Source organism: Phocoena sinus, chromosome 1 (genome assembly GCF_008692025.1).
Source record: "Phocoena sinus isolate mPhoSin1 chromosome 1, mPhoSin1.pri, whole genome shotgun sequence".
NCBI classification, from domain to species: Eukaryota; Metazoa; Chordata; class Mammalia; order Artiodactyla; family Phocoenidae; genus Phocoena; species Phocoena sinus.
This window is the reverse complement of record NC_045763.1, coordinates 176,469,764-176,541,852: the sequence shown is the minus strand read 5'-3', so window position 1 is coordinate 176,541,852 and position 72,089 is coordinate 176,469,764. Positions and strand designations below refer to the sequence as shown.

At 35.9% G+C, this 72,089-nt stretch overlaps 1 protein-coding gene across 1 annotated transcript; it reads right to left on the bottom strand.

The window, feature by feature from the left end:
• Positions 1-14,432: 14,432 nt before the first annotated feature.
• On the bottom strand, positions 14,433-36,858 carry RGS21 (regulator of G protein signaling 21). The gene is made up of 4 exons (XM_032626484.1): positions 36,848-36,858; positions 32,285-32,361; positions 28,965-29,131; positions 14,433-14,636 (listed from the first exon to the last, which is right to left on the bottom strand). The coding sequence occupies exons 1-4, from the start codon at positions 36,856-36,858 to the stop codon at positions 14,433-14,435; spliced, it is 459 nt and encodes a 152-aa protein (XP_032482375.1).
• Between the last annotated feature and the right edge of the window lie 35,231 nt (positions 36,859-72,089).

The following is a 72,089-nucleotide window of genomic DNA, read 5'->3' as shown; positions in this document are numbered from 1 at the left end:
GACGCCCCCGCCAGCCGCGCGGGTCCTGAGGGAGTGGGAGGGAGTGAAGGGGGAGCAAAAGTAAAGGCCGGATCTCCAGGACCGGCACTCCTGTGGGGTGGCTGGGGGAGGGGAGGAGTCCCTACACCCAGAGAGACCCACCCACGATTAGGGGTCCAGCAGGGATGGCGGAGACAGTGGGGGAGGGGTGCAAAGGGACAGAAGGGATGGGGCCAGTGCTTTCCCTGTCCACTTGGGCAGTGGGAGGCCTGTTGAGCTCCTGGGCCTAATCCTCTGCCCTCAGAGCCTCCCTCCTGCTGTGAAGAGCCCAAGCCCCGCCCCTACACCCCCCCCCAGGGCCCCACCTCTCCACTCGGAGACCCCCTCTGAGACCCCCTCCAACCCCACTGGGCCTAAACTCCACCCACACACCCTCACTCAGGGCCCTACCTCCAAACTCGGGAACTCCACACTCCAGAGGCCCTCCTTTCCACATGCTGCCTCTCCCCTTCAGTGCAGGTCCTAAGCAGAAGCCCCGCCCCACGCTTAAACGTCACTCCCCCCGACCCGCCTAGGTCCTGCCCCACCCTAAACCCTGCCCCTGCCTAAGTTCCACCCCCCTGCCTAAACTCCACCTCCATAGCCAAGGCTTTTTTATTTTTCTTTTCTTTTTTCCTCTTAGATTGGGGTTCTTTTTTACCTTGTTGATTCATTGTAGTTGATTCTTTTCTAATTGTATTTTATTCTTTATACATTGTTATTGTTCTCTCCTTTTGGCTTGGTCCACCCCACCCTTTTTTTTTTCTTTTTTCTGTTCTGGTTTTATTTCACCTTGTTGTAGTTGTTTCAATTATAGTTTTATTTTTCCCAATGTATTTTTTTATCTTTCTAATTTTATTTTGTTTTTTATTCTTTGATATTGTACTGCTCCTTTTTTTCTTTCTTTCTCCCTTTTTTTTTTTTTAACTGCGCCATGAAGCTTGCAGGATCTTGGTTCCCACGCTGGAGGTTGGGCTCAAGCTCCTGTGGTGGGAGCTCCGGGTCCAAACTGCTGGACTAACAGAGAACCTCAGATCCCAGGGAATATCAATCGGAGTGAGGCCTCCCGGAGGTCCTCATCTCAGCACCAAGACCCAGCTCTGTCCAACTGCCTGCAAAGTCCAGTGCTGGACGTCTCAAGCCAAACAACCAGTAAGACAGAAGTAGAGCACCACCCAACCAAAAAAAAAGGAAATAACAAAAAAATATGTTACAGATAAAGGAGCAAGGTAAAAACCTACAAGACCAAATAAATGAAGAAGAAAGAGGCAACCTATGTGAAAAAGAATTCAGAGTAATGATAGTAAAGATGATCCAAAATCTCAAAAACAAAATGGAGAAAATACAAGAAACATTTAACAAAGATCAAGAAGAACTAAAGAGCAAACAAACAGTGATGACCAACATAATTACTGAAATAAAAAGTACTCTAGAAGGAATCAATAACAGAATAAGAGAGGCAGAAGAACGGATAAGTGAGCTGGAAGATAAAATGGTGGAAATAACTACTGCAGAGCACAATAAAGAAAAAAGAATGAAAAGAACTGAGGACAGTCTCAGAGACCTCTGGGACAACATTAAACGCACCAACGTTCAAATTATAGGGGTCCCAGAAGAAGAAGAGAAAAAGAAAGGGTCTGAGGAAATACATGAAGGGATTATAGTGGAAAACTTCCCTAACATGGGAAAGGAAATAGCCACCCAAGTCCAGGAAGCACAGAGAGTACCACATAGGATAAACCCAAAGAGAAACACACCGAGACACATATTAATCAAATTATCAAAAATTAAAAACAAAGAAAAAAATATAAAAAGCAGCAAGGGAAAAGCAACAAATAACATACAAGAGAACCCCCATAAGTTTAACAGCTGATTTTTCAGCAGAAACTCTGCAAGCCAGAAGGGACTGGCAGGACATATGTAAAGTGATGAAAGGGAAGAACCTACAACCAAGATTACTCTACCCAGCAAGGATCTCATTCAGATTCGATGCAGAAATTAAAGCCTTTACAGATAAGCAAAAGTTAAGAGAATTCAGCACCACCAAACCAGCTTTACAAAAAATGCTAAAGAACTTCTCTAAGTGGGAAACACAAGAGAAGGAAAAGACCTACAAAAACAAACCCAAAACAATTAAGAAAATGGTCATAGGAACATACATATCGATAATTACCTTAAATGTAAACGGATTAAATGCTCCAATAAAAAGACATAGACAGGCTGAATGGATACAAAAACAAGACCTGTATATATGCTGTCTACAAGAGACCCATTTCAGACCTAGGGACACATACAGACTGCAAGTGAAGAGATGGAAAATGATATTCCATGCAAGAGGAAATCAAAAGAAAGCTGGAGTAGCAATTCTCATATCAGACAAAATAGACTTTAAAATAAAGACTATTACAAGAGACAAAAAAAAAGACATTACATAATGATCAAGGGATCAATCCAAGAAGAAGATATAACAATTATAAATATTTATGCACCCAACATAGGAGCACCTCAATACATAAGGCAAATGCTAACAGCCATAAAAGGGAAATTCGACAGTAACACAATTATAGTAGGGGACTTTAACACCCCACTTTCACCAGTGGACAGACCATTCAAAATGAAAATAAATAAGGAAACACAAGCTGTAAATGACACATTAAAAAAGATGGACTTAATTGATATTTATAGGACATTCCATCCAAAAACAACAGAATACACTTTCTTCTCAAGTGCTCATGGAACATTCTCCAGGCTAGATCATATCTTGGGTCACAAATCAAGCTTTGGTAAATTTAAAAAAATTGAAATCATATCAAGTATCTTTTCCGACCACAACGCTATGAGACTAGATATCAATTACAGGAAAAAAACTGTAAAAAATACAGACACGTGGAGGCTAAACAGTATGCTACTGAATAACCAAGAGATCACTGAAGAAATCAAGGAGGAAATTAAAAGAAATACCTGGAAATAAATGACAATGAAAACACGATGACCCAAAACTCATGGGATGCAACAAAACCAGTTCTAAGAGGGAGGTTTATAGCAATACAACCCTAACTCAAGAAGCAAGAAAAATCTCAAATAAACAACCTAACCTTACACCTAAAGCAATTAGAGAAAGAAGAACAAAAAAAATCCAATGTTAGGAGAAGGAAAGAAATCATAAAGATCAGATCAGAAATAAATGAAAAAGAAATGAAGGAAACAATAGCAAAGATCAATAAAACTGAAAGCTGGTTCTTTGAGAAGATAAACAAAATTGATAAACCATTAGCCAGACTCATCAAGAAAAAAAGGGAGAAGACTCAAACCAACAGAATTAGAAATGAAAAAGGAGAAGTAACTACTGACACTGCAGAAATAGAAAGGATCATGAGAGATTACTACAAGTAACTCTATGCCAATAAAATGGACAACCTGGAAGAAATGGACAAATTCTTAGAAAAGCACAACCTTCCAAAACTGAACCAGGAAGAAATAGAAAATATAAGCGGACCAGTAACAAGCACTGAAATTGAAACTGTGATTTAAAATCTTCCAACAAACAAAAGCTCAGGACCAGAGGGCTTCACAGGCGAATTCTATCAAACATTTAGAGAAGAGGTAACACCTATACTTCTCAAACTCTTCCAAAATGTAGCAGAGGGAGGAACACTCCCAAATTCATTCTGTGAGGCCACCATCACCCTGATACCAAACCAGACAAAGATGTCACAAAGAAAGAAAACTACAGGCCAATATCACTGATGAACGTAGATGCAAAATTCCTTAACAAAATACTAGCAAACAGAATCCAATAGCACATTAAAAGGATCATACAGCATGATCAAGTGGGGTTTGTCCCAGTAATGCAAGGATTCTTCAATATATGCAAATCAATCAATGTGATATACCATATTAACAAATTGAAGGAGAAAAACCATATGATCATCTCAGTAGATGCAGAAAAAGCTTTTGACAAAATTCAACAGCCATTTATGATAAAAACTCTCCAGAAAGTAGGCATAGAAGGAACCTACCTCAACATAATAAAGCCCCTATGTGACAAACCACAGCCAACATCGTTCTCAATGGTGAAAAACTGAAACCATTTCCTCTAAGATCAGGAACAAGACAAGGTTGTCCACTCTCACCACTATTATTCAACATAGTTTTGGAAGTTTTAGCCACAGCAATCAGAGAAGAAAAAGAAATAAAAGGAATCCAAATGGGAAAAGAAGAAGTAAAACTGTCACTGTTTACAGATGACATGATACTATACATAGAGAATCCTAAAGATGCTACTGCAAAGCTACTAGAGCTAATCAATGAATCTGGTAAAGTAGCAGGATGCAAAATTAATGCACAGAAATCTCTTGCATTCCTATACACTAATGATGAAAAATCTGAAAGAGAAATTAAGGAAACACTCGCGTTTACCATTGCAACAAAAAGAATAAAATACCTAGGAATAAACCTATGTAAGGAGACAAAAAGACCTGTATGCAGAAAACTATAAGACACTGATGAAAGAAATTAAAGATGATACAAACAGATGGTGGGATATACTCTGTTCTTGGATTGGAAGAATCAGCATTGTGAAAATGACTGTACTATCTGAAGCAATCTACAGATTCAGTGCAATCCCTATCAAACTACCAGTAGCATTTCTCACAGAACTAGAACAAAAAATGGCACAATTTGTATGGAAACACAAAAGACCCAAAACACAATAGCCAAAACAATCTTGAGAAAGAAAAATGGAGCTGGAGGAATCAGGCTTCCGGACATCACATGATACTACAACGCTACACTAATCAAGACAGTATGGTAATGGCACAAAAACAGAAATATAGATCAATGGAACAGGATAGAAAACCCAGAGATAAACCCACGCACATATGGTCACCTTATCTTTGATATAGGAGGCAAGAGTATACAGTGGAGAAAAGACAACCTCTTCAATAAGTGGTGCTGGGAAAATTGGACAGATACATGAAGAGAATGAAATTAGAACACTCCCTAAGACTGTACACAGAAATAAACTCAAAATGGATTAAAGACCTAAATGTAAGGCCAGGCACTATAAAACTCTCAGAGGAAAATATAGGCAGAACACTCTATGACATAAATCACAGCAAGATCCTTTTTGACCCACCTCCTAGAGAAATGGAAATAAAAACAAAACCAAACAAATGGGACCTAATGAAACTTAAAAGCTTCTGCACAACAAAGGAAAACATAAAAAAGACAAAAAGTCAACCCTCAGAATGGGAGAAAATGTTTCCCAATGAAGCAACTGACAAAGAATTAATCTCCAAAATATACAAGCAGTTCATGCAGCTCAGTATCAAAAAAAACAAACAACCCAATCCAGAACTGGGCAGAAGACCTAAACAGACATTTCTCCAAGGAAGGTATACAGATTGCCATCAAACACATGAAAAGATGCTCAACATCACTAATCATTAGAGAAATGCAAATCAAAAATACAATGAGGTATCATCTCGCACCGGTCAGAAGGGCCATCATCAAAAAATCTACAAACAATAAATGCTGGAGAGAGTGTGGAGAAAAGGGAACCCTCTTGTGCTATTGGTGGAAATGTAAATTGATACAGCTGCTATGGAGAACAGTATGGAGGTTCCTTAAAAAACTAAAACTAGAACTACCATACGACCCAGCAATCCCACTACTGAGCATATATCCTGAGAAAACCATAATTCAAAAAGAGACATGTACCAAAATGTTCACTGCAGCACTATTTACAATAGCCAGGACTTGGAAGCAACCTAAGTGTCCATTGACAGATGAATGGATAAAGAAGATGTGGCACATACATACAATGGAATACTACTCAGCCATAAAAAGAAACGAAATTGAGTTATTTGTAGTGAGGTGGATGGACCCAGAGTCTGTCATACAGAGTGAAGTAGGTCAGAAAGATAAAAACAGATACCGTATGCTAACACATATATATGGAGTCTAAAAAAAAAAAAAGTTTCTGAAGAACCTAGGGGCAGGACAGGAATAAAGACGCAGACGTAGAGAATGGACTTGAGGACATGGGGAGGGGAAGGGTAAGCTGGGACGAAGTGAGAGAGTGGCATGGACATATATGCACTACCAAATGTAAAATAGATAGCTAGTGGGAAGCAGCTGCATGGCACAGGGAGGTCAGCTTGGTGCTTTGTGACCACCTAGAGGGTTGGGATCGGGAGGGTAGGTGGGAGACGCAAGAGGGAGGGGATAGGGGGATATACGTATGCATATAGCTGATTCACTTTGTTATACAGCAGAAACTAAGACAACACTGTAAAGCAATTATACTCCAATAAAGATGAAAAAAAAAAAGAAAGCAGGAACTATGTTATGAAGGAATTTATATGCCAGAGTAAGAAGCTTGGAAATTGTGCATAATGAGTGTCCATTAATGGTTTAAGCAAGAGGGTGTCTTGTTAGGATTTTTAATTCAGAAAGCTTTCTGGCAGAATACAAAAGTGAGTCACAGTGAGGTAAGACTGGCAAAGTGGGTGCCAGTTAGGTGGCTGTTGGATAGGCAGAAAAAATGATGGGACCCTGATTTATAGCAGGGACAGCGGTGATCGAAATAAATTGTATCAGTAGAACTTATCAATTAATTAGATCTGAGATCAAAGGAGAACTGTTAAAATGACTCCTTGCCTTTAGACTCAGGTATCTCAATGATGGGTGACCAGTAACGGAAGGAATACTAGAGGATGCGAAGGTCTTATTGCCCGGAGGTAAGGTTGCCACATCATTTTCAATGATGAGATGTTTGCATAACAGCCAGGTGGGGCTGTGCATCCGGATTAGACAAACTTGGGCCACCCCACTGGCATGACTCTGGGAGGGACCCTCACAACGGGTTCACAAGGTCATGTGCTCTTGTAAAATTTTTAGCAATAAAGTATTTTAACCACAGTTGCCTAAGGCTGCTGCCCCTTTTACTCTGACTTCCCTCCACTACACTTTCCGTCTTGACAGTGGCTGGGTGAGTTTGGGGATCTGCCTGAAAGGCAATGATGATACACTGGTTTGGGTTTAGAATAAAGTGTTTGGGAGCTTCACAATCCTGGTGCTAGCCATCCTGGTTCAGGAAAGGCTTTCAGGCACACGTGTACGGCCCTCTGTGCCAACTCACCTGACGTTACAACGTGCAGGGGCAGGGCCAAGTGTCCCGGGTTGCCTGGTGTAGAAACGTGGGTCACGGAGGAGGAATAAAGTCTGAATGTATGGAACCACGAGTTGTTCTGTGGAAAACTCTTAGAATCATCCAGATGTGAAAAACTTTGAGTGAAAGATGTGGCTTTTACTAATGCTTGATCAAAATAGAAGTTCTTTTCTTTCATGAATATATTTGATACTGAAACACATAATTATAAATGCAGAATAAATTTTAATTTTGAAGGGAATTTAAGAAATGAACTTTATCTGAATTCCTCCGCTTATTGGACACAAACCTATAAGAGGATTACACACAGCGCATTCATCTGGGTGAGAGGTCTTATGGTTTTTTTTGCATTCCAAATATCAGTAATAAGAAACAAAAGCTGACTAACCACACCAGATGAAAGAGTGATTTATCTGTCTAGTCTCTCTATCATGTTACCAAACGATTAATGAAAATGGAGTAAAATATAGAGTTGTGTCAGACAGTTAATGAAAATGTGTTACTTTTTTGGTTTCTATGATACTGTGGTATTTGTCAGCCTTTTAAAAATTATGTGGTTTTTTTTGTTTGTTGTTGTTCTAAGTATGTATTCACTTCTTAAACTAATTTTGTATTCAGAATTCTGTGTTCCGTTTCTTAAAGAGGACCCTCTGTACGGTATAAGCTTTGGACCTCACAGGATCTGAATTGCTCAGCAGTCAGAATGTTCGTAGTGATGGAGACTGGGGCTGGGGATGCTCTCAGGAGAGTGTCCTGGGACTGGGAAGGAGAACGAGAATGGAAAGCTGAATTTGGGAAACTAAGGAGAAGGCAGAGAAAGAGGAGCCTGTGAAGCAGATGGAACAGGAGCAGCTAGGAAACAAGGGCACTAGTGGGAAACGGTGTCACAGAGATCCTGTGAGTCGAGTATTCAGAAGGAAGCAGTTAACAGTGCGCAGTTCCACAGAACGGCCATCATGAGAGGGCTGGGAATTGGTCACCAGATTTAATCTCAAACAGCCATGACATTTCAGGGAAAAGTGAGCGCCAGTGACGGAAGCCCCTCTTGTACTAAGTTAAATAGCGAATTGGAGAGGAGCAAGTGAAGGCCACGTGCAGACTACACATTTCCATGATGCTTGGAGGTGAAGAGTATAAACTATGGTAGAAGTAGAGCAGGGACGAAGAATAAGATACGGCTGTTTCATTCGAAGTGGAAGACCTGAGCGTTTGTAACTGCTGGTGGAAGCTGAAAGAGGAGAAGCATGCACTTCTTTTACATCCTTCAAAACCACGGGACACAGGTAGTCCTACAACTTCACTTGTTGAATGGAATTCCTTTAACATTAAACCTACGTCATCCTCCTTCAGTCATTCTGCTTTTCTACAAGATATTTCTGTTAGTTGTAGCATGATTCCTCTATTCTTCCAAGGCCCAAATCTTGAAATCCACCTTCGTTACGTTTGTTTCGTCAACCGCAGGTGATCTTCGCTGTTTCTCTCCCAGCCGGCTCTCTTCAGTGCGCCTGCGCCGTGGTTTTCGGCGCGGTCCCTGCCCTCCTCTCCGGTAGGTGGGCCCTGCGGTTTCACACATTGGTCCACAACTTTTCTTTTCCAAGTCTCAGCTGACCGCGTTTTAACTCGTCCATGTCTTTATATTTATATATTTTGTATACCGTGATAGTAATTATCAACACGTACCCTGCCTGTACATTATCCTGCAGTTAACATTTATACCATAGTTCTTTTAATTGTATATTACGTTGTGCAAAGCAAAAACTTACTTTTCTCTGTGAAAATGCTTTAAGCTGTGAGCTGCTGAACAAATTCTACTGTCTTTCAGTTTATGGTACACTTTTTGAAGACTTTAAAAAACCTCTTGTGTTTTCCACACTGCTTACCTCAGAATTGTTAATTCAATGGGAAATTCTTAAAACTCAACTGATCAGACAGTAGTAATTAAACACATAAATAGACTGTTATGGTCTTTCAATACTGACTGAAGAAATGTTCTTTTATGTTTCAGGGCTAATAATTACATTTTAATTTTAATTACAGAATGAGAAAATAAATGTGTTTTGCTTATATTTAGCCTCTTTTTTCAAAGTTATTGAATTAGAAAATAGGTCTTCTAATTTGATTAATACTTGCTTGCATTTTTTTCTGAGGCTTTACTCCTATTTGAAATGGAGGTATTATGAAACAGTTTGTATGAGCTTAAAAATGACCAGTTGAAATAAGTAATTAATGCTTTCAAAAGACAGAAACAGAGTACCTTAAGAGGATCTATGTATATGTTAGTATATTCATGTAACTTTAGATTTCTCAATGAAGTTCTAAATTTACTTCAAGCCATTATGTAATGATACTTTTCACTCTTCATTGGTTTCTACCACTTAATATAAAAACTACATTTGGGAAAATGGCTTTTATCTGGCTTAAAACACAGTGAGGGCTCATTGTTTGAAGTTTCCAATCAATCTTTAATCTTTTAGTGTTGGTGCTTGTTTACTCATTTTAAAAGACTGCTTCTAGCAAAAAAAGAAAATCCGATAAAGGAATCTATAGAGTTGTTCTACAATAAACATGCTTTAAAAGCAAATTTTTAGTAGCTCAATCATAAATTCGACATTTAAATCTCCCTCAAAGTGCTCTTGGTTTTTAATAATGGATTTTGGTATGGTCCCATAAAAGATTCATGTTCAGACCTTTGACAAATACTGCTTTGAATAATTAATTTCAAAATATATTTTTTCTAATACATAATAGGAATTTCCTCTGTCTTTTCTGTTTATAAGAAGTAAGGAAAACCAGTCTTATGATTTCGATTCATGATTATGTCTTTGTGGCAAACATGACATATTTGGAGAGAAGAACAAAAACAATCATTCAAAGGCATTATTCACAAAAATATTTACTTTTTAAAGACCTAAAACTGAAACTTTTAAAGTAAGATATTTTAATTAAAATATATGAAACAAATACAAGAATATTTAATATACCTACATTATGAAAAATTTTATTTTTTCTTCTTATCAGTTTTTAAAAAGAACCAGATATTTATTATATTTTATATCTAAGCCATCATCATTCACAAAATTAATTTACAACTTATTTTCCCCAATGCACATAATGAATAAAAGTATCAGAATAAGGAAACCACACCATATTTTAAAAAAAATTAACCATTTCAAAATTCTTATTTGTAAAAATATAAGTCGATGAAATGATGTTTTTTGTGAGATATCCAGGAATAGTTAAACAATCATCACCCCAGGAAAAAATGTGAATTTAACAAGATAGATTTCTGTTTTTCAGAAATATTCATTGCTGACTTTAATCTGGATACAACACAAGGCATGAATATTCAATGACTAAACAATAACCCAGTTAAACTTCATTGGTTTTTTTTTTCTCTAGTAGGCATCCAATCCAATTTTTGTATCTTAAATGAAATAAGGAGAAAAAAATGTTGTGGTTTCTTAAAGAAATTAGGTCATTTAAAAAATGTTATTTTCCCACCTTCTGTTTGTTATACTTGGAAACACACTAATATCTATTCAATTATGATTATAATTAATTTTGCATATATATTTTACATTCAAATGCACACTATAAATAGTAATTGTAATAAAACATATTAAATTCCTCTGAAATGGCATAGCTAAAGTAAATAGTTTTCCTTTAATATTCATTCCCCATGCTCTCCCATTAAAATGCAATGGCAAATCTGACAAAACAATAAGGGGAACACAGGGTAAGTGACTCTTTATTCATATAATAATTGACTACTGCTGTGACAACATACCACCTTTTTCACATAGTTGTGAAGAGTTCACTTTAAATTAATTGGCATCACCATGATATAAATTACAAGACTGTATAGTTGGGAAGCAAATCAGGCCCACATTAGATATAATTGGGTGAAACTGATATAGGGATTTTGTGGGTGAAGATTAGAAATGGAATTTTTGCACAGGAAATAAATGTATGAGACCAAATTGTTTTTGTTTTTAAGCATTTTCTTTTTCTTTTTTAATGGATCTCTTTAGTTATCTAACAGTGATTCGTATTGATTACTTAACTTAGGGCATGGCTTGTAGGATTTGGAAGATTAGCTGATCAGCTTCCATTTAAATGAAAGGAAGATCCATTTAATCTAAACTTCAAGTCCTGGATAATGGATTTGACCTTTTCTTGAAATATTGGAAAATAAATCCAGACTATTCTTCAATGTTATGGGCCAGAATGCTACTATTTGTATAAAAGCCAAGATGATACTAAGCTTATTAGAAAGGAAACAGAAAAACACTTTTTTTTTTTTTGATTTTGTTATATCAGCATGTACTCTCATCAGGAAAATTATGGATACACATAGTTACTACATCACACAAAATTAGAAAACTCTAGAAAAAAGTAAAACAATGAAGGCGAATAGAATGAATTCTATATAAACACAGACTAAAAAAAAGTTTGGGAAAATAAAGTTTGACACTAGCTCATGTTTGTAATGCCCTGAAGGTTTTAGATTTTTATAATATAGTATTAGTAAAAAAAAAATCTCTTGATTATATTTTGAGGCTGAAATATATCCTTCCTATGCGAGGTATTTGCATAAACTTATAGGAATCAGTACTCGTTACTGATGAATTTTCACTGTTTGATATTTAAATAAATTCAAAAGGATTTTAGATAAATTCATGGATTGTAGCTCCACATTGGATTGTTAAAGAAGCTAAAATTCTTTTTGGAATATGTATATCATTTGATTTCTTTAGGTCTCATCTAATGGAGGGCAAACATAAATTGCTTTAAAATATATTTTGTAGGAATATTCTGTCTCTGTCAGGAAATAGAAAACACTGTGCTTGGGAGAACTCTTCTTATAATTTGAAGATCATTATCTATGTCACTATCTTGTAATTTTATTACTGCTTACTGCTTAGCTTAGTTTTTAATATAAGTACTTCATTTCTTAAAACCGATGTAAATATTTTTAGAAAATGGCATTATACCATTAATGAATATTTAAGTATGTTACCAGGAGTGTTAATGTTGTTATTCATTTTTTTTGCCAGTTAATCTTTTATTTAAAAATCCCATCCATAAAATCACTCATCAGTGATAACTGATGAATAAAGTAACATATGGAGTGAAAGAGACATACAGAGAACAACATATGAAAGATATACATCTGATGTTTTACCAAAATTCCTCACTACCAAGTGTTCAAAAACCTGAAATTGATTTTATTCCCAAAACTTGCAATTGTTTTCTTTTCTGTTCTATTAAGTCAGAACATCTATAATTATAGCCTGGGATGGGGAATGAGTTCAGGAGGTGAGAAGGAAGGATTGCAGGTGAGGGTCTCTGGTTGGGATCTCTTAGAGGTCATTCAACATCCAATTTTTTCACAGATCATTTTGACACCCACTGTATTTTTACCCACTGCCAATCATCTGCTTCTAGGTGGTGAAAGTTGATTTGTGACTGACTGTGCATTCTTAGAGAAAACCTGAGAGGCAGTCTCTGAACAGGAAGTCTTGCTGTATGACAACAAGAAGGAATTTGCAAACTGATGGTAAAAGGTCAATTTGCATATTCAATGAAAGGAACAGTGCGGTGTTTGAGGATGAGTAGGATAGTAGATTCTCAGGCCGCGGCAGTTCTAATGGGGAGGAGATGCCTCTGCTGCTGTGAGAACAAGGTGCTGGCTGTGGCCCCATGGGAAAAGCACTGTTCCTACCAGCTCTGCCTCTTATCAGCACGTGCCCTTAAGAAATAACCGAGATCTCGGGGTTTTACGTCTAAAAGGAGGGGATGTGATTTTAATTTCTAAGGTCCCTTCTGTCTTTTAAAGTTTTTTTTTCATCTCTAGGAATAACTTTTTAAATTTCCTATTTAAGTAGAGACTAAATTAAGGTTGGAACCTTCAAAAGAAATGTTGAAAAAGGTATATATAGCTCTTTTCCATTAAGTGCGCCTTAAGGGGGACTGAATATTCACAATCAGTGTGCATAATGTCTTCCTTTAAAGAATTTGCAAGTGTCCAGGGAATGTTCCGTTTGCATGATGTGTTTAAATGTTTATTTTTCAAGACAAAGGGGAGACAAAATTTTGTCTATCGAATGGTTTGTAGAAACATAAAATAAATCCTGCTATTTTTCCTGCATTTTCTAATGTTCAAATAATCTGCAAAATACAGATATCAACAAAGTTAAATAAATCTGTGAAAATAAAATGGAAACATGGAAGATCTGTTGAATCTTTATAGCTTTTCATATGAACGTGAAATTATTCATAATTATCATGGGACATTTACATGTAGAAAGAGGACAATTTTAGGAACATCTCAAAATAACTGCATTTAAAAAAATCTCTTTGAGTTTTATAAACAAGTTCCAGTGCTGAAGGAGTGAGTAGATACTTAACTCCACAGTTATTTGAGTAGATAATATTGCAGTAATTTTTTATTTTATGGGATAGTCACTGCTGTGCAGTTCATCAAATAAGGACTTAACCATGTTCCTTATTCCTCCTCGTTCCTTTATATTTGTATTGATCTAAGAAAACCAATCCTCCCAACCCTCAAGGTCCTTTTCATACATGCCTGTGTGTGTCACTGAATTAAACCAAGTGATCTATTTTGACAGTTTGATCAATGGCATATATATATATATATATATATATATATATATATATATATATATGCCATTTTTCTTTTTCATTAATCTGAGGGCTATACCAGTTTAGATAACCACCACATTATCAGATGCTGGTTGAAAAGAAATCGTTGATACACTAAATGAAGAGTTATGTTTTGGTTTAGAATTTCTCTTTTTACAGAAGTGAGGTTTTGACTAATGCAAATGGTATTTAAAATCATCTATATGATGCTAAACAGTCTCCCGTGCAGCAACATGAAGATATATAGTTTCTTGAATTTATAATGTCATAAGAATATCCACTTATGGTTTGAGTGTATTATATGTCTATAAACTTCCTTTGTACTCTCCCAGTAGGAGATTTTTAAGTACCTGATAAACACATTCTAAACAAATGACTTAAACATTCAGGCTTCAGATATAAAATATTATTTTTCTATTGGAGTAAAACAATGAATTCTAAACCCTAGAAAAACTTACATTGTGTTTGTATATTTAAAACATTCTAGCCTTGAAGTATAGTGATTGAGTTGATCTATCCTATCACTTGTTTTCCCCCTAATTATAATCTGATGGCTAGTTGTCATTGACCTTCTTTACAAGAAAGGGAGCCATTTTTTATGATTTCCAGCCTGTTTGCTATTTACCAGTTTCTTATAAATCTCTGACTTTAGAAATCGAGGAAAAGAATCCTTGGCCATCAGACTGTAGATCACCTGCTGAGCCTCATCAAAACATTTGAGAGTTGGTTCTGCAATATTCTTTGAGATGAGGTCCCTGGTACTGAAGTCAATGTTAATCTGTGGAAACATTTCATTGCGTTAGTTTAATCAAAGAACGCGTGGTTTAAACAGATGGTAGATACACATATGATTTGAATGTTTTTTCTAAACACAAAGTTAATCTGATCTAATCTAATCTAATCTAAACAACAGAGAGGTCACATATTCATTTTCTGGAATGCAGAACACATGTTCAGTTTAATTACATTTCCTAGGTTGAGAGTGTTGGCATTGACAGAGAAGAGGTCAAGCCTTATTTTGAGATTACAAAAAATGGCAAAGTGAAAGGCAAACAAGAAATTTTATGATTTTAGATTTCTTTTCCCTCCCATCCTTGATTTCATTCTAGTACTTTGACCTTAATATGTAAAATGTACTTTTCATAGGCAGAGCAATAATTAGAATTTACTAGGTTGGTTTTCACCAATCCATTCCCATTCTCCATACCTCCCCGTGTTGTTTCCCATAATGCTGCTTTTCATCCTAATTTGTATTTCTTATTGTTTGCCAAAATGGACCAAATAACACCCCCTTTCACCGACCACCATGCCTCCCATGGAATGTACATATATACGTATGTGTGTGTGTATGTATATTCTTGTCCCTTGAGCACTACCACATGTAACTATTCTTAGCAAGGTGTAATAGAGATCTATTATATTGAACACGCCATTCACCTGCAAATCTGTAAAATGCCCCAAACCTTGTGGAGATACTTGTCCAATTCTACCCATATTCCAGGATATATTTTGAGAAGCAGAAAATTTCACATCCAAGTTGTTTTACTTAAACTGAAAATATTCATGAAGCGCGAAAGAGATTTGAATCTTAAAATTCAAAGCTCACCAAAGGCAGGTGCTATATCTGTCTTATTTATCATTTTATTTCTTGGCACTTAGCCAATTATCTGCCACATAATAGGCAGTCAGTAAATATTTGTTGAATAGAATTATAATGTCTCTTGGTAAAATGTGGGAGACTATAAAAATGCCAGAATTTGGGCGTCTGGTAAAAGACTATAACAATTTATGTTTATTGAATTGAAGTTAAAAGATAGGCAGGTAGACCTTCAATCAAATCTCTCCTCTGCTACTTACTTGCTATTCATATGAGTAAAGCAAGTTCTACAGTTTCCTTCAATTTTTGATTTCTATGGTATAAGAGAGGATAATAATAACATCTGTCTTAGAGTGTTTTAAGGACTAAATGAGTTAAGTAATATCAAACTATTTCAGTATTATTATTGTAGGAAAAAAACAAAAAAAAACACTTTATTTTGAAAAGAATCATCAAAGGCCACTATTTGCTCACTGATATTTTCTTTCTTTAGCGAATTCAGCTACTCAGGGATCCAGATTACATCTGCTTTGTATTTCTTTGATCATTCTTTCAGGTCCTCCGTCAAAGTTCCAGATGAAATGCTGCAACTTCCTCGAAGGAATCAATTTCTGCTTCTTTATACAGGAAGATGGTGTGGTGTACTGGTAAGATTTTAGAATAGTTTTCCAATCTGTGCTCTAACACTTACGATGTTGCTGACCTGGGGTGAGTTACTTTCATATTTTCAAGCTCTGCTTTTTTATCTTGAAGCTTGGCCATTCTTGACTGAATGGTTGCAAGAATGAAAGTGAGATGATCCATAAAATCATTGATTCCACAAATATTTTGGGGTATGTTATGTGCCAGGTGCTTTCTATATTTGGGGAAAATACTATATACTTTCTATGTAGTCTTAGTATTATACTAGTACTATAAATAGTACTATTTTATATTTACACTTGAACGATGAGAAGAAGCAGGTTCTCTAAGAATCTAGGGAAGACCATTTCTGGCAGAATAAACAAATGCAGAATCCCTGAGGCAAGAAAGAATTGTTTGTGTTTGAAGAGCCTCGTACCTGCATGGCAGGGGTGCAGGGTGTGAGAAAAACGTTCCTGTGACCAGGTTGGGAGAGGAGGTCGAGGCCAAGTCTTGGGGGGCTTATGTGCTTTGGTAAGGGGTTCTTATCTTTCTACTAGAAGCAATGGGAAGACACTGAAGTGTTCTGAGCAGGGAGGTGGCATGATAACATGTCATGAATCTAGTATGGTGCCTGCCTCATGGACGGAATCAATGAGTAGGGGGTATTACCAAGATCTTGTAGTGGTTTCTGAACATCTAGTATAATCTGTTTCGTAAATCCCTATCTTGTGTTGTGGGGATATGAGAATATATGTTGCCCATTTCCTCCTTCAACTATGCTGTTCGTTCTTTAATGGTGTCGTCTGCAATTTGTTGAACTTTATATCCCCCATAAAGGTAAATATCGCAAGTTAACTCCTTTAGGCCTTCAGTCATTGGGTGAGTTTTCACTGATAGCAGGGCCAGTGTGTACCTGGTGCAGAGTGCTGCCTTATTATTTTAATCAGAACTGAACACCTTCAGTATCTCCTCATTCCCAAAGCCCCGATCTTGGCATTCATGACCTATACAATATGGTCCAAACCTCTACATTTTTTCCTCTCCGTGTGCCCTGTATCCCTACTAAGGTAGACACTGCCCCTCAAATTTCTTATATTTTGTTACAGATGAATATTTTCCCATACCATCCCAGTCTAGCTGAAAATCACTCCTTCTCACCTAAGTCTTTCACAACCTTTTATGTCCTTAAGACTACATTCAAATAGCATGTACCTTGTGAGGTTTACTTGTAGATTTTTTCCCCTTTTCTGACCTCTGGAAGGGGTTTGGGTTACTTAGATAAGATTGACATTTTGCCTGCCCCTCACTATGCCTTGCACAGTGTAAGGATTCAATAAATGCATGTTGTACAAAATGGAAAAAAGCTCTACATTTGTTAAAAATCATGGTAAAATTTTAAGCAGAACTATTCCATTTCAATATGATACTGATAATTACCATGATTTGTTCAGATATACTAAGCTTATACTTCTGACTTATCCCTCTCACTTTTCTGATTTGCCTGTTTTCCTACCAAGAAGCTGCCAACATCAGCTCTTGATAGCTAAGTGATGAGCAGAGACACCGTTCCCAGGGGATAATCAGTAGTCTTTTGAAGCTGCATCTTGGCAATTCAGTTTAATGTCAGTGACAAAATATCACACCCACGTGTTTGTGTAAATGTCATTATTTTCCTCCAAATTGTTCAAGCTGGAAACATAAGAATCATCTCTGCCACCTCTTTTACCCTCTGGTCTCTCTCCCTCGCTCTCTCTTTCTCTTTCTCTCTCTCTCTCTCCCTCTGTGTGTGTGTGTGTGTGTGTATGTGCTTTCCTTATTCACCTTTTATTTTGTAATTTCACAATGCTGTTTTTCATTCTCACTCCTATCTCTCCAGTTTAACCTTTTATAACGTAATCTCTTCCCTGAACCGTGGAATCTACCTCTTACCTGATACCTCCCCTTCTACACACTGTGGACAGCATTATTATATCAATTTCACCAAAATATCACTTTCATTGTATGAATGTTCAGCTGACAAGGCATTACTTTCTATAGCATAAAATTTCAACATTTTACCCTGGCATCTGAGCTTCCTCCTACCTGGACTTCAAAGTGTTGTTTTGAAATCATCTCCTACTTATCTTTGGTGATATCCACAAAGTTGGTCTACGTTCTGTTCCGAAAGTGAATTTTGTATCTAAAGCCCTCGTTTATGCTGTTTCACCATCTAAAATCCCTCTTGCCTCCACAGTTTTATTCTGTACGGATTATCCTAAATCCCTTAGGATTCAGCTTAAGTTGAATATCCTCCAAGAAGCCTTCCCTGATCACAGACGGAAAGTCACTGTAATTTCCTTATCATCATACATTATTTTGATGTAAAAATCTTAAGAAATTTGATTTCTTGCTTAAACAGATTTGGATACAATGGCTTCTATTAATGTTAAGTATTCAATCTGATAATCAGAGAGAGAAGATTTGTCACTACAAAGGGAATTCAGTAGCCTGTGGCATGGAATTTACCTGTCTTTTATCTGCTATCTTTTCCCTATTTTTTTCATTAATTCTTTTTTCTCTGCATGTCCCTCAAAGTATGAGCAGAGCAGATATGCATTATCTAAGTTCTGGGCCAAGTCTTCTCTTCCTGGGTTTTTTTCCTTGGTGACTGTGTCTTCTCCCATTTTCAAATATTGAAGCAATGTCATTATCTCTAAAATAACCCTAAGAATGTTTAAAGATGATTACTTTAACTGTAAATAATAATAGTTAACATTCATCAGATATTACTACTGTTGTGCTAAGTCTTTATATGGCTACTTTACACACACTTGTAAGATGGATAGTATTATCATCCCTATCTTTCTGGGGGAAAAAACCCACCTCATCTGAAAAAGTAGTTGTTTCTTGCTAGTCATTTCTGTAATTTATTCATTTAAAGTATTTCACTGAATGGGTGCTTAGGAATTATGCTAAGATCTGACTATATAAAGATGATTATGTTGAAAGTCAGACAAGAAGACAGATTTTGAGAAAGTAATCCAAAGGGAAAAATATACCTTTTGAAAAAAAAGCTTTTTGAAAGAAATGAGATTGTAAGCTGAGAATCAAGATATTATTATGGGTATATACGTTTAAGGAAGGGACTTGGACATGGGAGGGAAAACTGGAAGAAGCCCAGTGGGTTTTCAGGAGGAAAAGGGCAACAGTCTGGAAAGGCATGAAGGTCCAGACCACATAGACTTCTGTAGGTCTTGCTAAATAGTTTTTAATTAACCTGAGAGCAATGAGGAGAATTTTTAAGTACAGTACTGATAATAAACACATGTTTGAAAAAACATATCACTGGCTGCTATGTGGTATAACAACTAGGTGTGGATAAAGGGAAGAAAAGTTAGGAAGTCATACCAGAAATTCAGGTGGTCAATCATGGTGGATTAGGCTGGGTCATGTCACAGAGAATGAAGGGAAATGCATAGATTTCAAAGATATTTAGAAAGTAGAATAGATGGAACTTGTGATTGAATATTTATGAGCCGGGATGAGGAACAAAATCTTTAAGAATGACTGGATTTTAGAAATATTCTGAAGAATGAGATGACAGAGTGTTGAGGGGTTGGATAAGGCATGTAAGCAGAAGAGAAGAAACAAGTATGACTATCAGCTATTTAGCCAGAGCAAAAAGGATGGAGTTGCCATTAACCGAGATGGAGAGCCTCAGGTAGAAGAAAGGTTTGAGAAGAAAATTAGGACTCAGATTTGTGTTTAAGTTTGAGGTGCCCTCTTAAAGCCAGAGGGCTGGAAGAGATCACCGGGGGAGTAAATGTAAGCAGATAGTAGAGGAGAACTGCCTCCTCTCATGGTAGTGTGTGCTGGGTTATGAGTAGGAACAGCAAAATAAGTTGTTAAAGAGTGGTGAAGGGGCTTCCCTGGTGGCGTAGTGGTTAAGAATCCGCCTGACAATGCAGGGGACACGGGTTCAAGCCCTGGTCCGGGAAGATCCCACATGCCGCGGAGCAGCTAAGCGCATGCGCCACAACTACTGAGCCTGCGCTCTAGAGCCTGCGAGCCACAACTACTGAGCCCACGTGCCACAACTACTGAAGCCTGCACACCTAGATCCCATGCTCCACAACAAGAGAAGCCACCACAATGAGAAGCCCGCATACCACAATGAAGAGTAGCTCCCGCTTGCCACAACTAGAGAAAGCCCATGTGCAGCAACGAAGACCCAACACAGCCAAAAATAAATAAAAATGAAAATAAATAAATTTATTTTTTGAAAAGGGGGGGAGTCAGTAAGAGAAGAAGAAATTGAGTCCTAGAAGCCAACTGAAGATAGTATTTCAATTAAGAGAGGGTGATCACCATTGTTAAATGCTCCTGAGGAGTCAATCCGAGTGAGGTTTGAGAATAGTCTACCCAAAATGCCTTGTCTTTTCTTCTTGACGTCCATGAAATTTCAGTATCAGGACAAAAGTGAAAATTTAGGCCTAATGTATATTTTGACACATACATTCCTTTAATATAATCACTTTTCAAGACATGTCTGCGAACTGCACCCCCAACTTTGCATTCATCTCAAATTTGACTTTTGGCTGAGTTGTTGTATCAATTTCTATCTCAAAAAGTAAGAACAGAGGAGATGTTAATCTTGGAGTAGTTTGAAGGCAGACATCTTATCAGGTGGTAACCCTCTAGAGATGCAGACCTTCCAACTGTGTGGTCTTGAGTCCCTCCTGAGCTGCTTGGGAATTGCAGGGAAGCTTAGACTTGTCTGAGGATCTCAAATTAGTAGGTCCAGAGCATGGGTTGAATGTCGTATTGACTGATGAAATAAACGCAGTTATATCTATATTCATTACCGATGTGAATAATCACTTGCATTTTGTTTCTACGGATACACTTAAGTTTCAAGGACACTGAGAAATACCTTTAATTTGCTTATTTTTCAAAAGGTCATGAATTACCTTAGCTATCTGAGACCACTGCACTGCCAATCTCAGAAAACAAGACTTAGGCTTGTGAGTCTCATGGAATGACGGCTGAGATGTCATCGCAGCTGTTTAGCAGCTTTTAAATCCTGTCAATTTTGAAAAGGCCTTGACACAGCTGACATTAACAACAATCCATTGCATTAAAATGACTACCTTCTGACTGGTGTTTGTGATGGTTGTTTAAAAACGATATTACTATAATGAGCCAGAGATATTTTAATACTCAGGTGATTTTGATAACTGCAAGTTATGCAAGCCAATTCCTCATTTCTATACTAGCAGTTTTAAATTCTTTTGGCTTCCAACAAATTATTTTAGCAGGAAGAATGCATTTTAAACTGTACCTTTTGGCTCTCTTGTGACCCTGAACTGTGCTTTATATATTTTTACATAATTTGAATGAAAAGTTCTCAGTTGAGCTCTCACATTCAAATGAGATAGACTTTTCCTCATTTAGAATGTATAGTGTAGCAGGAGACTGTCATTATGCAAAAAGTGTGTGCATGCATATGTAAAACGCCTTGCTCAAATAGGGCAGGCATCTTCCTAGACCTCATTCACAACAGAGCTTAAAAATTACTATTCAAATTAAAGCCGCCTATAATCATGTTTTTGGTTACATAATTCTGTTTAATCACCACTAAAACCTCTAGTATTACTTCGTTTTTGGCATCATTAACGGCACACGAATATCCTGAAATATATTCTCAAGGGCGGCTATTAAAGTTGAGAATAGCCAAGTCTGTAACGTCGAGAAGGAATCCGTCTTGCACAGGACTGTATCCTTTTGTTATGATTGGTTTTAAAGACAGAAATAAGTGACACGAGATGGGAGGCAGTACTAATACCTTAAGTTGGACAAGAGAAATGGAAAAAATAATCAAATGTATGTGATCATAACATATAAAAGCATGATGGATATGGATTGTTAAAAATAGATGTAGATAGCAAATGTTATCTGGAGCAGCTGAAAGAGAGTCAGATTGACTGGTTTCCTTCACCAACCCCATCATGCTAATCCAAGATTAAGTAGTGCAGGGACATGTGCAAATTCAAAAAGCAATAGCCAGGACATGGAAGCAATCTAAATGTCCATCAACAGAGGAATGGATAAAGAAGATGTGGTACACATATACAATGGAATATTACTCAGCCATAAAAAGAAACAAAATTGTGTCACTTGCAGAGACGTGGATGGACCTTGAGACTGTCATACCGAGTAAAGTAAGTCAGAAAAAGAAAAACAAATATTATATATTAACGCATATATGTGGAATCTAGAAAAATGGTACAGATGATCTTATTTGCAAAGCAGAAATAGAGACACAGACGTAGAGAACAAAAGTATGGATACCAAGTGGGGAAGGGGGAATGGGGTGAGTTGAGAGACTGGGACTGACACATACACACTACAATGTATAAAACAGATAACTAATGAGAACTGACTGTATAGCATGGGGAACTCTACTCAGTGCTCTGTGGTGACCAAATAGGAAGGAAATCCAAAAATGAGGGGATATATATATACCTATGGCTGATTCACTTTGCTATATAGCGGAAACTGACACAGCAGTGTAAAGCACCTATACTTCAATTAAAAACAAACAAACAGCTGAGTATTTTGCTTTTGAGTTGAAATGCAGCAATCATTCTTTCAGAGGGCCAAAATGATACTGCAGGTTATTAGAAGAAATATTCCTGCCACTTTGTTTTGCTTTATAGTTTAAGAAGTTATACAAATTAGAGGGAATATGAGAAGAGAAATACAGCTTTTGATAGAAAGGAAGATAGACTCTGTGTGACAAGATAATTTTATGCTTTTGCCTTTAGCATAAACACCAAGGTTCCCAGGCTGTGTCATGAACATTGAAAATAAGTGGTAGATCTAAGAAAGGAGTTTAACATGTAAAAGCCTGGGCAGAAGACCTATGTCCTCATGAGCTGTGTACCTTGATGACTGTAGGACCCATCATTTTCTCTCTAAGGCTCAGTTCAGTTTTCACCTGTATAAGGTAGATGATTGTAATGCCTCCCTAAGGTAGTGAACATGGTGATCAAATCAGACAGTCCATGTAAAAGCCCTGGACAGATGTGGCTTATGGTTTCTTTAGCTCTGCTTTTCTTTCTTTTCCCCTCTCCCTCCCCCTTTTCCTTCTCCTTCTCCTCTTTCTTTCTCTCTCTCTCTCTCTCTCTCTCTCTGTCTCTCTTCCTTTTTAAGAGGTCCCTTCAGTTTAAGATGAAATAAATAGGGAGCAGAAATCACTGGGTTGCAGGAGGTGCTCTTGCCTGCACTTATACTCCAAGGCACCCAGTACTAGGCTTCTTTCACTACTGGACTAGCCTTCTAGGCACCAGTGGGTCCTTCGGTTGACCTCCACTTCCACTACTATCATCCTTCCCTCCTCCCATTTTGTCTTGTTTTCGTCTACACTCAAATTTCTGACCAAAGCTTACTAATTAACTTCTTTTGAGGTACATTTCCTGATCCCTTAGACTTGGATTTTTCTGTTGCATGAGACCACATCACCTGTATTTCCCTATCTCAACACTCATGAAAGCTTATTGTAATTACCTTTTTATACTACAGTTTTCCCACCACGATGGTTAGCTTTATTTATTCAGAGACTGTCTTTTTCTTAGTGGCACCAGCAAGGTGCTTGGTATGTAATAGACACCTATCTATTGATTAGTGTACAAAAACTTAGGAAATTAATAAACAAGCAATCATTTTATCTGGAGGTGATTCAATAGCTGGGGGGCACTGTTGGCAAGCAGCAACTTGTGGGGCAGGACCAAGGCTCAAAATAACATCAGCACCTTGTGGAAGTGACACTTAAAAAATGCAAAGAAAATACGAATACAAAATGGAAGATACAAAATTGGCATTCCAGTAATATCAGGAAATGCCTCTAGTTGCCCATGGGCTTCTCTCTACCAAGAATTCATATATCTATCTCTTCCCTCAAGACTCAGTTTAAAACTAACCTCATTTAAAATAAAGGCCTTATCTCAATATCCTGCCTCAGAACTGTTCAATCATTATGTCCTTTTAGGTATAATGCAAACAATTTCACCTCTTACTTTTCTTTTTTTTTTTTTTTGCACTTAATCATTTGTTGCTTTCCTATTTTTTTCCTAGAAAAAAATAGCAAAGTTCTAGAAATTAGAACTTAATTTAGTCCTAGAAATAAGTCCTAGAAATTTCATTTTTTAACCCAATTAGGTTGAAAGTTTCTTTTGAGCCAAACTATAGTTTCAACCTGTTTTATTTTCTTGAATTTTCTTATCGAGCTGCCTCATTCACACAAAACATTGCATTATACTTCTGTGTTTATTACCTGTTCTCTTGCCTAGACCCAGCTTCCCTTCCAATGGAGGGAATTTATCTAATGAAGGTGAATCGTAGGCACAGAATAAGCACCTATTGATGTGAAATAAAAATACGAGTCAATAAATAACATTGTACTACAATTAAAATAAAAGCAAAAAATCCAGACAGGTATTTTAAAAAGCGTCCTGCACAACCCATTAAGACATCTTTTCCTTTATGACTATAGTTTCTTCTGTTTCATGTTATGATGTCCTCACATTTAATAAATACATTTAGGAATTAAATATTTTATACTAACATTTTTTACTTAAGAAACTGCCAATGTATTGGTTCCTGGATTGGTCATACTATGAAGTTAAATTTATATTAAGTTTTCAACATTACAATGTAGTACGATTTGGAACATTTTCTAATCTCACAGAATGACAATCAACATAGTTTTCTCTTTAATCACATATTTTCCATCCTGACCAATTTTCTTTCTAATATAAGGGAGTGATGATACAAACATAATGTATATAAATGATATAAATAAAACATAAATACTTAAAATATGTCAGTGTCTTAGCTGAATATAAAAATATTATTTAATTTTTTGAAGATTTACATTCTTTTGAAACCAAGTAATATTTTTTTGAAAATTTCCAAATATTATGAAATTAGTGGTCCGAATTGAAGGAAGAATAAATACAAGTTTAAGAATTCTTTTTCTTTGCCACTCACAAGTTCTTACTGTGTGCAAAGTAAGGCCACTTAAAAATATATATTGCTTATCTAATAATTTTCTCATTTTCAAATCACTTAGTCAAAATATCTGGCTCACACTTATTTTTTTTTCCTGCAGTACCTTCTGAAAATATTTCGGTACAATCCATTCAATGAGTAGCTCTTTCTATCTGAAACTAGTGATTTGCTGTCATGTTTTTCTAATTTGTGTTCACATGTATACATTTATCAAGTCTTTTAAAGTGGCTTTTCCTCAAGTGTTCTTTGAAGTTAGTTAATGGATGTTTTCAGGTAGATTCAGTAGCACTTACAGTGACTTGTGTAAAGAAAAAAGGGATTAACGGTAGAAGCTAACACAACATTGTAAAGCAACTATACTCCAACTAAAAAAAAAAAAAAGGATTAAACTTTTTAAAACCTGTTCTGCCCCATGTAAACCCTAGACACTTGATCTCATTCATCATTCTCATCTCTCCTGTGTGGTTGCTACATGCTTTTTCATAGATACGTTTTTAGATGTGGAAACTAAGGCTCAAAGGGGTGAAATAGATCACCACAAGATTACAGGATTTGAATCTGTATCTCTAACCTTCAGGTTTTCCACTGCATCACATGATTAGTGTAGAAACCAGAGAGATGGTAACACTGTAAAGGAGAGGGCATGAGGTCCACTGCGATTATTATTATCTCTCATAGAGACCTGAAATTTCAATTTTTGTGTGCAGTTTTGCCTATTAGAATAGGAAACTGAGAACCATTATTAACATCAATTTATAGATAGGGATCATTTGGTAAATTTAGTATATAGTCTAATTGTAAATTGTCTATTTGCATCAATTAAAAATTATTGTCATGCTTGCAATTTTATAGGTGAGGAAATAAAGACATAAAAAGTTGAAAAGAAACTAAATGGGATTTAATAGACATCTGGATAATGTGACCTTGTCATTGTTCTCTGTTTTAGGGTTTTCTACAAGGAAATTGGTTATAATTTTGATTCTTTATGAGAGTCAGTTTTACAGCTATAATTGAATATAGAAAAATGGAGAATACTTTCATATGAATCTCATTCTTGAATTAATTTTCCACTTAGGAAAATCATATTTTCCAACCCCCATATCAAATATACCACTTTGTCATGTGAAGCCCACCTACTAGATAAATGTAAGCTGCTTCCCACCCTCTCTTTATCTCTACTGCTGCCTGGCCAGCCTTATCCCCCTGCTTCTTGTTAGCAGTATCCAAATGCTTGTGATTTCTGGAAAACGCTAGGGAGCTTTGTACATCCAGGCTACACACTGTGCCCGCAGTTTGAAATATTCTTTTTTCATTTGCTCTCTTGATGAATATTGCTTATTTTTAATGACATATCTTTTTCATATGTGAACCACCCAGCAAATCGGTCCCTAAATTCTCCAGATAGACTTAATCGCTCTTTCCCACTGTGCTAATAACAAACTTTAATTATTTAAATTATTAAATTGCTTATTTTGTATTTGACTGTTTTTTATCACATGTCAATCTCCCCTTCTACTCTGTGACTTCATTGTGGGAACAGGCACTCAAAAATAACTCCATTTAATGAATCATACTAACAGTCATATTATATTTAATGTGTAACTGATGGACTATAGAGAGATACCTTGAAGACTGCAATTGGTATATAAGAGACAAATGCACTTTAGTAATTGGAATTGGAAATAATTAATGGCAAATAATCGGGAAGACAATGACTGTTGTAAATGTATATACACACTTCTTTGTCTTCAATGAGAATTTTGTCATATCCAATAATAACCTCTTTAGACACTTCAAGGAGACAATGTAATCTATTATTTGAAAAGCAGCCATAAATTTAATTATATTTTATGTAGTAAAAATTAATTAGATGGACAAATTATTAAAAAGTATGAAAGTTTTATGTCCTAAAATAGTAGCTGTACTATTTTTTAAAATTATCACCATATAAACTTATTTTGGAAGGGAAGATTAGGAAAGAAAACAAAACTATTTTGTCCAAATTGATAATTTATTATATATTGTAACTTTGAATCCAGCTATAATTAAAAGATTACATTTCTTACTAGAAGATTTTTTATACATAATATTTGAGAATGTTGTCTTAAAATAATCATTCAGTAGATGGATTCATAAAGAAGAAAAACATCTGGCTTTCAAACCAATACCACAATAAGTAGGATACGTCTAGAGTTGATTTCAAAGCCTTTTAGGGAATGAAACATTAATCAACTTGACAAATCTTATATAATACATTTTCAGTTTTCTGGAATTATTTATTGATTTTTAGATAGTGACTGGGAAATGAATGTTGAAATAGCTCCACAGGAGTTAACGTTCTTTTCTCTTTCCCCCTTTGAATTTCAGGCTAAGCTTCAATTGTTTCACATGTCTGTGATGTTATACTTTACCAATATATGCTACAGTAATTAATGTCCATCTAAAACTTGAACTATTGATATGGCAACATTATGCCCTAGATTTTTGGAAATGTTTGCATTTCATCTATGCTGTCCTCTGTTCTCACTAGTACAATAACTTCTCATACCATGAATTTTAATTTTGGATTAGAGAATTTAGTAACTGTCACTTAGGAGGATATCAGTATTTCAACTCTAGGGAAAGATGATGACTTGTGCTAGTGGTTTATGTTTGGTGCTAGTAGTTTCATATAGGTTCCTGTTTGCTGCGTATGCATTAAAACTCTCTCCATATGTTATATTTAGTGAGGAATCAAAGAAGTTTTAAAATATATATATAGTTAAACATTAAGGGGGTGTGCAGAGATGATCATGGTTTGGCTCTGGAAATGAAGTCAAATATAAATGAGATGTTACACACATAAAACACTTTATGGGGTCTATTCTTGGAGTAATTGCAGGTTTCTCTCTAAGGCCCTTTCTGCATACTTGCCCCTCAGCCCCAGCTAGTGATCTAATCTTTATATCAGAATGGCTCCCCTTTGTTAGTTTAATTAGGGAAGACCTCTGGCCCAAGAAGGTGCTTAGCCAGAGGGGCTAAGAGGGCCCTGCCCCTCTGCTGGTTTCCCTGGTAACCGATGAGCCAAGTTGATGGCAGTTCCCCCTATAAATGGTAACCTCCCTATTCCCCCCACTCCCCTGCGACGTCGGCCACCACGTCCTGCCCGCCGTCCACCACACATGGTGGGGTGTCGCTCCAGGACCTTGCTTCAGACATTTAAGCTCCGCCATCCATTAAACCACTGATGACTCTTTCGCTGACTCCGGGCTCTTTCTTCTGTCTTGAAGATGGGCAAGTGCAGACCTCGTAGGCCAGCGGGGTGCAGCCCAACACCCATCAACGAAATAAAGGTAATCAAACCCCTCCTTTGGAAGGGAAGACATTATTATATGCTGTTTGTGGTTCTCCAAAGTACTAAATGTAAAGAATTTACACTGTTGGTTAGTAGTTGTTTTTTCCCTCACATACATACCTTTTTGATTTAAAAAATTTTATTCCAAATTGACCTCCGTGGTTTACAAAAGGGAAAATGAAAGTGAATTTGAAATCCAGCAGCACGTTTAAGTAGGATTTCTGTAGAGCTGTTAACTTCTGACATATTAGACTATTTTTAAGAGCCTGCGTGTTGTGCTCAGAAAACAGAAACCTTTAAGCACATAGAAGGTGCTTAAAAATATTTGCTGAATCAGTGCCAGAGGATCACGGTAAGGAACTTCTTTTTGAATTTACCAACATTTTCTGTTTGAATACATAGTGACAATTTAATTTCCCTCAAGATGGACTTCGCGCCTTTCAGTTGGGAACAGATTTCTTAGCAGATAAATATTCACTGTCGTGGAATATTTCACCCACCTCTTTAGGGGCATCAGCTTCAATGAATTCAGAATAAATCATCTTGGCTTTGGAAGCAATTTTTTCTGCACTTTCTGTTTCCTTAAAGTCTTCACAGGCAAGCCAGAGCTCAACGTTTTCTTCACTGGACTCTGATTTTAGGAATGTTCGAAAAGCATCTAGACCAGCTATAAGATATATGAGAAAAAAATTGTTATATCACACAGTGCAGTCATACGACCAAAGCAAGTACGTTGTATAGGGTGAGCATTCGAGGATTCAGTGACAAATATTTATCATCCCTCTAAATATAACATTTATATATTTTAGTTTTTAACTTTAGAAAACTTTATTTTGGATCAGTAGTCATAAACATAAAACATTTATATCTGTATTTCTACAATTAGCATTTTTTAAATTGAATAATAACAGGTAGTGCTTGAAGTCTGGGATTCTCATAGGTCCCACCTCTTCCCATTATCTTATTTTCAGCCAAATTTACACATTTATTATTCGTTGCATTCATAAATAAAGTTTGTGACCACCTGTTTAGACTCTTCCTTTGTCTAGTTTCCACATTAAAATGTGCCCCGAAGATGTGCCCCGAAATCTTCTTTGGCACTCTTGGAGTTTCTTTGGGAAGGTAATGCTTCTAATAAATCTTTTAAGGCCGAGGATGGTTAAGAGTGGGCCTCTACAGAGGTAGCAGGTTAGAAAGATTACTGTCAAATTCCCAGAGCTGCCTGAACTAAGCCAGTCCTTTCAGTTCGTGTTACTCAGTTTCAGTTGGCGCCTTCTGATGGCAGTGTCTGATCATAAGTGAGACTGTGTCTCTCTGAGGAGGAAACACCCTTTGGCGCATTTGTCACTCAGAGGGATTTGCCTTCCTTCACGTTGGTGGGTTTCTCTTCCACCTGCCATGGGGGCCTCCATGCCTGTGCTCAAAGCAGCTCCTCCCTGACTGTGTGCTGAAGGGCTGACCCTTCAGGTCGCAAAGTAGAGAGAAATAAATTTATGGAGAATCGGGGGAAAGGAAAAATTGACCAGCAAAAAAGAAAATATCAGAAAAAAGTGTATGGAAAAGGGGCCTAAGTTAGCTGTTCGTAGGTTGCTGCAGGTTGGAAGGAAAGTGAAGGTTAGTGAGAGAAAATAGAAAAGGGCTTCATGGAGCAAGATTACAGTGTCTAAAAACACTATTAAAAATAGATCTAACAAGCTTTTAATTATTTGAAATAGAGTTGAAATAACAGGTCACCGCAAAGGGTTTTCAGGTACCAATGAAAATTCTCAGTAGAAATATTGGCGAGTGTGGATGTTGTTAATATGTGAGCACTATAAAAAATTCAATTAACTGCACATTTCTTGCATTTAAAAATACATCTGAGAAGCTTCTGAGATTCTGTGACACATATTTGGGTTATAAAAAGCCTCTTAGTGACACAGTTAAAATTTTCCATGAGGTCCAAACAATGGTGAATTTGACAGGTCTAAACAGAGTTTAGACTAAAATCTATTTTATATAGGAGATTAAGCAATAATACTGAAAGAATATGGTAGATTCATGTCTGGCACTATTTGTGTGTCATTAAGGCATATGAAGCTTTTTCCCAGTGAGGGTTATCTAAGTGCATCCCAGAGACAGGAAGTTAGAGATCAAGAGACTATTGTTATTTTCTTCCCACCTGCTATTTTAATGCAGGGTTACATCAAACTAACAACCATTTCCTTCTTTTCTCCTCCTATTGCTCTGTTTGGACACAAGGGAACAGAATAAGCAACTAAAACTGGGGCTAGTTATCTCTGTCTTGGACACACTATTGTTGAACTACTCGTCTACCCTATACATACAATTTGAATGTTCATAGGATGTCGAGTGACTTTGGAATAATATGGTACATACAATCACTATCATGTCATCTGAGGACTCTCTACAGGAGGGAATGGCTACTGCTTAGGCACAGCAGAGGCTGATGGGTAGAATAGGTCAGCAATAGGTGGCGGAAGCCACACTAATACATGCAAGACATATCCTCAGGTCACAAGACAAGGAGGTCATATGGTAAGTCGTTTAACCGTTTAAAGCATTAAAAAGCATGAGAGCTATTTCTCTGCTTTTATAAAAAGCAAAAACCAAACAACTTTGCAGATGAATCTATGACTTTTCTGCTTTATGCGAGCATGAGGTACAAAATCCCAGGAGGTTTGCAGGTGGAAGCATTTGCCTTCATCTAACACCTTCCATGTCTCTGTTCTGTGGTGCTGTCCCAGCCAACTCTCCACCTGCAGATACCTTCCTGAGGCTCTTAGCAAACCTGATCTGTCTCGCTGGTTATGTATTTAAGGAAAAAAGAGACACGCCATTCGAAGCTTACAAAAATGCAATTCCATATCTCTGACATCTTTAATATATGTCCTTAGTTGGATTCTAGGTGTATTGTGGATTATTTTATGTCTATGCTTTGGGAATTAGTTATGTGAGAATCATAAAATGAAAGTGTAATTTTGTCTATTTCAGTCTAATTGCGCATATAAATAAACAGCCATGAAGAATTTATTCAGCTTTACCATGTTTTAAACTTTTCTAATATTCTGATATTTACTTTATAAATTTAAAGTGGAAATGCCATTTGATTAGAACAAACAATACTGCATTTCAAACACTTTCTATATATGTCTCTATAATGTCATTTCTATCCCATATGAAACAGAAATACTGCCAAGCAGGATTATGTATAACAAAAGCAGAATTCTACATATCTTTGTAAATGACTATTTTGTATTAAATTCTTAGATGTTTTATTTATAATTGACCAAAATTACCCTATTAAGCCATCATATTGATTGAAAATATATATCCACAATGTACATATTAATGTATACACACACATTTAAATATGTTTTTGTATTCACTAAAGTAAGAACTCAATTGAAATAAATATTGATACTTAAAAAACTTTATTTTAGCCTGCAGGACATGAAAAACAAGTGATTTATTTAAATTTTCAACTTTTCAATAGTTCGTACGTGTCTTTCAATTTGTAACAAAGGTAGTCATAATATACATCAAATGACAATGAGTCTAAGAAAATGACAACTTTATCACTTCCTATTTGGGATTTTCTTTTTGTTTTAACGTTTGGAATTTCTGTCATCTTGTCTTATTTTGGACCCAACCTAATTCCATTTAAACTTTGGGCCTATATAAATTTGTGTGAGTTTTGGGAATCTCATTCTTCAAATATTGATCAAACTCATACTGTATAACATGACTACAACTTCCAGAATTTAATGATTTTATTTTAATCATGGTATTTTTAAACCTATTATTAGTTGGATCTTACCTTGGTTGGTTAAAAGTGTATCCATATTTTCAGAACACACTGTTGTTTCTGTAGTTGGTGACCTGTGGAAACAGCATCTACCCTTGACAATAGCATTGTGATCTTTTTCTTCTATAACCTGTAGTAATATTTGAGTTATGTGTATTTATTGAATGATATCATTTAAATTAGCTTTGCTTCATGAATTAAACTGCAAAAGGTCAACGAGAATTATATAATGTTTTCCACAGTAGAGAGCAATAGCAAATCAAAGTGGGATGTAATTTGACATCAGCAAATTATTAATCTGGCCAACAGTGTTAATAATACTTACAAATTCTTGAATTCTAATAAAGGCACGAGAGAGATTGCTCATTGTTCTACATAGCCTCGTGAATTTCTTCTCAGCTATATTAATTGTTAATTTCTACGGCATTACACTAGTCTATTCCTGAAGAGTTATCATGATAGCAATAATGACGAATGAACTATTTTCTAAGTTTTCACAGTATCCAGAATTGTCCATTTCATAATTATGCATCTTAAAAAAGTTTTTTTTTAAAGTTTTGATTAAGGATTTCTAACATGTGATGATTTTAAAAATGTTTATTTATAGTATTTTGAGAAGTCTTTACCTACTCTGAGACAGCCTTTATTTCTCTTTAGACTGGTATGCTTCCAGTTCTGGGTTGATTTATTTAAATCTAGGAATCAGTCAGGACAGAGTAGTATCTTTTCCAAAGCAGTCAAAAAATGTATTGACTTAAGTCTTCTAAAGAAGGTATACTTTTAGGGATGTGGTGTAGAAATAATAAATCAGATTTGAGATATAAACTTTCTGAGATGTAAATATATCATGCATTATTCCCCTTAATAAACAAAGATCCTGATGAAATAAGCCCCCATCCATAGAAAGCATCGGTTACCCAGAAGAAAAATTTTGGATAATGTAGCTGTGATGTGCAAATGATTTCGTTATGGAAAGGAATGGTCTAATTGAAGGTTTCTATTAAAATGATTGATAATAAAATAGAGTCTCCCATCCAGTCATTCTTATAAACTTTTACATTTGCATATCAAGGTGACTAGATGTATGTAGCATCTATGCTACATACATAGATGCTACTAGCATATATGCTAGTGTGACTCGATCTCTAAGCTTTTTTATTCTATTACTTTGTGTGATTTGCTGCAGTTTTCATCATTTGTGTTAGGAGTGACTCTGCTCCCTTCTGCTGTTGCAGTTGTAGTTATATTTTCAGATAGTAATGTCTGTCCTTGTAGAGGCTACATGGGGAGGCTATGTTGACAGGGAACTCATCTTGCTACCTCCCATTACTCTTATTTCCTATCTCCCATTTCTTTTACTTTCTTCCCCAATAGCAGGCAACTGATTATCCTGTCTCCCTTGATCTACTAAATCCTGGGGACACAAGGTTTCCTGTGAAGCCATTTTGAAATGTTTTTTTTTTCATTCAAATGGACATTTTAAAAGATTTAGGTTGCATTTCCATCTTTCATAAATGCAGAACGGGACCCGACATAAGATCTAATTTTCTGTAGAAGAGCTTGTGTGCACTATGAAAACTGTTACTGTAAAATGCTTACATTATATTTCATGTGAGTCAAATATTAGGTCTTCTGTCAAATATTAGGAATTCTATCAAACAGTGCTAAAATTATATGACTGCTTAAAACGCGCGTGTTTAAAATGTTGTGTGTATTTGTAGATTGAAATTTGGTGGTTAGCATGGTACTCACATTTCTACTTAGTACCTGTGGAATGTATGTTCATGAAGAGGGCAGAGAGTTTTGATCCCTAGTCTGGCCACACAGTATACCCATTCTGAATAAGGAACAGCCATCAAAGAAAAACCCTGAGAAATAGAATCTAGGCAGAATCGTTCAAGAATGGACATGTACTCCCCCATTTGTATGTAAGTTGTCTGATGACAGGAAAATATGTTATTATCCAGCACCAAGAACAGTGTGTCTGGTTCAAGAAATATTTGTTGGACATGTAAATAAATAATGACTGAATGGCCAAACCCCAGATAGTGGCAGGCATTAAAGCCTTCAATGGAAGCAGTGCAGTGGCTTTCAAGATGCTGGTAGATGACCGTGATAAGAAGGTTACTAAAGGTGTAGTTGAATTGTGTTAACTTCAGAGTGTGTTTTGGGTGAGGAAAGAGGAGAAATGATGCAAAAGAATCACTAGGCAGCGACAGACCAGGGACCTCACTCTCAACCCTGAGCATGTGAAATTGGAGGAAATGGACAACATCCATTCTGAGGGCATCAAAGCAAGCCATGTCCTTCAGGGAGAGCCAGAGTTTGCTTAAGCCAAAAGCAAAAGGAATATTCAGGGAAGGACTTGTTGGATGTAAAGGAGTCTTTTTGAAATGGAAGTGTTCAAATGAGTGGTAGCTATTCTTAGTGTCATCATGAATGTAGGGAAGCAGTAAAAACAGAAAAAAGAGAGCAAAGTCTGGGAGATGGTGTAGAACCAAGGACAAAAGAAAATTCCTAATGTTTTGAATTAGGGAGATATACTAAAATATTATAGATATTCTATAGATATAGAATATCAGTGGAGATACTAGGATATTCTAGTAATATTTAAGGTCCACCAAATACTGACATTGTTGTAAAGGAAAAAGTTGTCCTTCAGCCCTCTGAAGAAATACCCCTGCTGGTGTGTGATAATGCCTGGAATGCCCTCAGCTCACTGTTTTCTAATAGATTGCAAATTTGACTTGAGAGGTTCAATTTTGACTACCTGATATGATGGAAGGGTTGGTTGTAAGGCAGTATTTATTTTTCAGAAGTTAGGTGAAATGCAACTATTTCAAGAAACAGTATTAATTTGCTGTTCAGATTTTTAAATTTGAGGTTGATTGTAAGTCTTTGGAAGAGTAATTTCTATATGTGAATAAACTGAAAGACAATTTTTATAATAGCACTAAAATGAAAAGCAATGTACTGAATGTTTACAATCTATACCACATTGTGCTAATCATGTCACATACTTTACCTCATTTAATCTTCAAAATGACAGTCTGTTTTAATCCCATGTTACCAATGAGTAAGAAGACATAAATGTTAATAACTGGTGTAATATCACACATGTATTAATAGGCATGTATTAATATCACACATGTATTAATATCACACATGTATTAATATCACACATGTATTAATAGGCACGAGTTCAGACACAGGTGTATCTGCTTGTAACCCAGACTCTTTTTACAATTCTTCCTGGAATGGATGAGTCAATATACATATGCTTATACTTTGTTCATGTTTTGGAACATCTGTAATAAACGTTTCAAATAAATTTTAGGGTGTTTTTCCTGTAATAGAGTTTATTACACGTCACACAAATATTTCCTCTAAATAACAGTTAAACTGTAGTAATTTCTACTCAATAGAAAGTTTTCAGAAGCCAGTGGTTCTTGAATTTTGTACATGATCAAACAAAAATAGGACATTTCTTATGTTAGATGTGACTGACAAATAGGTTTAAAATTTTTAGAAACACAAATGTATAAATGTTAAGAAAAATCTATTGAATTAAAATTGGGGGATAGAGGGGGTGGCTGATTTAAAAATAGACTGACTGGGTTGAATTTACTTGACAAGTGCTACCTTAAATAAATGGACAGTGTACTTCTCCCTCCCTCCTCTCTCTCTCTCTCTCTCTCTCTCTCTCTCTCTCTCACTTTTCTTTTTTTCCCCTTTTATTTGGATTTTAGTTGGAACTTTACAAAGATTTTGTCTGGCTCTTCTCCATTGTGTGTTCGCATATATTTCCTGTAAAATGGTGGTGCATAGTCGGGGTAATTTTTTTGTGTGTGTATGACTTGCCTTGAAATTCACTTGTGTATCTGGAGCCAAAATCACACTTAGTGTTTCATGGGGCTTTGGCTGATTTCCTTCATTAAATGAGTGCCGTCAAGGCCAGCAGTCCCCATATTATGTGTCCGGAGAAGAGCCAGGCCAGATGGGAACTGCGTGAAAGCTACCAGTTATCTTGCTAACTGTGCCCGCTAGAACCAGTTGTATTGCATGTAAAAATGTGGGCTCTGACAACTGAGCTCTCCACACTCAATTAGCGGTTTGCTGGAGAGCGAGAGATTCACGCAAGGAGCCCGCGTGCTCCAGGAAGTGACAGCTGCTGCCTTACCCCGCAGTTAATATCTATGTTCAAATTTCTCAATCCATGTTGCAACAACGAATAGTTTTTGCAAGGATCATATGTATCTTATGTCTTTAACCTGAACGTTTAATAATTTGGGAAAGCTTCACATAAAGAGAGCTCAGTGGGTTTTCTCCACTTTGTAGCCTTTCTTTATCTTAGCAAGTATAAAGAATTAACTGTACAGGTGAGCCATGCATTGTGGACGGATTTTAGAAAAGAAGAAGAAATCAGTGGAGAAAGGAGAAAAAAATAAACCAGGAGGAAAGACAACAGTTAGCATATTTATCATAAATGAAGGAAACGAAACATCGAGACTAATGAAGGCTCAAGTGTTTTCATTTGTACATCTGAGACAAAAATAGCTTTGAACAGCAGCTCACTTCACTGGCATTTTTTGTTCCACTGTCTGGCTGTCACAGATGATGCTGAATTTCTCTTTCTGACTGATCTTCAAGCTGAAGGGAATGTGACAGCAGGAACATTACAATTAGTATGCAAATACCTATCCCCTGGGTTACAAATTGGCATTCTTTAAATCATGCTATTCTCAGCTTTCTTCATTTTGCTGTTAGCTTTTCACTGGTCAGAACACTTAAACTTCTAAGTAACAAATAACTCTTGGAATGAGTGTGACATTTCCTCAAGTCTGTGGCATAACTGAAATAAATTCCATTTGAAAGTTTGGTTTCTAAAGTTCATATACATCCGTTTACAAGACAACCATTGTTCACATGAGGTTAAATCAACTCGGGAAAAAACATATAGATATAATTCAATATTCACCTTTAGGTCTTTAATCTGTCTAAAAGGTCATTTTCCTTTGTTCTTTGATTTTCAGAAAGTCTGGGGAAGACTTTCTTTTTTAGTACTCTTATTTTAAGTATACATGTTTAAGGATTTTAACAGCCTTATTCATGGATTAAAATATTCTAACGCAGGCATCACACTTTTTAAAAAATTGTGGATTTATTATAGTTTAATAACGTGCATTTCTCAATTTATTTTAACCATGCATTTTGTGCCAATATTTCTTTATACAGCATTGATGTTTGAGATAATAATACTTAAATATGTTTATCAAGATAAAGGACTTATATTGGTATTTTTATTTGTAGTAAAAGTTTTGTACATGTTTCATCAAGCTTTTATGTCAATATGACAGAGTTCTTCGGTAGCAAAATTCTACCAGTGTATATTTATGACCCTTAATGTAAATTAAATGCTCCTGAAAGACTGATGATTGTCAGGGTAGAAGAAATAAAGGAGTCAGGGACTTCCCTGGTGGTCCAGTGGTTAAGACTTCACTTTCCAGTGTAGGGGGTGCAGGTTCGATCCCTGATCTGGGAGCTAAGATCACACATGCCTCACGGCCAAAAAACCGAAACATAAAACAGAAGCAATATTGTAACAAATTCAATAAATACTTTAAAAAAAAAAAAAGGTCCACATCAAAAAATCTTAAAAAAAATCAGAAGACCACAGAAAAGCTGCTTGTCCCTGAGTTAGCATGGAAGCGTCCCCATTTCGTTGATCTATAGAAATGCCAGAGGGCACGTCCTAGGCAAGTGGCCCTGGGCTAATGAGAGTGATCGAAGCAGAAGAGATGGCCTAAAAAGTCAGTATCATTAAGAAGGGATGCCATCAGTTAGTTCCATTTATTTGGTCAATTCAAGCACCATTAAGTAATGTTCTTATGATATGCAAAAACAGAATCATTAAACATATTTAGACTTCTTGTTTTGCTGATGGGGAATAATGAAGTACTAACTTTATAATATATGCTTGAACACAGTACATTTTGAAAAATAAACTGTCCAAATTTAAAGACCCTCATGGTAAAAAACATGCTAAGTCTGTAAGGAATATGAGTCAGGAGTAGACTGATTTTACATTTAAACTTTAAAAAATTGACATTTCTATTTTGAGTTCAATGCAGTTGCAAGTATACTCTTTCTCATAAGTCCTTCCACACGTACAATTGTTATTTAATGTGTCCTTCCTGTTCCTCTCAAGCTTCTTTTAATTGTTCAGGAAGAACAAAATTGAATTTTATTCACCAACCTGAAAGTTCAGAATAAATGAGCAGGTGAGTAAATAAACTGTCTTCTTAGGTAAATGATTCTTGATTATGTTCAAAACCTCTTGACAAAAGGTTGCCATGTATAGGTATTGCTAGGACATCTAATTATCACCAGGGAATTCAGGCTCCGTTATCAGAGCTCATGCCTAGTGTAATAGGCTGAATGATGACCCCCAAAGAGGTCCATGTCCTAATGTCTGGAACCTGTGAGTATGTGACCCTACATGGCAAAAGGAGGTCGATGATTCTAGATTAGCCAGACGGGCCTAGGGTGATTACAAGAGTCCTTACAAGAGAGGGGCAGGACGGTTCAAACCAGTCATAAAATATGTGAGGACAGAAGCAAGAGATTGGTGTGATGTGAGGAGGGGGTAAAAGCCAGGGAATACAGGTAGCCTCTAGAAGCTGAAAAAGGCAGTGAAACAGATTTTCCTCTCAGAGCCTCCAGAAGCAGCCAGCTCTGCCAACACTTTGATTTTAGTCCAGGAAAACAGATTTGGGGTTTCTGACCTCCTGGACTCTAAGATAACAAATTTGCATTGTTCTAAACCTCTCAATTTGTGGTCATTTGTTACAGAAGCAATAGGAAACTAATGTATCCAAGGAACTCTCATCTTTAAAACACTGCTTAAAAGAAGGTAGGAATGGAATAAAATTGGCATACATTTTGAGGCCAGGACAGTGACTTCATATCTAAGTGTGGATCCTTCCAGCTGAACAGTAATCTTGATATCTCTGAACTTCTTTGCTACTGAAATGGAGTTAGTACCTTTATCACAGGTTATTGTGTGAGACTAAAATGAAAATATACTAAGCCAAGGCGTCATACATATGGTATTTGTATATGTTCGTTTCCTATCCTTTGCCCTTATTTGACATTCACAGAACTATAGTTAAGATGCAGTATGGGACTCTTAGGGCAATCCTACCATCATGCAATCAGTGGGGGTTTCTGTGTAAGGAGATGAGATTTATTCTACAAATTTGAGTGTTTACATTGTATAATAAATTGTATTAGGTGTACAAAATGATGTGCACGATAAAACTTTATTCAGACAGTATGAAACTGCTTTTGGAAAATTAACGTGATGAGTGTGTGTGGAATGAATTGGTAGAATGTGAGGATAAGGGCAGGTGGGCGAGTTAGATGTATAGCATAGTGGTCTACGAATGAGATGCCAAGGGTTTGGACGAGGGCGATCATAGAGGGATGGAAGAGTGAGCATCAGTGGTGTGGTGCCAGTGAAGAAGGGAGGGGGCAGAGAGGGTCAAAGGACCAGATTTCAAGCCCAGTGCCCGAAAGAATGGTGTTCCCACGTGTGATCACGGTAATAACAAAAGAAAAGCAAGTTTGGGGAAGTCAGTAGGATAAGAAAGTTTAGGGGTACACAGTATGTTGACACGGTTTTGATTAAGTTTCCTGTCAATTGGAGGTCACAGCATTTTGACAGCATACCCCAAGACAACACAGAGTTTTTACATCTATATGAAGCCTCTCTATTAACTTAAGAAAACTATTGCTGTCTACCCTTCACTACTAAAGGTAGGAGAAAAGTAATTAAGTAAGAATTTAATTCTAGTACTTGCATAATTTAAGTGAAAGAATAACATTTTATTTTGGTGCAAGTTCTAGACGGTGTTTATATTTTTTAAAAATATGCTGAATTGATTGTGTGACATCCAAGTGAGGATGTTATGAAGTATTGGGGGGAAAAACAATAACAGTTGAAATAACGAACACTTGAAGTGTATCAGAAGCTTCCTAAGTGTTCCGTCTCTGGTCATAATTCTGTGAGGTAGACGAGAGTTTCATCCTCATTTTACACATGAGGAAACTGAGACTCAGGTTAAGTAACCTGATCGAGGTTGCATAACTAGAAAGTGATATGGATGGAGCGAGCTTGAGTAGTGGGACTTGATATTTGAGAAGCGGTGACAGTTAAACATGTAACATTTCGTTTAACAAGGGAAACAGCACAGAAAAACAGAGCAGAGAACCGAGGGCTTAACTATTTATTTAGTCAATAAATATTTAAGTATGTTTGTAACTCTGTATGTAGAGCAACACTTACATGAACGGGGGAAGAGGACACAGCACAGTAAGTCAGAGAAAGGCTAAGGACCCAGAGTGGTATGGAATTTCCTTTAAGAACGCTGCTCACAGCATGTTGGGGCGAAACAAGGATGATCAAGAATGTCAGATGTTAAAGAGAGGTTGAGAAGAATGAGGAGAAATAAAATACCGGAATTTGCCAAGGTGGTCACTGGGAGAACAGACAGGACCATCAGGCTTGAGGTTCATGAGTGAGGCACTGATTACAGGTCCATATTATGTCCCTATTCAAATTCTAAGGGGAAAAGAAGGATCATGATTTTTATTATTATTTTTACAATTGTCTTTCTAGATTTAAATAATAGGCTTATAAAAGCAGTTTATTTGGGGGCTTAATAATTTAACATTTGTTTCTTTTTGTAAGTAAAAGAGAAGAGAAAATTACATATTTCAATTCTGCTTTGCTTCAAATCGCTGCCATATGAGGTACAGTTTATAAAGCAATGAGCCTGAGCTTTGTATGGTTCATAAATTACTTCTGAGAACATTCTAAAGGAGACGTTTGAGATGTGTTGCTCAGTGGCAGCACCACTGAAATGTGTCTGATCTCCCATAGTGGCTGCTGAGAAATGTAACGCTTGTTTGGATGTTTAGTTCTTAGTATGCTTGTTGACAAATCAATCACATTACTTGCTAGTCACATCTCATGGTTGTATATCCTAAGTGTACTTTTTTGTTATCTTAGAATACCAAGTCACTGAGATAGTCAAAGAAACATCTGCCTCAATAAAGTGAAATATTTAGAAGTTTACAAGCTTTTGAAGCAAGCAAATGGTCTTTTATGTTTTAAAAGTTAAATACCATTTTATATTTTAATGGATTCATATACCTAAATTAATTAGAATTAAATTTGAATATACGATAGAAATGAGTAAAGCTAAATGTATTCTCCAAATCGAAAGATCAGATTCTCTTTTTTCTTTGGCAAAAAGTATTGAATGCCACATTATAGTCTCATAGTCTTCATAATATGTTATTAATTGATTCCTTGTGAGTTTTCTTTAGCTGACAACACAGAGAAAAGTAACCATTGAAATGACTTTTTTACCTCTGTGTTTCAAATTTCTGTGTTGCCATCTTGTACACACAGCATCTGACTTTTCCAATGAGCTAAGCTTCCCTTTGCCCACTATCTGATAGAGTTTAGTATTCAATACAAAAATAGGTAGGGCAGGATAGCAGTCATGGGAGGTAGTAATAAAACTAAGCATTATAGTTTTTAAAAGAATATTTCAACTGGAATCTACATACATCTTTGGCTAAAAACATTTTGTTCACTTTTTGTAGCCTAACAAAATATTCAAGACGTTTTAGTAGGGAGTACCACAGTCTGGGTAGCAGAATTTTGACATAATGAGAAGAATAATTCTCTGTACATTTTAATTTTAAAATATACAATAGAAAGAAGTTTCTAAGGTGCTCCTTGTGTTTGAGGGCACTAATTCCTAAAAAGAAAGAATGAAACACAAATTTGGGCTATGTATATCTAAACTGAAACTCTGTTACATCCAAATACATTTCAAGCATAGCATACAATATCCTGTACTATTTTATAAGGCAATGATTTCATTTGTTTTATTATATATTACTAGAATCAATTATCTAAGCCATGATATAAATTAAAGTTTACCTAATTCTCTTATTTCAGCCAGATTCAAATTCCTGCTGGGGATAACTTGACCCATCCTACTTATCAGTTATCCAGAAAAAAAAAAGGAAAAAGGCAAATAAAATTCTCACCAAGCCAATCAACTTTCTTCCTCAATACATAAAAAGATTATTTTTATTTTTTTTTCTTAATCACATATTTCCCCTTGCAAAATAATTTGCCTTCACGAATACTATATGTGTGTGTGTATATATACATATATATATGCGTATATATCCATATATATTTTAACTTTTAAATGTTAAAAAAGCGTTTCCTGGGCTTCCCTGGTGGCGCAGTGGTTGAGAGTCCGCCTGCCGATGCAGGGGACATGGGTTCGTGCCCCGGTCTGGGAAGATCCCACATGCCGCAGAGCGGCTGGGCCCGTGAGCCATGGCCGCTGAGTCTGTGCTCCGCAATGGGAGAGGCCACAACAGTGAGAGGCCCGCATACCGCAAAAAAAAAAAAAAAAAAAAAAAGCGTTTCCTTTCCTAGAATGGAAAATTTCCTTTCCTACAATGGAAAAGGAAAAAAAGACAATGAAAAGCTATTCACTCTTTGTAGCAAGTATCAGTAAAATATCTAAGTACTTCATGATATTCAACCATTTAATTTTTTGACAGGCTGAATGGGTTGCTCTTAATTTGCAGATCACTGCTGGAAGAACTCTCTTTTCAATATTATAAAGTAGGCAGGAAGTCATCAAATATGTGCACTGCTGGGAATCAGACAGTAGCGATGTCTTCCATTGAATTCATCACTTTGACTACTTGAGCCTTTTAATCTTCTGATCATTGGTGCTTAGGCTTTACTTATAGACTGGCTGCAGGAAATTCAGAAATGCCATACGTACATTAATTTTCAATCAGTTGATTTTTAGACAGTATGCTTTACGCAAAAGGGTATTATACGGAGTTGTTAACCTAGATGGTATTACAATGAGTATACTTTCCAGAGCACTGGTTTCCCTTTGCTTATCCAGTAAGTCCAGAATCCTTAGCATGGCAGTATGTAAACCATTTCTCTAAAACACAGATATGTTTTTTCCCCTCAGGCAAACTGATTTCCTGTATTCCCTGAGGGTGCCTCTGCATTCTATCCATTCTATTCTTCGTGGAATTTTTTTCTACTTGGAATTCTCTATCCATTTTTTGTCTTCTGAAATGTCACTAAAGCATAGCTTAAAATTTGCATTTACGTAGAAGCCTTTGGTATTCTCCAAAGAACCATCCAATCATTCACCTTCAGTAGGTAGCACTGCGATGCTACTAGTATCCTGTTTCCTACTCGTCACACCCTGTGTCCCAGTCTTATTTTCTTGTCTGAGGCAGAGATAAAGTTTTGTACATCTCACAGAGCATGGCATAGTACCTTGCCCTCTAAGAATGCCCCCTGAATATTTGTAGAAAGAATGAAGTGAGATGGATATGGTAGGAAACCATATGTAAATCTAAGGGACATACTGTAAATATTAAAGAACCCACAAATAATAATGAGGAGGCAGTTAATAAATAAAATAATTAATGATAGTGATTGCCATTAGTAAGCCTCTTCTGTATGCCAGATAGTGTATATATAGCTTTACACAGGGTGTTCAAGTTCATTCTTAAACAAGTTCTAAGTTTCTCATTCTATCTGTGAGAAAACAAGCTAAAAAGTCAGTTCTTTCTTTCCAAAAGTCATTTGATTTAAGCAATGGGGTAAGGACCTAAACACGGCCTTAAGTGATTCCAAAACCTATGTTCTTTCCTTGCACGTAATTTAAAATCTCAAACCATATTCACCCTTTTCTGTGAAGGCATTTGTTGTAAGTTTAAAGGAACAACAGTATCAAGCATTATTCTGGTGACCTATGATATTACTATTTAATGGAAGTTGTGTCTGTGGGAATAATATAATGAACAGTTTTGTTCAGGATCATATCTGAATACTCTTATTTGTAGGCCCAGATATGGTAATAAATATATAATTGGAAGAGTATATGAGATACAACTTTAAAAGAAGATTTATGCAGACTTATTAGGCAGGCTTTCAAGTTTTGCAATGACATAAGTGGAGTAGTGATTATGATTTATTTCAAAAGAAGCGCTAACCCAGCATCAACCCAAACTTAGTGGGACAAGGGAAAGGAAGTGAAGGGGGTGGATATAGAGCACATACTCTTTTACAATTTTAAGAGTATGATTTCACACATTTAATGCCTTGGTTACATGGGGTCTCTTAGTAAACTAAACACACACACCCACAAGTACCATATATTATCTCGTGTCTGTTCCAAATTTTGCAACTCATTCTTTATTCCAACATCTCCTCCCTTGTCAGCATTTCCCTGATTTTTTTTGGTGGGGTCAGTCCTAAGTTTCCTACATATATTCCAGCATAAATTAGACATCACTTGTTCTCTTTATTTGAGAAAGTTTCTAAATTAGAAAAAAACAAATGTTAGGTGACCTTTCATGATATCATCATACAAGTAGGTTATACTCATTGTTCTATGAAAAAATGTAGGTTTTTCCCAACATTCAGTTCGAAAACTAAAATGGGAGACTGTTGGTAGAAATCGCTTCATAAATTGTGTTTTATCTGGACCTCAAAACCATACAATCACTATTGATTATCTGCGCTTTAAAGATTATAAACTGAAGCTCAGAACATACATTAATATTTTTACTTATGACTACACAAGTAGTAAATTTCTTAAATTAATAACGGCTGGATCTTGGATTGAAGCTCAGATGTCTCTAAATCTAAATATGTCTTCTACTACACTTCTGATGAGCAGTTCTCTGTTTTAAAACAGAGCCTAGATTAGCAAAGGGCATGCAGACTCAAAGACAATGCTATATATACAGGAAGTCCATCTTTTTATAACCACAGTGTGTTCAGGGAGCCATATGTTAAAGTAGTTCACTCTTTCCACACGATTAATGATATAATTTTGAGTTATATTTTAAACCATACAGTATGTTTTATTTTACTTTTGAAAAAGTTTTTTATTCTGACACAATGATAGATTCACAGGATATTATAAAGGTAGGACAGAGAGGTCCCATATACCCTTCACTCAGTCTTCCCCACTGCTTGCATCTTACATAATTATAACACAATGTCAGAGCCAGCAAACTGACATTGGTACACGTGTGTTTAGTTCTGTCATTTATCACATGTAGATTCATGTAATGACCACTGCCATCAAGACACAGAACCTCAATGACCTCCCTCATGCTTCCCCATTACAGTCCTCCCCTCTGCATCATCTCTAATCCCTGGGGATTAGCAATCTGTTTTCATCTCTCTTTTTTGTCTTTTGATAATGTTACATTATCATACATATATGAAATCATACAACATGTGACCTGTGATATCTGGCTGTTTTCACATAGAAAATGTGCTTGAGACCCACCCACGTTCTTCTGTTATGTGTTCCTTTTTATTGATGAGTAGTTTTTCCATAGTATGGATGTGCCACTGTTTGCTTAACCATTCACCTATTGAGGGACATACTGATTGTTTAGAATTGTTGGTCTATTATAAATAGAACTGTTACGAACATTTGTGTGCAGGTTTTTGTGTGGACATAAACTTTCATTTATTTGGAATAAATGCTGAGGATTGCAAATGCTGGGTCATACGGTAAGTGCATGTGTATGTATATGTGTACAGATATATACATTTACATATATATGTATATACATACATACATATTTTTAAAAGAAATAGGCAAAATATTTCCAGGGAAATATTTTATTTTCCACCTGCAATGTATGAGCTGTCTAGTATTTTTGCATCCTCACTTGCTTTTATTGTCACTGTTTTTTGTTTTATCTGTTCTAATAGGTATGTAGTGCTAAGTCATCATGGTCTTAATTTTAATTCTCTAACAGCTAGTAGTGTTGAGCATCCTTTCATGTGCTTAGTTACAATCTGTATATCCTCTTCAATGAAGTACCTCTGCATGTGTCTTGCCCATTTCCTAATTTGACCACTATTTATTTTTTAAAAACTGTTGAATTTTGAGAATTATGTATATCAGATATAAGTCCTTTGTCAAATATGTAGCTTCCAGATATTATTTCCTAATAATATTTCAGCCTCTTACTAGGACCTTTCACAGAGCAAAAGTTTTTGATTTTAGTGGAGTCCAATTTATTAATGTTTTTCTTTTATGGATGTGCTTTTGGTGTTGTTTTTAAGAATTTTTCCCCAAGTCCTAGGTTTCAAACATTTTCTCCTATTATATTCTAAGCAGTTTAGACTTTTATGTTTTACATTTAATTCTATGATCAATTTAGAGTGCATTTTTATATAAAGTGGAAGTTTAGATGTAGGTTGTTTGTTTGTTTGTTTTTGCCTATGGATATACGATTGATAGTTTGGTTGGGATAGAATTTAGGCTGAAAAACATTTTCCCCTGTAATTTTGATAGTATTGCTACATAGTCTGCTTCCATCAAATGTTGCTGATGACTGATACCATATAATTCTCATTTCTTTATATTTTTATTGCTGGATTCATGAAGTAGTTTGATGCTGTTACTTAGTGTAGTTCTGTTTCATTCACCGAATAAGCTGGACACATGATTAATCATTTCAGTGTGGAGCTTATGTTCTTCAGATCTGGAAGCTTTTCTTTCATTATTTTCCAATAATTTCTTCTTTTAAAGTTTTTTTTTCTTTTTATTTTTCTGGACTTTCATTTACCAAGTATACTGTGAACATCTTGAGATTTATATTTATATAAATATTTTATATTTCTATTTCTATATTTGGTCTTTTTCCCCCACTGTGAACCTTTAGTCTAAGATTCTGCTTCATCTGCCCTGATGCATGATCATTTTTTTTTGCAACATATAAGTTTCCCAAATTAAAAAATATATATATTTTTTACTCAAGACCCTTCTCCAAATATCTTTGTTTTTGTGGATATATGCAATATTTATTCTTTTAATATTATTTCAAAATGGTCTCTTGAGGGAGAGGCAATAAATATATTTTCAGTCTGTCATTTTTTAACAAAAATTGGAAACAATTTTATATCCATTTTTTAAAGTCTAAAATAGTAAATATTTTTCATTATTATTTTCATTTTTTCCTATATCATTGTAATTTTTGAGCCTATGAATGTAATGATTTCATGGAATTTAATGATTAACCTATCAGTTTAATGATTTCAGGTATTTATCAAGTACCTGTAACAATTTTTCATAGCTACTTTTACTATGCCACTTATTAGGTATTTAAGTATGTCTGATTTTCTGAACAGTATATATTAACATACAAAAGAATAAAATTGGACCATTATCTCACACCAGATATACAAGTATCAACTCGATGGATTAAAGACTTAGACACGGGCTTCCCCGGTGGCACGGTGGTTGAGAGTCCGCCCGCCGATGCAGGGGACACGGATTCGTGTCCCGGTCCGGGAAGATCCCACGTGCCGCGGAGTGGCTGGGCCCGTGAACCATGGCCACTGGGCTTGCGTGTCCAGAGCCTGTGCTCCGCAACGGAAGGGGCCGCAACGGTGAGAGGCCCGCGTATTGCAAAAAAAAAGACTTAGACACAAGACCTGAAACTATAAAACTACTAGAAAAACAAAAAGAAAAGCTTCTTAACATTGGTATTGGCAATGATTTCTTGGATATGACACCAAAAGTACAGGCAACAAAAGCAAAAATAGACAAATGGGATTGCATAAAACTAAAAAGCTTCTGGACATCAAAGGAAACAATGAACAGAACTAAAAGGCAACCTACAGGATAGGAGAAAATATTTACAAATCATATATCTAATAAGGGGTTAATATCCAAAATATATCAAAAACTCGTACAGGGACTTCCCTGACGGTCCAGTGATTAAGACTCCACACTTCCACTGCAGGGGGCATGGGTTTGATCCCTGGTTGGGGAACTAAGATACCACATATCATGTGGCGCAGCATAAATACATACATACGTACATACTCATACAACTCAATAACAGGTAAAGTAACCTGATCTAAAACATGGGCAAAGGACATGAATTGACATTTCTCAAAAGAAGACATATAAGTGGTCAACAGGTACGTGAAAGGGTGCTCAACATCACTAATGAACAGGAAAATGAAAATCAGAACCACAGTGAGCTATCATGTCACACCTGTTAGGATGGCCATTATCGAAAACAAAAGATAACAGGTGTTGAGGATGTGGAGAAAAGGGAACCCTTGTACCCTGTTGATGGATATATAAACTGGTACAGGCACTATGAAAAACTGTATGGAGTTTCCTCAAAAAATTAAAAATACAACTATCATTTAACCCAGATATATATCCAAAGGGCATGAAATCTTGATCTCAGAGAGATATCTGCACTCCGATGTTCATTGCAGCATTAGTGACAATAACCAAGCTATGGAAACAACCTAAAGGTCTGTTATGTCTGTTGATGGATGATTGATATATATATATATATATATATATATATATATATATGAAAAAAATATATATGGCTGAATGATATTCCAGTATATTTATTTAACAAAGAAGGAAATCCTGGATTTGTGACAGTATAGATGAACCTTGATGGCATTGAGCTAAGTGAATAAGTCAGACACAGAAAGACAAATACTATCTGATTTCATTTATATATGGAATCTGAAATAGTCAAACTCATAGAAGCAGTGAGTAGAATGGTGGTTGCCAGGGGTGGACACCAGGGGTAAATGGGGAGATTTTGGTCAAAAGGTACAAAGTTTCAGTTATGTAAGATGAATTTGTTCTGGCGAGCTCACATACAACATGGTGACTATAGTCTGTAAAGTGTTCTTACAACTTGCTGAGAGGGTAGACTTTAAATGTTCTCACCACACAGACACACAAAGAAAGAAAAAGGTAACTGTGTGATGCTGGCTACGTTAATTAGCTTAATTGTGGTGATCGTTTCACAATGTATACCTATATCAAAACATGAAGTTGTACATTTTAAATGTATACAATTCCTATTTGTCTAGTATAACTCAATAAAGCTGAAAAAAATCAGTTTAAACACATCCACATTTATTTAAAATAATAAATTTTTTATCAGATCACCTGTAGCTTTTTGATCCAGGAGCAAGAAAGAAAGTAAATTGTGTCAAGTTTGCACTGCTACACGCAGCCAGATTAAACAAGAATGCGGAACCCCTATTTACCCAGGGCTACATGTGCTGTACTTTAAGTGACCTTGGTGGTATGGCCAAACGTATACGTCCACTATAAGTATTAGCTATTACTATATATATAGGAATCAATACAATCTGCTATATTATAATCACCCAATTAATTACCAAAATAAATCTCAAAGCCAAATTGCCAGTTGTTACATACCTCCTTTCTGGTCATCCCTCAGCTCATCAAATTCAATGTGTCAAAAATGAATTCCTCACTTACCATCTTCTATCATTGATCTTCAATTTTTGCTTATTCCTATACTATACTCTCAGTATCTCAGATGTAAACTTTATAGTTATTAATGTTACATCACATGAAGATAATATATTATCAGATCTCATTCAGTCATCACTCACATTTATGTATAGCTCTCAAGTCTGCCAACATGACCCAAGTAACGAACTAAACTAACACATCTGTCTTCACTGACTGTGATGCTATCTCCAGATTCTTTCCAACACATCCTATATATCTTAGAAGAGTCTTACTGAAAACAGATATGATCTCATTATTTTCTGTCCTAAGACCTTATACGTCTCTCTGTTACTTCCTAAACTATGTGTAAACCTCTTTGGATGACTTTCAACATCTTCCACAATCTGGTTTCAGTCTGATTTTCTAGATTTTCTTCCAAAGCTTATTGTTTCAAAGTAGATTGTACTTTAGGAAAATTATTTTTTCCCACTTTAATTTATTCATTTTGTACCTTTGTCCATACTTTAACCTCCCTCTGGAATTGCTCAAACTGCACCATCTTTAATTTTCTAAATTCTGCCCATGAATCAAAATTTGGCTTACACACATTCCTGTCTCTGATCCGCAGAGCTGGGAGTGATCTTTTTGCTCTGAACTTTCATAGACTCTACAAAATATGTAATCACTTACTAATTTGTGAACTTCCATTGTCTCTCCTTCTAGACGTCTTTTTACCCATGAAGTTCGGGTTTCATTCAGCTTTGAATTTCTTCTCAGAACTTAGCAAACCGCTTGATACATAACAACAGAATTGGTTGACATGTAACATTAATAGCATTAGATGTAAAATTCAATAGAATAGAATAAATAACTTGAACAGTTTTATTTCTCCCTCAACAGCTAGGGAGACTTTCATGGAAACATGGCTTTAACTTACCATGAATGTATCAGCAAGATGGAATTTATCACTGAGTTAGAATAACTCTGCTTGAATAAACAAGCTCCTATACCTAGTCCTGTTCATAATGTGGAAAAGGCAAAGAACGTCTATCCTGAATATGCAGATTTTTGGAGTTTGGGGCAAGATTCAATTTTTGTACTGTTTCCTGTCTCTGCTGACCTCCTTTCCTCATTTGTATTATGGCCTCAGGCAGCAAGATTATAGCAGAAAGATTTGACTACAGTTTTACATTAATTGCACGACACACCTCATTTGAGAAACATCTCTGCTTTATAGAGTCCATTAATTGCCTAAATACTTTAATTCCTCAGAAATGTTTTCTTCAAATCAGAGTAACAGGTGGAAACACAGTTTTATTTTTCTTATGTAAGCTGCAGTTTGCATAGATACTTTTTTTCCCCTTAACAATAGCCAACAGATAAATTAAAACATATTTCCACATTTTACCCTTTTCAGAAATAGACATTGAGAATCAGACAAAATGTTGCTTTGATAAGCAGGAGACCTGGTTAATCTCAGGATAACGGCCTTGAGAAGCAAAATTAAAAATATAATAAGGTATGTTCTTCATGAAGCTGACATATATCCAAAGGGAAAAACAGACTAGGTAACTGGATTTTGTGCTCACACTAATGGGATCAGTCAGTCCTGTATGTTTTAGTTGCCCGTTATCTACTTTGTTCACTGAATTTAGTGAGGTGCTATCATTTATTTCCAGTTAGACCTAAAGACATGAAGCCACTAACTGTCCATGTGAAATTTGTTAATATTAGTGATTTATTGGATCAAATAACTTTTACCTGTGTCATTCTGATAGAGATTAACTTCTGAATCTTTTTGTTTAAAAGGAGACAAAAATGGCTCATGGAATTGTCATAAGAATTGATCTATTTGAAATTATATAAAATTGCATAATGCTTTACAAATAAATTTAATCATATTTATAATGTGAAATAGGAGATCCTATTAATATCAAACTTTAATCTTTTCATATCAATAAATCGATTTCTTGAGCACAGTAGCTAGTGTCTGCAAATTATTTCATGATTTATGTAATCAATGCACAATTAAAGTTTGGATTGTTTCCCCTTTTTGACTATTGAAGATAATACTGTGATGAACATTCCTGTGTGGACATGTTTTATACGTATGTCATTATATCAGTGTAAATTCCTAGAAATGAGATTGCTGCATCAAATTCTATGCACAATTTATATTTTGATACTTCCTGTCAAACTTCACATTAGAAACTTTTTGCCAATTTGCATTTACACAAATAGCATTTCCCTCAAATTTTTGTACAGTGAGTTTTTATTATTAAATCTTTGTCATTCTGATTGAAGAAAGCAATAAAATACCATAGCATAAGCAATGGCCTGTTTTGTTGAAACTCTTATATGCTACTTGTAAATATGTTTAATTCAGAAAAAAAAGATATTATTAATGGAACTTACTAAGCACTTACATTGTAAGTAATAAACCAGCTAATTTCAGGAAAGTGATAACCATCTGTGTTTAAATTTGTCTCCAATTTTTTTTACCTCCAATTTTACAGATTGAGTTCATAATATGAAATTGTATAATATGTAATAATACATAATGTGAAATTAGTGTTAACTTCAATAGATCTGCATCATTGTGTAGGCATTCATTTTTTAAAATTGAAGATATTGTATTTTATTTTGCATATGGAATATAGTCACATTAGCAATTACTTGGACTTTACTCATCAACCTTCTTGGTTGATTCTGTTTGGTTAGCCAGTACAAAGCACATACATATATTTAGTACTTATAAAGTTATTTCTCTTAGCCATCTCAAAGTTGACTTGACTCAAAGCTGTATTTTTAAGGTGTAGAAATTGATTCACTTAGTTCATAAAACTGACAAGATATAGAGTTAATATTGGAACGCAGGTTTGTCCAAAAGTTTTGCGGAAGTCTAATTTGCACTCTGCCTATCCCTATCCAGTCCAATAATCCTGGCTATAACACCACTATTTATCTCATTACTGTGTATTTTTTTTAACATCTTTATTGGAGTATAATTGCTTTACAGTGCTGTGTTAGTTTCTGCTGTATAACAAAGTGAATCAGCTATATGCATACGTATATCCCCATATCCCCTCCCTCTTGTGTCTCCCTCCCACCCTCCCTATCCCACCCCTCTAGGTGGTCACAAAGCACCAAGCTGATTTCCCTGTGCTATGCGGCTGCTTCCCACTAGCTATCGGTTTTATATTTGGTAGTGTATATATGTCAATGCCACTCTCTCACATTATCCCAGCTTACCCTTCCTCCTCCCCGTGTCCTCAACTCCATTCTCTACATCTGCATCTTTATTCCTGTCCTTCCCCTAGGTCCTTCAGAACCGTTTTTTTTTTTTTTTTTTTTTAGAGTCCATATATATGCGTTAGCATATGGTATTTGTTTTTCTCTTTCTGACTTCATCTGGGTCCATCCACCTCACTACAAATAACTCAATTTCGTTTCTTTTTATGGCTGAGTAGTATTCCATTGTATGTATGTGCCACATCTTCTTTATCCATTCATCTGTCAATGGACACTTAGGTTGCTTCCAAGTCCTGGCTATTGTAAATAGTGCTACAATGAACATTGTGGTACATGTCTCTTTTTGAATTATGGTTTTCTAAGGGTATGTGCCCAGTAGTGGGATAGCTGTGTCATATGGTAGTTCTAGTTTTAGTTTTTTAAGGAACCTCCATACTATTCTCCATACTGGCTATATCAATTTACATTTCCACCAATAGCACAAGAGGGTTCCCTTTTCTCCACACCCTCTCCAGCGTTTATTGTTTGTAGATTTTTTGATGATGGCCATTCTGACCCATGTGAGGTGATACCTCATTGTAGTTTTGATTTGCATTTCTCTAATGATTAGTGATGTTGAGCATCTTTTCATGTGTTTGTTGACAATCTGTGTATCTTCTTTGGAGAAATGTCTATTTAGGTCTTCTGCCCATTTTTGGATCGTGTTGTTTGCTTTTTGGATATTGAGCTGCATGAGCTGCTTGTATATTTTGGAGATTAATCCTTTGTCAGTTGCTTCATTTGCAAATATTTTCTCTCATTCTGAGGGTTGTCTTTTCATCTTGTTTATGGTTTCCTTTGATGTGCAAAGCTTTTAAGTTTCAATAGGTCCCATTTTTAAAAAAATTATTTTCATTTCTCTAGGAGATGGGTCAAAAAGGATCTTGCTGTGATTTATGTCATAACTTTTGTTTCATCAAGTGATACAACATAAAAAGGAATATCATCATTTTAAAGTCATCCCCAGCATTTTTCTAATCCAGTTCCACAAAGCCTATCCAGATTTGTCAGTCCATGTAGACAACAGTCATTCTATATTCTTTGTACTAGAGTTGTAATAGTTATAGGATATATAACTTTTATTATTGATTATTTACCATAGACTAGCCATGTTTTATTTCTACAGTGTAATAAATTGTCACAGTCTTCCATGTAGAATATTCTTTTTCACAAAATCACCTAAAAAGATCCATATTCTTTCTTCAACATCCGTCTTTAGTTAATCAAAGCAAAATGCTTGGTATCACAAGGCAATTGAAAACTAAAATAGAAAGATATACAAGTTAGGACACCTTTATTCACAGAAATAGTGCAACTTAAAGACAGAAGAGGCAAATTTTATCCCTATTATCACAATTTTTTTAAAGACTTTATTTTTTAAGAGTGGTTTTAGGTTCACAGCAAAATTGAGAGAAACATACAGAGACTTCCCATATACCCCCTGCCCTACACATGCACAGCCTCCCCTATTATCAACATGCCCCACCAGAATGGTACCTTTGTTACAAATGACGATTGAAAAATCTACACTGATACTACATAATCATCCAAAGTCCATAGTTCACCTAGGTTTCACTCCTGGTGTTGTGCATTCTATGGGTTTGGACTAACATATAATGACCTGTATCCATTATTATGGTATCACACAGTATTTTCACTGCCCTAAACTTTTTCTGTACTCTGCCTATTCATCCCTCACCCACCCAATTCCTGGTAGCCACTGATCTTTTTACTGTCTCCATAGTTCTGTCTTTTGCAGAATGTCATATACTTGGAATCATATAGTATCCAATTGGATTCTTTCACTTAGTAATATGCATTAATGTTCCTCCATGTCTTCTTGTGGCTTGATAGCTCATTTGTTTTTAGTACTGAATAATACTTCATTGTTTGAATGTATTTATGCATCTACTGAAGGACATCATGGTCGCTTCCAACTCTTGACAGTTATGAAGAAAGTTGATATAAACATTCATGTGCAGGTTTTTGTGTGGGTATGTTTTTAACTCCTCTGGATAAATACCAAGGAGCCCAAGTGCTCCTAGTATGTTCAGTTTTGTAAAAAAACAAACAAACAAACAAATTCTCTTCCAAAACGCTGCACCATTTTGCATTCCCACCAGCAATGAATGAGAGTTCCCGGTGCTCCACATTCTTGCCTGTATTTGTTGTCAGTGTTCTGGATTTTGGCCAGATATTAGAATAGGTGTGCAGTGGTATCCTGTTGTTTTAATTTGCATTTCTCAGATGACATGTGATGTGGAACATCATATCATATGCTTATTTGCCATCTGTGTATCTTCTTTGGTGCGGTGTTGGTTAAAACCTTTGGCCTATTTTAATAGTCAAGTTGTTTATTTTATCATTAATTTTTAAGAGTTCTTTGTGTATTTTGGATAACAGTCCTTTCATCAGAATTGTCTTTTGCAAATATTTTCTCCCAGTTTGTGACTTGTTACTTGTCTTCTTATTCTCTTGGGAAATGATTTTTCAGAGCTTCAGAAGTCTCACTTTCCCAATCTATTCTTAGAAACATCAGTTTCCTATAATTTCAATATAGCTACTGAATAATTACCTGTGACTAAGGTATTTGTTGGCATGGGATAGATTTTGTAGGCTTACCTTTCGCGAGATTTGATATAACTTATTTTTCAACGTTAAAGTTAAAAGGGATAAATAGTTTTTAATAAATATAGATGGAGCCAATATATTTTTTTCTGTGGGTGGAATTTCTTAAAAGTTAAAATTTTATAAATATATATCCTTCTGTGATATTTTCGGGTTTTTATACGTAGATTTCCAAGTGCAACATAATCATTATTTCCATTTTCCCAATGTGAAATTCACATCAAGGTGAAATACTATTCCAAAGGGAACAGCATATCATGTTTTTGACTTTTAGTTCAATTTTACAACCAGTGCAACATGAAATCACTGCTAAGTGCAGCTACTAATGCCTTATCCTTCTGTGAAATATATCTCTTTCAAAAAGAAACCTAAACAAGGGGAAAATTATACCAAATGTAGACCAGTAATCAAACTGAACTGAAAATTCTTCTAGGGAGAAAATTATTTAAGTAGAATAATTGTAAAATTATTCTTGCAGAATTTGTCATCATCCTAGGGCTTTACCAACTTCTTTTGAACCTAGATGTAACTATATATAGTTGGTCACAAGACTCACTGATCTTTTAATATTAAAACGCTCTATGCTAATTTCCTGACATTATGACTGTACAGAAATATACATGCGTCTGTGGAAATAATTATTGCATGTATATCATTTCTATCTGTATTTAGCTATATATTTGCTTTTCTTTATCAATTGTGGTATTTCTTAGGAACGAATAATGAAACACGATACAAACATTGACATGAGGCAAAATTGGTTTTTAACAATCAGGTTTTCCCTACAAGCTACCTTTTTTTGGTATAAATTCCATATCCTAAGGCTATGAATCTCCTAATAAATAACTTGGTAATGATCACTGGGCTGTGCATGTCTAAGGCTTCCACCTGACTTTTTTCTATCCTAAATATGCATTCTGTTTACATCATCCCAATAACTATTTGAATAATCTTCAATAAATTCATCCACACCACTTTAAGGCTGATGATTTTCAAATCTTCATTTTCAGCTCAGACCCTTCTTCTGAGCTTCTTATCTTTTTATCTCTACTTAAAATTTCTGCAAACTTATAAACATGTACGTGCTATCACCTTTGCCCTCTATCTATATGGCTCTTTCTTTCGTAATTTCTATTTCAGTCAGTTTTTCTATGATTTACTCAGTGACCTGAGCAAAAAGCAATCCAGAGTCATTTTAGACTCTTCCCTCTCTCTCACCACATCTTGTGTAGTTTCTTACTATCTCTTGATTCGTCATTTCATCTTCTCTTTGCTTTCATTAGTCTAGTACAGCTCTTGTCTGGTATTCCTACTCTGTTCACTTGGAGTCCTCCCTCGCCTTCCTAAAGGCCACGCTCCGTGACACAACACAATTCATCTTCCTGAAAAGTAAATCTGAGATGATGTTGGTGGCTGACCAGATGTCATGCAAATGAATGCAATTTCCTTCACAGCCAACTTTTATGCAAAGGCAGAGGGAGGCAGCTGCCTCTACAAGGTAAAGCGAGGAGTGACTGAAGTTTCATCTTAAACTTCTGTCTGCAGAACCATCACTGTACCTGAAATTTCCAACTTCCTCATTCTTTGTGTTAATAAATTGAAGTCTCATTTTAAAATGCAATACTTGTTTTTTGAAATCAACCACTTATTTTGCACTAGTTTAATTTTACAGAGAAGTTGCAAAGCTAATACAGAGTTTATGTAGACCCCTCATCTATTCCACCCTTTCCCTCTTAATGTATTACATTATCATGTAGGTTTATCAAAACTGAGAAGCCAGCATTGGCGCATTACTGTTAACTGAACTCCCAGATTTATTCAGATTTCATCTGGTTTCCCACTGATTTCCTTCTTCTGTTCCAGGACCCATTCCAGAATGCCACAATGCCTTTTAGACATCTCTGATTTTGATAGAGAAAATTAATTGAAAGCTTAGTTTAAGACAATTTATTAGATGAATGAGCCGATCACTCTTTATACTCTGAGGAAATGGAAGGAGAGGAGGACAGTAGGAAGAAAAATTTGGAGACAGCGCGTTGGGGTGTTTGAGTGGCCTGCTCTCATGTGAGATCCTGGGTGGGACGGGTATTGGTGGGAGGCCCCGAGAAGCCAGGGAACACCCTGAGGACGCTTGATTTAGGAGATGCAAAGTGGAAGGGGAAATGAATAAGGGAGCAAATGAATCACTGCAAACAAATATTTTAATTCCTAGTTTGTTTGAGAATAATATTTATTGATTATATAGATAATGATCAAATCGTTTTGAGTCCAAACCCAGAATGGGAAAATATTTGAAGAAAAAATTAAAAGCATATATACCATTGACTAGAACTGCAAATCTACAAATGTCTTAAGAGATCCTTTGCATGGCATCTGAAGGAGATACTTGTTTGAGGATGGGGAAGTATATTCTGAGTAACTAGTTTGATTACTGTCTTGTCACGATAGGCTTTTCTTCGGCTGCTACAAAATTTATGATTGACCTTAGGTATTTGAATGTCATGTTTCTATATTCAAATGAATCTTCTCAGGTTCTAAGGGGGGCAAATAGAACTTTCTGGCTGACTCATCTACCTAGGAAGCTGAGGGGAATATCTTTGTGGTTGCCAGTCTCCCTGGAAGCATCAGCTGTGGCCCCTGCAAGGGGCAGGATATTGGATTATCTGTTCCACTTCTAATTTCCTGAGAACATATTGTGTAGTTCCGAAGACATGATAAGAAAAATTTGCTTTACAGTCCTTTCTGAAAATAAGACATTACAGAAGATTTACCTGCTATAATCTATATGGGTGGGGGAAGGGTTTGTGGATGTAGGTTTGCATTCTGGTGGTTCTATTCTATGGAGTTAGGTTTTCCATTTTAAGATAATATAATGAGCTATTGAAAATGAAGGATTTGTTCAGGCACTGAAAATGAAAAACATTCAAAAAGCACATTATCCTCAAATCAGAACTCTTCTTATTACTGTTTCAGTGTATTTAGGTAGTATTAATGAGAAACTAGTTTGATTTATATTAACTGTGCAGCCTTATAGTACATATTTTAGTTTATCATGTTTATATTATATATGAATATGTAAATAATTCATAAGCAAGCAGTAAGAAAGCATAAGAATAAAATCAATAAGGATTTACTCCTTTTGATAGGTGTCAATAACTTTATTTATTTATATTTATAATGTTTAGTATCTAGTTATAATTAGAAAACATCAATGATCAGGATGATTTTTTATTACAGTTGGATTTTATCAATATGCCCCGGGATTAGAAAAGCCTCAAATCATAAAACTTTCCACTGTTTCCAGTGAAAATTCAGCCATAATGTCAAATCATTATGTTTATTAGGCGCTTGTCATAATAACCCTAATTATAAATTAGATCATTTTATATTCTTGAGAATGGGAAAATTAATTAAACTGGTAGTTTCATTAGTTGACGAACAGTTTAAAAGTGTTTATTTCTTTTAGAAAATCAAGGTGTATTGGTCTTTCTTCTTCTAAATAAGTGCTTAGTACAAAAATGGGTTTACTAGAAATCTAAATTTAAGAGAATAAAATAATGTTGTTATGAATATTGACTTGATTTTATTAATAAACTTTAATATACTTATTTTAAAGATGTAAAGCCTTAGCTTAGAATTTGACTATTAGAATTTTTCTTCATTATATGAGACTTCAATTTTAAGATAGATATTTAATTAGATAAAAACAGAGTCATGATAATATTACCTGTTGTACAGTCTATTCTTTGAAAATATGCTAATTGCAGACTTTACAAAAGACATGGAGATTAAAATCTTTGTAAATCCTTAAACATTGTAACTAGCCTTTATGATTTTTTTTCTAGCCAGATTTAAAAGCATACACATGATTAATTTAGGATCAACCAAACTGAAAAAGAGTTTTTCAATATTTTTAGTCAATTAACTTATTCTAAATTTGCTTTATTTCCTCTCATGCTCTTTCCTATTCTCATTTTTTTTCTGAACTGGCTAATGTAGCAGTAGAAAATTAAATTAACAGTATAGTAAATCATAAATATCATGTTCTGATGAAGTTTTAAAAGTCCATTGTTTGTAGCCCTGTTTTAGATTACTAGTTTTTCTTACCTGAAAAGCTTGAAGAGATGATTACAACACATCCTTACTCTTTCCTTTATATTTTTTATGCTCTGTGCTACAGAATTAGCATTTGCTGTTTCTACTATATGCTGTCCTCTGACTCAACTTCTCATGCAACCATCATCATGTGAAACATTTCATGTGCATATATTCTTGCAAAACATGTATTGCTATGTGTATGCATATACTTTAAATAACTAAATGATGTAGTGTTATATATTTCATTCTGTTTCTTAATTTCTGTCATCAGCATTATGCGTTTTTAAAAGATGCAACCATGCTGCTATGCATCCTTTGCTGTAATAGACTCCACTGTGTTTGTCCCCCTATCTGCCCTATACTCAAATGCTTCCACCTCCCAGCAATCACAGGTATAGCTCAATTGAACATCTTCCTTTGACCTTCATCACCATTTTTTAGATGACAAAACTGAGGCTTGGGAAGTTGAGTAATCTCACCAGGATCGCATGGCTGGGATTAGAACTCAGGCACTCTGCACCCAGATTCCAGCAGTACTCTTACTTCCTCCAGTGCACTGCTCTGATTGAGTAGCCATCTTGTATTATATATTCCAAATAGCCATCTCTAGAAGGACTACACTAGCCCCAACTTTGACCTTGGTACTTAGTTTAAGCAGAATAATTCAGTGATTGATCCATGAATCTAAACTCTACTAGCATTATAATAAGGCACACAGTGTGTAATGAAGAGCTAAAAATATTATTTTCTGTAGGTCTAGTCAAAACTGAAGTGGAAAAGGAACCACCAATTTTTAATTGCCCACTATGTGTCAGGCATTGTAGCAGAAATTTTGTGTTCAGTAATTAACTTTATCTACTTAGGTGCCCTATGAAGTAGTTAAAATGGCTCTCTTCTAACAACTCAGAAAACCAGCCTGAATTCTCACCGTTGATCATCAACTGAGTCAGAAGTTCAGTCAATATTTGTCAGTCCCCAAAGCTCACATTTTTCTTACTAAACCACAAGGTCTCATTTTAATGAATCCATTCTTTAAAAGAACAAAAATTAAAAGGTGGAGGCAAGTTTGCTTGATGACGCAGGTATTTATCTCATTTTGGCAGATTGCCGACATAGCCTTAGCAAAGGTCTGTGTGAAATCCTTTCCAAGTACCAAATTCTACATACATTTTCTTTTCTAAAAAAAACCTACAGGAGGCAGCAAAAGTAGAAAATATTAACATATGTTTTAAGAACGAATTGGAGATTCATTTTCCTAGAAAACAAACACTTTGAAACTAAAGCCATAAAAAATTTGGAAATGGGATTTCGTATATACAAAGCCTGTTTGTTGCATGCTTATGGCGGCTTGAGCCTTGCCCTCCTCTGTTTATTGGTGTCCAGATAGACACCCAGATGATGTTAGACCATTATTTCTGTTCCATTTACCTCTAAGTGAAAATGACCTGCAGGTCTTTATGGTGATTATGACAGGGAGTTATTAAGGGCCTATATTCATTCTTTTCAAAAGGAACGTTTTGAAGATTGTTTAACAAAAAACTTTCTTATTTTTTCCAGAGGTAGTTTTTTTCCTGAGCTTGAGCAATGATGAGTGTGATGATGAATCACTATCAGTTTGGGTGTTAGAGTGTCTCCCGAATAATAAATCCCATCAACAAAGACAGAACTAACGTAGCCCAAACTAGGAAGTAAGTTAACTTTGGCACAGGAGTTTCTTTTACATTAGACATCTCTTTCTCCCCTCATTTCTGCTAGAAGACCAATTCTGGGAGAGGACAGTGTTGCAGAAGGACCAGAACAGAGAGTTGAGCTCAGCACAAACTTCTGACAGGGTTTGCTATTGTAGGAAAGTCAGAGTCCAGCCCCAGGGAGGGGAAAAGTTAGAGGCAGGCTGATGGGGTGAGATCGAGTGATGTCCCTCAAAGCAAACCACATAGGAGACCACTTTGCTTCTTCCCCACAAAGTGTTCATTCAGCTCAGAGGTAATTAGCAGAAGTAATTAATAGTGTTACTTGGAGGATGCTGTGGCTGCTTGATTTATTTTCAAAACAAATGGAAAATTGCAGTGTCCCCTTAACAAACCCAAAGGCATACTTGACATTTCTGAGTCTTATGACTATGTTTTTTAGATAATGCAACATTTTGACAGTGTCTTAAAATAGCAAGGCATTGATTTCTTTAAAATACAGATATATGGTGGAGAAATTAATATGTATTCATATTTCATAATATACATACTAGAAAAAAGGGAAAGAGCTGTCAGCATTCCATGTTGTAAATTTTAGAGCATGCTCCAAATCACTAATATGTAACTGTATGCACGTATATACTAGTATGGTACATGTAATAGTAAATGTACAAATATGGTAACAACACTTCTTGAGTTTGGAATGTATACACTGAATAGCAAAATCTTACTAAATTGCAAATTAAAAGTGTATAAACTATTTTTAAAAAATGAAATATTTCAAAAGACTTATACTTTTATTTAGGATGGTACAAGGATGCATCTTTCAAAATGATTATAAAAAGAAAAAGTTGAAGAACAGTGAAAATACTAGTTTAAATACATCTTTAAAACTTTAAACATGGTAAAAGTAGTACTTTTATCCTTTTAAGTTCTGCCTAATTTCTTTATATATAAACACAGACATAGGAAGAGTAATTTTATATTTAATATGCTTTTTTGGGCTACATATCACATCACATTTTCTTTATTTATATAATATATTGTTTGAGAGGATTGTAATCAGCCACATACTGACTGTGCCCTTGACTAAGGTCTTATTATTACTTGTTCTAGTTACTTTTCCAGAAAGATAGAGGAAAAGGATCAGATAGTTTTTTACTTCTACTTCCAAAATTCCGTGGGTTCTATGATCCTGTGTCTTGTCTCTTATTTCCTCCCTGTGAAGTCTGATCTTTGTTCATGTTACTCTTACAAACTTGAATCAAAGACTACATGGCAGAGTGTCACTTCTCTGACAATCTGTGACAATATATTATTTTGTGCAACTGTTACCAAATGAATAGCTAGTAAAAAGTTTCCATTTTATGATTCTAAACTTCTGAGTTTGATGAATAGGATCTAATTTTGGCATTTTTATCTTCAAATGTCATCATTTTAATCTCTATAGCAAGGTCATTGATATAACAAACTTTAAATCTCTATACTCTCACAAATGCAAGGCAGGGAAAACCATTTTCCTTCTTACTCTCTTGATTCCTTCTTTGTTGACAGAATCGGTGGGAAAATCAGTGCTTCTTTTAGATGAATTTTTTTCCAAGTGGAAACTTTTCTATATTGACATATTCCCTATCATATATTTTTTCCCCACACAATCTTCATCTAACTGCATTATTTCTGAGGTCAAGTTTAATATCTAAACACCACTGAATCCATTCCATACTCAAGATATTTAAAATTGAAGGATTTGGGTGGTGTTTCTACTAAGTGTATAATAAATCGAGTTCAACAAGAATCTCAGCTATCTGAGTCTCTTTTTTCAATGGCCTGGTACCTGTGGTGTCAGTGTCCTAAAATCTTCACATTGTGTAGTCACTTGTCTTGTGACATGTAAATTATTTTTTCAGTCAAAAATATGTAAATCTGAACTTTGAAATTGTGCTCTGAGGAAAGGGCTTCATTTGAGGGAAAAAAAAGCAAGCTTTTTTTTTCTGAAAGCATTTGCATGGCTTTCATATGGTATAAATGTCTACATAGGAAATTTATCTTTTATTTTACATCTGCATGGCTTATAGCCTTTAGTTTCAATGATTCAAAGCTTATCTGAAAGACAAGCATTTTAAAATGCTTAGAAGCTGCATACTATTGTTATGATTTCAACTAATTAGGAAATATCTTTTAATGCATAAATACCATCTTTATCAAGTTAAGTAGAGTTGAAGGGAAATTATCACACTATGGTGATATTTTAAAGGAATGAGCCCAAAATTGGAAAGACATAGAAGAAGAAATAGCCACTGCATCTGCCCAGATCTTTGAATCTTTCTTGTATAAATAAAATATCAGGTCTGCTCACCAGCCAGTGTAGGTGGGGGCTGGGAGCTGAGGCTCGGGCTTCTTCAGAGGTCAGACCCAGGGAGAGGACTGGGGTTGGCTGCATGAACACGGCCTGATGGGGGCTAGTGTGCCACAGCTAGCCGGGAGGGAGTCCGGGAAAATGTTTGGAGCTGCCTAAGGGGCAGGAAACCATTATTCTGGGGTGTGCAAGGAGAGGGGATTCAGAGCACCTCCTAAACGAGCTCCACAGACGTGCGCGAGCCATGGCTATCAGCATGGACACCAGCGACGGGCATGAAATGCTAAGGCTCCTGCTGCAGCCACCAAGAGGCCTGTGTGCAAGCACAGGTCACTATCCACACCTCCCCTCCGGGGAACCTGTGCAGCCTACCACTGCCAGGGCCCCATGACCCAGGGACAACTGCCCCCAGAGGACACACGGTGCACCTCAGGCTGTTGCAATGTTACACCAGCATCTGCTGCCACAGGCTCACCCCGCACTCCTTACCCCTCCCTCGCCCCGGTCTGAGTGAGCCAGAGCTCCCAAATCAGCTGCTCCTTTAACCAGGTCCTGTCTGGGTGAAGAACAGATGCCAGAGGGTGACCTACATGCAGAGGCGTGGCCAAATCCAAAGCTGAACCCCAGGAGCCGTGTGAAAAAAAGAAGAGAAAGGGAAATCTCTCCCAGAAGCCTCAGGAGCAGCAGATTAAATCTCCACAACTTAATGTACCTTACAGGGGTGGAATACCTGGATAGACAACGAATCATCCCAAATTTGAGGCAGTGGATTTTGGGAGCAACTGTAGAGTTGTAGTTAGCTTTCTGCATCTAATTTGTTTCTGATTTTATGTTTATTTTAGTTTAGTATTTAGAGCTTATTATCATTGGTAGATTTGTTTATTGATTTGGTTGCTCTCTTCCTTTATTTATATATATATATTTTTTTCCTTTTTCCCTTTTTGTGAGTGTGTATATGTATGCTACTTTTTGTGAGTTTGTCTGTATAAGTTTGCTTTTACCATTTGTCCTAGGGTTCTATCTGTCTTTTTTTTTTAGTATAGTTTTTAGTGCTTGTCATCATTGGTGGATTTGTTTATTGGTTTGGTTGCTCTCTTCTTTCTTTTCTTTTTTTTATTTTTAACTTTTTTTAATAACTTTATTTATTTTTATATATTTTTTCTTTCTTTCTTTTTTCTTCTCCCTTTTCTTCAGAGCCGTGTAGCTGAAAGGGTCTTGTTGCTCCAGCTGGGTGTCAGACCTGAGCCTCTGAGGTGGGAGAGCCGAGTTCAGGACATTGGACCACCAGAGAACTCCTGGCTCCACATAATATCAATCAGCAAGAGCTCTCCTAGAGAACTCTGTCTCAATGCTAAGACCCAGCTCCACTCAACAACCAGCACCGTCCAGTGCTGGCCACCCCATGGCAAACAACTAGCAAGACAGAAACACAACCCCACCCATTAGCATAGAGGCTGCCTAAAATCATAATAAGTTCACAGACACCCCAAAATACACCACCAGACACGGTCATGACCATCAGAAAGACAAGATACAGCCTCATACACCAGAACACAGGCACCAGTTCCCTCCACCAGGAACCCTACACCAGCCACTGAACCAACTGGGGGAAGACACCAAAAACAATGGGAACTATGAATCTGCAGCCTGTGAAAAGGAGACCCCAAACACAGTAAGTTAAGCAAAATGAGAAGAAAGAGAAACAAACAGCAGATGAAGGAACAACAGAAAAACCCACCAGAGGGCTTCCCTGGTGGCACAGTGGTTGAGAGTCTGCCTGCTGATGCAGGGGACACAGGTGTGTACCCCAGTCTGGGAAGATCCCACATGCCGCGGAGTGGCTGGGCCCGTGAGCTGTGGCTGCTGGGCCTGTGCGTCCGGAGCCTGTGCTCCGCAACAGGAGGGGCCACAGCGGTGAAAGGCCTGCATATTGCAAAAAAAAAAAAAAAAAAAAAAAAAACAACCACCAGAGCAAATAAATGAAGAGGAAATAGGCAGTCTACCAGAAAAAGAATTCAGAGTAAGGATTGTAAAGATGATCCAAAATCTTGGAAACAGAAGGGAGAAAATACAAGAAACGTTTAACAAGGAACTCGAAGTACTGAAGAACAAACAATGATGAACAGCACAATAAATGAAATTAAAAATTCTCTAGAAGGACTCAATAGCAAAATAAGTGAGGCAGAAGAATGGATAAGTGACCTGGAAGATAAAATAGTGTAAGTAACTACCACAGAGCAGAATAAAGAAAAAAGAATGAAAAGAATTGAGGACAGTCTCAGAGACCTATGGGACAACATTAAATGCACCAACATTCGAATTATAGGGTTACCAGAAGAAGAAGAGAAAAAGAAAGGGGCCGAGAAAATATTAGAAGAGATTATACTTGAGAACTTCCCTAATATGGGGAAGGAAATTGTCAATCAAGTCCAGGAAGCACAGAGAGTCCCATACAGGATAAATCCAAGGAGAAACATGCCAAGACACATATTAATCAAACTATCAAAAATTAAATGCAAAGAAAAAAATATTAAAAGCAGCAAAGGAAAAACAACAAATAACATACAAGAGAATCCCCATAAGGTTAACAGCTGATCTTTCAGAAGAAACTCTGCAAGCTAGGAGGTGTGGCAGGACATATTTAAAGTGATGAAGGGGCAAAACCTACAACCAAGATTACTCTCCCCACCAAGGATCTCATTCAGATTTGGCAGAGAAATTAAAACCTTTACAGACAAGCAAAAGTTAAGAGAATTCAGAACCAACAAACCAGCTTTACAACAAATGCTAAAGGAACTTTTCTAGGCAGGAAACACAAATGAAGGAAAAGACTTACAATAACAAACTCCCCAAAATTAAGAAAATGGTAATAGGGACATACATATTGATAATTACATTAAATGTAAATGAATTAAATGCTCCAACCAAAAGACATAGACTGGCTGAATGGATACAAAAATAAGACCTGTATATGTGCTGTCTACAAAGGACCCAGTTCAGACCTAGGGGGACACACAGACTGAAAGTGAGGGGATGTAAAAAGATGTTCCATGCAAATGGAAATCAAAAGAAAGCTGGAGTAGCAATTCTCATATCAGACAAAATAGACTTTAAAATAAAGACTATTACAAGAGACAAAGGACACTACATAATAATTAAGGGATAAATCCAAGAAGAAGATATAACAATTGTAAATGTTTATGCATCCAACATAGGAGCACCCCAATACATAAGGCAAATGCTAACAGCCATAAAAGGGGAAATCGACAGTAACACAATCATAGTATGGGACTTAAACACCTCACTTTCACCAATGGACAGATCATCCAAAATGAAAAGAAATAAAGAAACACAAGCTTTAAATGATACATTAAACAAGATGGACTTAATTGATATTTATAGGACATTCCATCCAAAAACAACAGAATACACTTTCTTCTTAAGTGCTCATGGAACATTCTCCAGGAAGGATCATATTTGGGTCACAAATCAAGCCTTGGTATATTTAAGAAAATTGAAATCATATTGAATATCTTTTCTGATCACAGCACTATGAGACTAGATATCAATTACAGGAAAAAAATTTGTAAAAAATGCAAACAAATTGGAGGATAAACAGTACACTACTAAATAACCAAGCAATCACTGAAGAAATCAAAGAGGAAATTAAAAAATACCTAGAAACAAATGACAATGAAAACACCACTACCCAAAACCTCTGGGATGCAGCAAGATCAGTTCTAAGAGGGAAGTTTATAGCAGTATAATCCTACCTCAAGAAACAAGAAACATCTCAAATAAACAAACTAACCTTACACTGAAAGCAACTAGAGAAGAAGAACAAAAAAACCCCAAAGGTAGCAGAAGGAAAGAAATCATAAAGATCAGACCACAAATAAATGAAAAACAAATGAAGGAAACAATAGCAGAGATCAATAAAACTAAGAGCTTGTTCTTGAGAAGATAAACAAAATAGATAAACCATTACCCAGACTCATCAAGAAAAAAAGGGAGAAGACTCAAATCAATAGAATTAGAAATGAAACAGAAGAAGTAACAACTGACACTACAGAAGCACAAAGGATTATGAGAGATTATTACAAGCAACTAAACGCCAATAGAATGGACAACCTGGAAGAAATGGATAAATTCTTAGAAAAGCACAACCTCCTGAAGAAATAGAAATAGAAAATATAAACAGACGAATCAGAAGCAGTGAAATTGAAACTGTGATTAAAAATTTTCCAACAAACAAAAGCCCAGGACCAGATGGCTTCTCAGGTGAATTCTATCAAACATTTAGAAGAGAGCTAACACCCATCCTTCTCAAACTCCTCCAAAATGTAGCACAGGGAGGAGCACTCCCAAAATCATTCTACGAGGCCACCATCACCCTGATACCAAAACCAGACAAGGATGTTACAAAGAAAGAAAACTACAGACCAATATCACTGATGAACTTAGATGCAAAAATCCTCAACAAAATAATAGCAAACAGAATCCAACTGCACATTAAAAGGATTATACACCATGCTCAAGTGGGGTTTATCCCAGGAATGCAAGGATTCCTCAATATATGCAAATGAATGTGATATACCATATTAACAAATTGAAGGAGAAATACCATATGATCATCTCAATAGATGCAGAAAAAACATTTGACGAAATTCAACACCCATTTATAATAAAAACTCTCCAGAAAGTAGGCATAGAGGGAACCCACCTCAACATAATAAAGGCCATATATAACATCTACAGCGAACATCATTCTCAATGGTGAAAAACTGAAACAATTTCCTCTAAGATCAGGAACAAGACAAGGTTGTCCACTCTCACCACTGTTATTCAACATAGTTTTGGAAGTTTTTGCCACAGCAATCAGAGAAGAAAAAGAAATAAAAGGAATGCAAATCAGAAAAGAAGAAGTAGAACTTTCACTGTTTGTAGATGACATGATACTATACATAGAGAATCCTAAAGATATTACAGAAAACTACTAGAGCTAATCAATGAATTTGGTAAAGTTGCAGGGTACACAATTAATGCACAGAAAGCTTTTGCATTCCTATACACTAATGATGAAAAATCTGAAAGAGAAATTAAGAAAACACTCCCATTTACCATTGCAACAAAAAGAATAAAATACCTAGGAATAAAACTACCTAAGGAGGTAAACCTACTTAAAACACCTATATGCAGAAAACTATAAGACACTGATGAAAGAAACTAAAGATGATACAAACATATGGAGAGATATACCATGTTCTTGGATTGGAAGAATCAACATTGTGAAAAACAGTATACTCCCCAAAGCAGTCTACAGATTCAATGCAATCCCTATCAAACTACCAATGGCATTTTTCACAGACCTAGAACAAAAAATTGCTCAATTTGTATGGAAACATGAAAGATCCCGAATAGCCAAAGTAATCTTGAGAAAGAAAAATGGAGTTGGAGGAATCAGGCTCCTTGACTTCAGACTATACTACAAAGCTACAGTAATCAAGACAGTATGGTACTGGCACAAAACAGAAATATAGATCAATGGAACAAGATAGAAAACCAGAGATAAACCCACACACATATGGTCACCTTATTTTTGATAAAGGAGGCAAGAATATGCAGTGGAGAAAAGAGAGCCTCTTCAATAAGTGGTTTTGGGCAAACTGGACAGCTACATGTAAAAGAATGAAATTAGAACACTCCCTAACACCATGCACAAAAATAAACTCAAAATGGATTAAAGACCTAAATGTAAGACCAGACACTATAATACTCTTAGAGGAAAGCATAGGCCGAACACTCTATGACATAAATCACAGCAAGTTCCTTTTTGATCCACCTCCTAGAGAAATGGAAGTAAAAACAAAAATAAACAAATGGGGCCAAATGAAACTTAAAAGCTTTTGCACAGCAAAGGAAACTATAAACAGAACATAAAGACAACCCCCAGAATGGGAGAAGATATTTGCAAATGAAGCAACTGACAAAGGATTAATCTTCAAAATATAAAAGCAACTCATGCAGCTCAATATCAAAAAAACACCCAATCCAAAAATGGCCTGAAGACCTAAATAGACATTTCTCCAAAGAAGTTATACAGATTGCCAACAAACACGTGAAAGGATGCTCAACATCACTAATCATTAGGGAAATGCAAATCAAAACTACAATGAGGTATCACCTCACACTGGTCAGAATGGCCATAACATCAAAAAATCTGCCAAGAATAAATGCTGGAGAGGGTGTGGAGAAAAGGGAACCCTCTTGCACTGTTGATGGGAATGTAAATTGATACTGCCACTATAGAGAACAGTATGGAGGTTCCTCAAAAAACTAAAAATACCATATGGTTGAACTACCATACAACCCAGCCATCCCACTACTGGGCATATACCCTGAGAAAACTATAATTCAAAAAGATTCCTTTACCACAATGTTCATTGCAGCTCTTTTTGCAATAGGCAGGACATGGAATCAATCTAAGTGTCCATCGATAGATGAATGGATAAAGAAGATGTGGCACATATATACAATGGAATATTACTCAGCTATAAAAAGAAACGAAATTGAGATATTTGTAGTGAGGTGGATGGACCTAGAGACTGTCATACAGAGTGAAGTAAGTCAGAGAAAGAAAAACAAATACCGTATGCTAACACATATATATGGAGTCTAAAAAAAAAAAAAGGTTCTGAAGAACCTAGGGGCCGGACAGGAATAAAGATGCAGATGTAGAGAATGGACTTGAGGACACAGGGAGGGAGAAGGGTAAGCTGGGAGGAAGTGAGAGTGTGACGTGGACATCCATACACTACCAAATGTAAAATAGATAGCTAGTGGGAAGCAGCTGCATAGCACAGGGAGATCAGCTTGGTGCTTTGTGACCACCTAGAGGGGTGGGATAGGGAGGGTGGGAGGGAGATGCTAGAGGGAGGGGATATAGGGATATATGTATACGTATAGCTGCTTCACTTTGTTATATAGCAATAACTAACACACCATTGTAAAGCAATTATACTCCAATAAAGATGTTTAAAATACATACATAAATAAATAATATATCAGCTGTTGTAGTGATGTCGCTGTTGCCTCGTGTTTAATGCTCATCCTATTCAAGGATTTAAAAGCACTAAAGAGTAATCTATAGAATATGTTTTACCTTGTGTGCTGTAACACTGACAGTATATAAAAAGATAAATAGATTAGTTTGTCACATTTTTACTCTTGATCATTTGGGGGTTTAGCTCAAATTATTAACTCCTCCTTCCTTCTCTCACATACCCTCAAATTAAGTAATGATATTTAAGTATTATATTGCATGGCGGTATATATTTATATTCCTTTATTTAGTAATTCGCTTGGCATTTTACTTTGTTAAATATACCTTATGAGTGTGGTATTTGAAATGTGATACATCTATAAAGGAAAATATTTAGCACAATCATTAGCTTTACCCAAACAATCCTTAAAATTAGATTATTTTTGCTTTTGCCTCAATGTCTGAACATTTAACATGGTTCTTTGTCCCTTGAGTGCTACATAAAGTAACTGAAGAGAAATGAGCTTTATGAGAAGTAACCAGTTCACATAGAAATGCTGATTAAGTACTCAGAATTCAGAAGCAAAAGGGAAAATTCAATGCCATGTAATGAAGTAGGCCATCTGTAACAGGATAGCTTCCACTGATATAAGTAGGCCATTTCAGTATTAAAGCAAAACAGGGGACTGGACAGCTCAGGACATAAACTTTTATATCGTCTATAGACAATCTCTTTCCTCTTAAGTTCTCGCTAATGGTTTTATTTTATTTAAAAATGTATACTGAAGGTAGTTAGTTATTTTAAGTATGATTATAGATGATGGCTTATTTTAAGTCTGAGAAAACCGTTACATTTGAGTGCTGGTAATCTTGTCTAAGTAAATGGTCGGATTTCAGATTGATTTTCTGAACCAGTTCGAGCCCAGAACTGAGCAGTGAAAGACAGTGTTTTGCTGATAATTGATGAATTCTGAGGAAAAGTCACATTGCTTTTAAAATTCAATCTAAGATAATTGTGAAGAGATCATGTAGAGGGACAAATAGTGATATATTTTGGCTACTTCAATCCACGTTCAGCTACTTTCTATGTTCATCCTTGGGCGTGTTATTTAAACTTTGAAAACCTTAGTTTTTCTGTCTCTAATGTATAGAAAATAGGATTGAGCTTTTATGCCTATAGTAAGGATTAAATGAGGCAACTGACCTGAGAATTTATAAAAGTGACTAATTCATGGTAAATATTAACAAATGCTATCATTTACTACAGAGGGATCAGCATTTCAAAACACACATT

Excerpts from the sequence above, each read along its gene's own strand:
- RGS21 (XM_032626484.1), bottom strand. Across the intron at positions 29,132-32,284 it reads TACACTTTTAACCAACCAAG|CTGGTCTAGATGCTTTTCGA; the intron begins GTAAGATCCAAC and ends TATATCTTATAG. Across the intron at positions 14,637-28,964 it reads AAGCTGATGCCCCTAAAGAG|ATTAACATTGACTTCAGTAC; the intron begins GTGGGTGAAATA and ends ATGTTTCCACAG.